This window comes from Humulus lupulus, chromosome 2 (genome assembly GCF_963169125.1).
Source record: "Humulus lupulus chromosome 2, drHumLupu1.1, whole genome shotgun sequence".
NCBI lineage: Eukaryota > Viridiplantae > Streptophyta > Magnoliopsida > Rosales > Cannabaceae > Humulus > Humulus lupulus.
In genome coordinates, this window is record NC_084794.1 from 135419892 (window position 1) to 135491980 (window position 72089).

Consider the following 72089-nt stretch of genomic DNA (forward strand, 5'->3'; position numbering starts at 1 on the left):
TTGATTATTTGATGGCTTTTTAAAAGCTCGAGTTTTCAATAAACCTAACGCAAACTAAGCTTAAAAAAATCATCAAAAACCTTGGGTATAACCAGGTCTGAGGCCTGAATATTAACAAGTATGACGCTAATAAGCGAGAAAAATCTTGGATACAACCAAGGACGAGAAAAATCTTGGATACAACCAAGGACGAGAAAATCTATCTCAATCTAAAAATCGATCCCTAAGATTTTGAATGTACAAGAGTCTAAGGATTCATAAACATGTGAAAAAAGGAAGGACAAATAGATCAAAAGTTAGATATATATTCAAATAAGAAAAATATATATTGTCACATCGAGGAGAAAAAACCTCGAGCTAAGCCCGAAGGCAATCGTTTTAATCCCAAGGGATTGTTACAAAAACTTAGAAAAAAACAAGTTACAATAAAAATCTTGAAAAAATGTCACTGATCCCTGTCAACTCGCTCTACTAAAGTAACCTCCTCACCGTCTCCTTCAACTGCTCCGGAAGCCTCGCCAGTCTCTGAGGGTTCTTGTGAAAACTGAATCTCGAATTTAGCAAGATACGGATCCCACAGCTCAAGTTGCATGAAAGAGAATTTATTGTCCGGGTTGAAAGCTTAGCAACGGTAAAGCATCTCCTCCATTATCAACGAAGACAGTGATGCTTCCTCCTTGGCCTTAGCCTCGACCTTGATTAGCTTCGCTTTGAGTTCGTCATTCTAGGCCTGAAGCTGATCAACATGACGACTCACCTCCACGACCTGAGCGTAAGAGGTGGACAACGCAGCCTTTGCAAACTACTCGCCCTCTTGAGAAGAAATGAGTGTAGCTTTGGCAGCATGCCCACTCTCTTGGACAATACTCAGGGCAGCCCAGGTGGCCTGCTCATTTTCTTGAGCAGCTCATAGTTCCTCGTTCATGGCTTTGACACGAGCTATGCTTCGGTATTGAGCTAAACATACTACAAAATTACGAAGCAAGTAAGAAAACACATAATAAAGAAAAAGAAGATGAAAAGTTAGAAGTGGGAAAAGGATTCACGGTGAGATTCATCCCCATAGCTGACTCGAGGACATCTTCCAAGTTGCGCTATTCTATGGCCCTCAGATCCCTATCACTAGCTTAGTACGCATGGCCCACCATGTGACTCGCCATCTCGTACACGATACCCCAAAAAGCCTCAGGGATCTTGTCTAAATCGTGTGGCTTTACCAGTATCCGGACGAAGGGAATCTCACTTCGGATAGGAACATCGATTTGAATCTCACTTGGGGATGTGAGGAAGGCATATGTCGAAGAGGGGGGGGGGGGGGGAGGAGCTTGCTGGACAGTGACAGTTGTTACCGAAGCTGGGGGAAGCTCTCTTACTGGCTGGCTCATGAGCTGTGCTCACACCTTTACCCTTGGGAGGTGACTTAGTACCTCCTGTCTTAGGGGTGGTCTTCTTTGCCACCATGGGCCTTTTTACCATGGGCCCAGATCCGGACCCTCTGGCCTTGAAGGCACTCCTTAAATCTGGAGCTCCTGGCACTTCCATCTCTTTGCCTGAAAAAAAAAAAGAACGAATAGAGGATTTAATTTACAGGAATAATGCTTCAAAGGTATTATAAATGCAAGGAAAAAAGAACAAGGATCCTACCCTTCGGGAAAGGGGAGGAATCTATTACAATCAGCTCGAGTGTATCAATCGGGCTAGGCATAACATCCAATTCGGGGATTAACGGAGGGGAGGGGAGGGGGAATCTAAGGCTACGTCCTCCTGGATCCTAGGGGGTTCAGGCTCTTCTTCAGGGCTGGACTCACCTACATACTACCTGAACCCAGGAGCAAATGCACCCTGGAGCAGGGAAGGCCAGGACCTACGGTTGGTTCCATACTCTTCAAAGGTGGTGGATCTAAATTTTAATGTGTTGTCAACTACAACAGTGCCTTTGGGATAGCTATGATCATAGTGTACCACAAAATGATCCACACATTGGAGAAGTGTTACGTTCATGTCTAGATTGGTAGGGTGACGATTAACAAGCTGGTTAGGGTTAAAACGGATCAGCCTATAGTTGGCAGTAGCCCGATCTAATTCTCTAAAAAGGTATTAGATACCTTGGCCAGAGGGGCTGGCTGCTGCCCCGGACGCAGCTCGATCAGGATCGAGCCCGTGGTTATCTTCAAGAGCTCGTCTTTTCCACACCAACGGTGCAACATCTTCTTCCTCCTCGGTGTCCTCGTTGGCTGGCGAGGCACCTTGAGAAGAGGGGAGCTCGGGTCCTCGCTAATGTCTGAACCTTGATGATTAATTTTCATGCCACCATGGTGGCATCGTTCACGATTTGGCGATAGTCTTTTTCCCGGGGAGGAAGACTAGACAAAGTCTTGTATTGACCCCTGTGGGTCTCAAATCATTTCATCCTTGTGAATATAGCTGCACAAGGAACAAACTTAATCATAACAATATAAAAAAAATTCCACAATGAAAGAAATAAAAGTTCATGTGCTGAGTTCACAAAGATAGAAGACTTATGAGGACGGTTGAAGTACCAATGTTCACAATTCTTTAACCCATTTGACATAAAAAATAAATCTTTATAGTCATTTGGGTGGCTGGGAAGCTCGATGACAGAGGTGGAGTTAGGGAATCTGGTGGGGTAATAAAATCTGTCACCTCGCCCTTTCTGGTCAGGACTAGCTTTTAGGCAGAAGAAGTATAGGATGTCTGCTGAAGTGGGGACCTCCCACTCGTGCCTCGGAAATAGATACTTTAATCGCACCAAAAGCCTATAGGAATTTCGGGGGAGCTGAAAGGGAGCCAATTAAACGTAGTTAAGAAAATCTACAAATATTGGTCCAAAAGGAGGAAGGCACTGGCCTTCAGGTGTTCATCACTCCAAGCACCATAGTTGTCTTGGAAGGGGGCACAACTCTGTTCCCCATCAAATGCAGATCGGGCGATGAGACCATCATCTACCATCTCGATATTGTGACTCAGTAGGATCTTGTTAACCTTCCCCTGAGTTGTTATCCTTGAGACTATGTGCTCAGCCTCGAAAAATGCATTAGGATCGATGACAACCTCCCTCTCCACCAAGGACCAAAGTGGGGGACAGGAGAATCAGAGGTGACCTGCTTGCCTTTTCCTTTTCCTTTGTTTTGGGAAGACGAACTCGCGACATTCTTCTTAGGAGGCACCATGATTTAGATTGCCTGACGACAAAGCGGCCTAATTAGTAGGCAGCCTAAGATGATCTATAACTATGGTCGTGGAGGTACGGAGGACGAAAAAGACTACTTTCGAAGTTTAAAAGTTTATACAAGCTAAACTTTGTCCTAGCCTCAACGTGTGGCCCCACGTGGTATCCTAGGCCACGCACCACGATTTCTTAAAATCCCCAGATACATCGGGATTCTCGTGTCAAAACTGTCAGACCCACTACTTTCTTTTGGGAAGCGGTTTAATGCAAAACCGCCTAAGGAATTGTAACCCTTAAGCTACCTAGGATTAAACCTAAATCCCTTTCAGTTTCAATACCCCAAACAGGTATTCTTCAAACCAATTTTCCATTAGGGTTCTCCCAGATTAACCCAGAAAATTTCCCAGATTTATGAGTGTCTAATTTCTAAATTAGTTTGGGTTCATTCATGAATCCTAAACCGAAACTCATTTCCTATTGGCACTTAGAAATAGCCTAACGATATTGAACAACGAACATTTTCGAAGTACAAAAAAAAAATCTAATTGGAAAATGGAGAATAAAAAAAATTTCAAACCAGGGGATGAAATACTTACAGAAAATATGTTCGATTCAGAGGAAATGTAGGTATGGCAACTGAAAGTTCCTTAAAAGCTTCTGAAGTTCTATGAGACGATGAAAATTTCTGGGGATTCTAAAGAAGAAGGGAAGCTTGAGTATTTGAAAAGGGAATTTTTTTTAATTCAAAGATGGTGAGATCTCATGACTGATCACCATATTTATACGTAAACCACATAAATCAATCTGGGCCATCCAATTGGGTTAGTTCGAGATCCAAGGGTTAAGGTTAAATAGACCACATGGCGACAAAAAGTTGACAGGACAGTTGTTTCAGTCCTCGAAACTCGAACGGATGCCAATTCTAGGAAGCCACGTATCCAATACTTGAGTAGTGGGCAGGCAGGATTTTATATGGCAGAAGTCTAAAAGCCCCTGCTGTGTATGTCAGAAAGTTACGAAATCAAACACGAGCAGGAGCTTGGGGGGAAAATGTTGTACCCTAAATTTAGCACGGGTTCACTTACCCAACTCGGGTACAGTTGGCAGTTAAATACGTGGAAAAATAACCACGTAGAATACCTAGTTATTAACCATGTAAGCAGCTCGAGACTCACAATGATCAGATCCAATATTAGGCGTCCTGGACTTACTATGAGCTCGGAGTCAGATAGCTGTTAAACACGAGCTCAGGTGAGATATTTAGCTCGCAAGGACATAGATATAACGCATACTGAAGGATCCCAAGAGACTCGGGATATCTTTATACGCTCATTAATGACCAGGCTGTCTCATATATATATAATTATTACCCGAGATAGCACGAGCATATTTATTCTGTTATCAAATCATATCCCAATATAAATGGGAATAGTTTGTATTAATTATATACCATATATAATTACACGATTTATTTACACGGTAATCCGAACCTATCCAGGGAAGCCCCTATAAATACTAAGAATGACGGACAGGGAGGAGGACCATTTGTTTTAGTATTACCGAAACTCTACCAAAATAGAGAGAGAAACAGTAATAATATTGACTCGTGGACTAGGTGGATTTAACCACTGAACCACGTAAATGTTCTGGCCTTTTGAGTGGGTACACGTTATTTCATTGCAGTTTATTATTTAGCACTAATCTACCCATTTTATTTCTTAATATACAGTTGGCAGAAACCCGCATCAACACTAATGAATATATTGACTCGGATTACTATCCCCAAGCCATCCAGCAGATGTATGTCTATGGGTTTTTGTTATTATAAATAACAAAAATTATCACTATGTGATAATAACCATCCTATCCTATTTATGATGTTTTACAATGTCTTATTTTATAATGTTTAAGGATAAATGTTCTTTAATAATTAAAACTTCATTTATTAATAATGTTATTGTAGTTATGATTATTATTAATTTCTTTTTCAATTATTATTTAATTAAATATAATTAAAATTAATTATAGGTAATTATTTTCATTCTTAGTTTTTCAAATTTGTAAAAAAATTTCATAATTAGTTATTTTTAATTATCAAACTTATTTTTTCTTCTTTTAAATTAATGTTAAATTTCTGAATAATCGTATTTTTAAATAAATTTTATTTATTCATCATTTTATTTTATTTTTAATCTTAATTTAATTCTTAATATGTGTTTTAATTTAATTAAAATAATGATAAACTCAAAATTAAAAAATTAGTTATCATCAATTAATTATTTATCTAATTTTTTCATATATTTTTAAATTATTAAATTTGTTAATATTAAATTAAATTATGATTTTTACATTTTTTTTTAAATTATTTATCTAATTTTTTAAATTATGAAAATTGTTTATATTAAATTAAATTACAATATATTTTAACTCTATTGAAATTTTGGCAACATAACATATACATTTTAACCTATCCCAAAAATGTAAAAGCCTATTATTGACGCGTTTTTTTGCCAACAGTAAATTATGAAAATAGCTGGAATGAATTAGTGCTTGATGATAAATCGTAATAAGAAAAATAATACTCAAGAGCACTAGAGAGAAGAACTTTCAAGAACACTCGTCTGTTTTTACGTGGTTCAATGGTTACAATCCACCTAGTCCATGAGTTTATATTATTACTGTTTCTCTCTCTAAATTTTGACAGAGTTTATTTTTTGTATTACCGAAAATTACTCCCTTTCCTATCCAAGATATTAGTTTTTATAGGGAAAAACACTGGATAGGCCTTGAGGTCATCACATGATTTCGTTCCCCCCGAATGAACTGTACCACACTAATTATAAATACTACAATTTACCCTAAGGTATGGTCATATCATTAAGTAAAACTAATCATGGATCCTCAGAGATAATCGGACATGTCATACCTGACCATGCACGTTTATGCTACGTGTCCGGGATTTCAGGGATTTGCGAACATGCCATGTCTGACCATGCACGTCTATATAACGTATCCGTATTTCTAAAGATCCAAGGATACGTCAAGCCTCTAGCGTACCTTGAGCTCAATACATCGTGAGCTCGTGTCGCAGATGATATGCCTTATAAACATTACAAGCTCATGCTTATTGCTTTGCATTCCCCAGCTCATGCTATTGACTTGGGGAACTGTATTGCCATTGCGGATGGGATACAGACTTATGGGTCATCTATTACAGTTCTTTACTTGCCAGCTGCCCACGAGCTAAATATTAGGATGCACACCTGCAAATGACATTCAAAAAATTCCCAGAACATTAACAATATATTATACATTTTTCTACACATGTATTTCTTCATAAAATTTTATTCCAAACTCCAACCTACCCTATTCCGACCTAGTGGATCCCTTGGAGATTGTAACGTCCTCCTAATCCAGGACCGTTATACTATGTACTTTAAATTGTGTCAGACTTGCTAATCAAGTCATTTAGTTATAAATGTGCAACTAAGGTTAACGTCAAGAGTTAGGGTTAAAATTTCGGACAAAATAATTGATGACTTATTATTTAAAAAGTTTTATACATAAATGGGATCCCAAAAATATTACACACAAACGTTAAAATGATGTATATACATCAAAAGTTACAACCGGCCGACCTAAGCGGCAAAATTAGGGCTACAACCCTAGTTCCTTTGAGATATCCTCGACCGTGGTGAATGAGCTGCCACATATGTACCCACCGCCACTTAAGCTCTCCAACTCATGGCAGGTCAAGCTTTCCTTTTCCCTTACCTGCACCACGTAGTACCCGGAAGCCAAACCTCAGCAAGAAAACTTAAACATGTGCATGAACAGAAAATACAAATTTCTAAATACTTATCTAGCATGCCAAGCTGTAATAACCTACTCATTCATACATACAGTCACAAATAAATGGTCATTGGACAATCCTGGGGCCGCTGCCCTAAAAAGTTGACCATAGAGTCAACCTCGGGGCCTTATGCTCTAGCTTTGTGATCATAGACTCACCTGGGGCCCACGCCCTTAGCTCTGGGTTACTAGCCACAGAGCTAGCCAAATGCTTTGTTTTCTAATGACCATTGGGTCGGCCAACGTAATAGTACGTTGCTGATTTGGGCCAAAGCCATTTGACCAACACGCAACGCGCTATTGTCGTTCTTGACTAATAAGTCAAGCCCTAAACCGTTATTCGAGTATAGATACAGAAACGAATATAGATAAGCATACTTCAACAATAATAGCATGCATACATATTAATCAAAATACATCATCAAATAATTACAAACATAGTAATAACCATGCTTCTTAACAGGGCCAAGCCCTAGCTACGCAAACCATGCGAAGAGTCATATAACACTTAACCAGGTATAGAATATTCAAGTATGTTTAATCAACAAGCGAAACGATAACTTAAGCATGTTCATTCTCAAGGGCCCGAGCCCTTTTCACAATTATAATTAACAGTTAGGCCAAGCCCTAATCACGTATATCACATATTGTGTGCAGTTTTCTTACCTCAGGTCCGAGTGTAGTGTAAAATAAGAATGATCCTCGAGCATGATCCCGGTTCCGAGCCCTTAGCGTTAACCTAGTCACAACCATACTATAAGATTCTATCAATAACAAGCAAATAAAAGCTTCCGGACTGAGTCCTAGCCTCCGGGACCTCGAATTCTACTAGACTGGGTAGTAGAATCGATCTGATCCCTTATGAATAAATTCCAGTCATCAAAAACCCACGGTGGCCAAAACAGCCCAGGCTGGTCGCAAGGCGCCCCTCAAGTCAGAGGCCCCTTCTTCCTGGAAACAGGACACGGGTCGTGACCTGCCCCAGAGGGTCGCATCGCGCCTCCGAGACAGAACCCTCCCAAGGGCCCTAGGTTTGGTTGGGTTGTAGCGCCCCAAGAACAGGGCCACGACCTGACCCTGCGAACCTAGAATTTCTCCAATTTTTCTCCAGTAAAAAACTTACCAAAACCTACCCATAACAATCCTAAAACAACAATTTAATCCTCAAAACAATATTAGCATAATACCAACATCAAAACCCCAGCTCAACACACTCAAAACTCCACCCAAAACTTAAATTCACAACCTTGAGCCTCAAAGCCCAAGAATAGCCAAACTTAAACAGAAAAAATCAGTGGAAATTAAGGTCCAAAGCTTACCTCAATTGACAACAGTTTCCCCCTAGCTGTAGCTAATCCAATCCCATGCTTAGGTCGTCAATCTCTCAAGATTTAGCCAACAATTTCTCCTTAGTTCTCAAAAACTCCCTTAGAAAAGTTAAGTGAAAATAAGAGAGAGGGTGAGTCGGATGGGAGCTGCTACTAACAAAGTGTTTGAGTGTTTGTTTTGTTTCCCTTAAGGCTTAAGTTACTTAAGCTAATCCCGAGGCTCGGGCTACCAAAATGTCTCTGATGGTAAAATGGTCAAAATCCTAGTGTTCCCTCCTAATCTTACTAACTCCAAATATATCATCAATTATTCATTCCCATTTCCCGATAACCCGATAGTGAGCTAAATACCCTGAATACCCCTTGACTAGCCCCTAGTCGGATATTGGGTCTTGTTGTGACTTTCCCGCTAACTTGCTTCCTAGGATCATCTCGTGCCGAGTAACCCAAATAAACCTACATAATAATGTGGTCTCTCACATATATCACATATATACAATTATGCCCATAACCGGCCAAACTAGGAAAATTGCCCTTCTAATAAGAAACGGGCCCACATGCATATTTAATATTCCTAAACATGCATAACTAGTTATATTATCATATAACTCACATAATCACATAATCATACATAAGTATATCATATAAGCATATAATTCCATATATTTCCATCCTGGCCCCCTAATCAAGGCCCTAAGCCTTATTAGGTAATTTGGGACGTTACAACTATCCCTTCCGTACAGAAATTTCGTCCTCGAAATTTTACCCGAACAACTCAGGATACTGAGTCTGCATATCTGCCCCCAGCTCCCAGGTCGCTTCCTCGACCTTGTTGTTCCTCCATAATACCTTAATTAAATGTATAGTCTTGTTCCTGAGGACCTTGTCCTTCTTGTCTAAAATTTACACTGGTTGCCCTTCATAGGACAAGTCTGCCTCCAGTTCCAGATCCTCATAACTCAGTACAACAATCCCTTTTGATACATACTTCCTCACCATGGAAATATGGAATACATTGTGCACACTAGACAATGTAGGGGGTAAGGTCAACCTGTAAGCCACCTGACCAATCCTCTCCAGGATCTCAAATGGTCCCACGTGTTGGGAAAACTTATACAGAATCTTATTTATTTTCATGTAGATCTTATATTAAACAAATTAATATGAGACAACCTACAACATGTTTCTAAAATTGAATTCAAACAGAAATAGTGATAAGAACACTAGCATTTTATGCAACGGAACGAATGTGTTATTCCTTCATTTTATCTAACCCTTATATCCTTTCTGTCGCTGGGTATCACTAAGAAACTAAACCGATTTTCAATTTTCTTCACAGCCTTCCAAAGTATCCTTAGAATCACCTAGACTAGAGTGGTTAATTCTCAACACATGAGATAGATACAGAGAGAAGAAAAGAAAAGAATATTGAGGCTTAGAAAAGGACTTATGCTGTAGAGAAAATCTAAAACCTAGAGCATCAAGAATAGATCATCTGATCTTCTCAAAACATATGTTTTTCAACTCTCACCTAGGATTCCTTTTATAGGCTCAATTAGGTCATTTATTTTAATTAAAAAATTAATAAAATAATAGATAATATCAGCCTAATGGTCGAAATTATCATGGGCTTTAGGCCCGTGAAATTTCCCATTTAATTAAAAGCCTGATGGACTTAAAATCAATGCCTGTATTATTTTCTATTGATTTAATTATTTAAAATCCTTTATCAAATTAATTATTTATAATTTGAATCTTGATTTAAACTTATTTATTAATTTAGACCCCAAATTATCTTAATTAATAAATCTACCATAATTTCTCTTTCCTTCTTTAAATTACATAACTTTGTGAAACTATCCAAAATTGACCTGGTCAACTTTGATAATTCTAATTGATAATTAAATCAATTAATTGAGACGATCTAGATGATTTTATCCAAGGTACAGTGGGGACCATGGGCCTATGAAATCAAAATCCAATAAGTTATCATAAATTTAACAAATAAATTTACTAACTTATTAATTCCTCGAGACTCCACTAAAGACTCATAATTGCACTCTTGAATTCATAGAACACTTTATAACAAATATAGATACGTTATTAATTATTTATTGTTACAACCATAATTGTCACTCAATCCTCTATAGACGGTCTACAATGAGATGGGACTAAAATACCATTTTACCCCTCATTGTATTTTATCCTTAAAACACTTAGTTCCTTGTAAATGGTATTTTAGTAAACTAATATTAATTACTGAAATGAGATCTCTATCATTTAGCACCTTGAACTAAACTAAAAGGAAATCACTGTTTCACATCTTCATCAGAAGCTATAGATGTTCAAATCTATGATTAACACTCCCACTCAATTATACTACCGAGTTCCCAAGATGTAAGTATGGGCTAGCCCATAGGGTAAAGTGGTAACGAACAAGTCAAAGAACTCAAATAATACAATCAGTTAGAGTACTAACCACTCAAAATTGAGATTGAATTAACCTATGGTCAACTATATGATATGACTATAATATATAATAATGGTATGTTTACTTATCCTATCTACTATCAATATCGGTCCAGTCCAATGTAACAAATACATCTGAACTTATCTACTTTGCTAATGTTCTGGAAAGAACATAACACTGCGATGTGTAAGTAGATCATATCGTAGATTGGCAAGTCAGGGTAAATCCTGTGCACTGACTAATCTTAGGACTAACTTATTTTGAACATATAATCATATTTATATCCCATTGTGATTACGTCACTACAAATATGATTAGCTATATGCTCGAGATTTAATAGAAGTTTATATTAAACAAATAATCATGAAAATAAAATATGTGAGCAAATTGATTGACCAAGTCAAAAAATGTTTCTATTCTTTTATTGATATTAAATGAGATTACAAAGTAATTGGGTTTTAATTATGGCATAAAAACCCAACACCACAAACCTAGGGCTCAACTTGCCCTCTCAGTGATGAAACCCTAAGGAAGACATAGTCTCCCACCTGGAACTCCACGTTCCTCCGCCTTGGGTCTGAATAACTCTTCTGTCTACTCTGAGACGCGAGCATCTGAGCTCTAATCTTCTCAATAGCCTCAGTGGTCCTCTAAACTTCTTTAGGACCCAAATATTTCCTCTCACCCATCTCATCCTAGTGAACAGGCGAATGGCACTTCCTACCATACAACATCTCATAAGGTGCCACTCCAGTAGTAGACTGGTAGTTGTTGTTATAGGAAAACTCTATCAGAGGCAAATATTTACTCCAAGATCCTTCAAAGTCCAATACACATGCTCTCAGCATGTCCTCCAATATCTGGATAGTCCTCTCAAACTGACCACCGGTCTGAGGATGATAAGTTATACTGAACTTCTGCTGTGTACCCATCGCCCTCTGTAAACTTCCACAAAACTTGGAAGTAAAGATAGGGTCCCTATCAAACACGATAGACCTTGGAGTCCCATGAAGGAAAACTATCTCTCTCACATAGAGATCTGCATATTGGTCAACCAAGTGATTCGTTCTCACTGGTAGAAAGTGAGCTGATTTCGTATACCGATCCACGATGACCCAAATTGAATCATGTTGGCCTACTATCCTGGGAAATCCTACCATGAAATCTAGTGTGATGTCCTCCCACTTCCACTCTAGGATATCCAGAGGCTGCAACAACCCTGCTAGCCTCTGATGCTCTGCCTTGACCTGCTGATAGGTCAGACACCTTGACAAGTGCTCATTCACGTCCCTCTTCATCCCAAGCCACCAATATAAAACTTTCAGACCCTGGTACATCTTTGTGGTGCCCGGATGTAGAGAATAAGGGGTAGTATGAGATTCATCCAGAATCTCCTCTCTGATCCCAATGTCTATCGGAACGCAGATCTGATCCTTATATCTCAACAAGCCCATTCTTGACACTATATAGTCCTTAGCTATTCCAGCTAGGACGTCCCCTCTAATCTGCCCCAACTGTGTGTCATCTAATTGCTTCTCCTTAATCCTCTCCAAAAGAGTAGACTATAGGGTGATGTTGGCTAGCTGGCCCACCACTAACTCAATTCCTGCTCTAGTCATATCATCAGCCAACTACCTAGAAATCTTCCTAGCACTATACAATTGTCCCGGACCCTTCCGGCTTAAGGCATTTGCTACCACGTTGGCTTTCCCAGGGTGATAGAGTATCTCACAATCATAATCCTTTACCAACTCTAACCAACGTCTTTTCCATGAGTTCAGATCCTTCTAGGTGAAAAAGTATTTTAAACACTTGTGGTCAATGTATATCTCACACTTCTCACCATATAAGTAGTGATGCCACACCTTCAGTGCAAAAACCACTGTTGAAAGTTCTAAATCATGTGTGGGGTATCTCTGCTCATATTCCTTCAGTTGACGTGATGCATAGGCAATCACCTTCCCTGTCTGCATAAGAACACAACTCAGGCCATGCCTCGAGGCGTCAAAATAAACTACAAACTTGTCCTGATCTGTAGGAAAACTCAGAACCGGAGCGGTGATCAAACTCTTCTTGAGCTTCTGGAAGCTGTCTTCACACTTATCTGACCATATGAAATTCTGATTCTTGGGTGTTAACTCTGTCAATGGTGACACAATCTTGGAAAACCCCTCCACAAAGCATCTGTAATAACCTGCCAATCCCAAGAAACATGTGATCTTTGAAGCATTCTTCAGTCTTGGCCAATCTTTGACCACCTCAATCTTCTCTGGATCCACTATAATTCCATCCTTACTGACTATGTGACCTAAGAAAGTCACATGTGGCAACTAGAACTCGCATTTCTTGAATTTCGCATACAACCTGTGTTCTCTCAACCTCTGTAGTACCAATCTGAGGTGTTGCTCGTGTTCTGTCTCTATTCGAGAGTATATTAGTATATCATTGATAAAGACGATCATGAACCGATCAAGGTAATCTTTAAACACCTTGTTCATCAGATCCATCAATAATGCTGGGGCGTTAGTCAATCCAAATGACATCACCAAAAACTCATAATGCTCGTACCTGGTGCGAAAAGCTGTCTTCAGTATATCCTCCTCCCTGATCCTCAGCTGGTGATAACCAGATCAAATATCTATCTTGGAGAATACCGTCCTACCTTGCAAATGATCAAACAGATCATCAATCCTTGACATAGGATATCTGTTCTTGATAGTCAACTTGTTCAGTTCTCTATAATCGATACACATCCTCAAAGAACCATCTTTCTTCTTCATGAAAAAAACTGGTGTGCCCCATGGTGAGAAACTAGGCCTGATAAAACCCAAGTCCAGTAACTCATGTAGTTGAACCTTTAGTTCCTTCAACTTAGCTGGAGCCATCCTATAAGGTTCCTTAGACAGTGACTCTCTTCCTAGCTCCAATTCAATCACAAACTCAATCTCCCTGTGTGGAGGTAACCCTGGTAGGATCTCTGGAAACACGTCCAGAAACTCACAGACTAATCGGGTCTGTCCTGGTCCCACTGGCACGACCTGAGTGGTATCCACCATGCTAGCTAAGAACCCTATGCATCCCCCCTGCAAAAGGTCTATAGCTCTAAGTACATATATTATAGGTATACGGGGTCCATGCACAATGCCAACGAATACAAGGCGGTCCTCACCCGCAGGCTCAAAGGTTACCATCTTCTTCTTGCAATCTATCATTGCCCCATACTTTTCTAGCCAATCCATACCCAAAATTATATCAAAATTTTTCATCACCAATTCCACCAAGTCAATTGACAACTCTGCCAGCTAGTGTAACTGGTAATGATCTAACCCATCTCCTGGAAACCACTAACTCTCCAGTAGGCATCATAGTACCAAACCCCATAGGATAAAAGTCACATGGTCTACACAGTCCATCTATAATCCTACTAGCAACAAAAGAGTGTGTAGCACTCGAATCAATCAAAATAGTATAGAAGGTTCCAGCACTAGAAAGCTGACCTGTAACCACCGAGGGACTAGCCTCGGCCTCTGCCTGGGTCAAGGTGAACACCCACACTGGTGTCAGGTTGTCCACCTTCTTGGGCTCTTCCTTTTTGGCTCTCGGGCAGTCCTTCTTCAGATGCTCCAAACTATCACAAAAAAAAATAGCCTTCACCCGACATTCCCCAATATAGTGCCTCCTACACCGGGTACACTCTAGGAATGCTCTCCAGGTCTCACCGCCACCCTAGCAGCCCATTTGTATGCCCCATGGCCTCCTATCTGGCCCTGGAGCTGAAATTGTGTCTTGAGTCTTTCTCTTTTGGTCATTGGGGCCTCCGCCCTTACCAAAGCCTGCAAACTTAGGTCCAGGCCTCCTAAAATCCCTTCTGGCCGCATTCTCACGCCAGATCTTGTTCTTTGCGCTCTCAGCTGTAAGCGCCTTCTCCATAGCTTATGCATAGGTGGTCAATCCTGGCATAGTAGTAATACAAACATCCCAGGCTATCATAGGTTGTAGCCCCTGGAGAAACCTCTCTCTTCTGGTCCCATCAGTGGGCACCAGATCCCCGACAAACTTGCTGAACTCTTTAGCCATCGTTGCTTTCACTACGTCATTGCAGTACTTCTCATTAAACAAAGTTATAAACTCTTCCCATTACATGGTGTTTACTGCTCTGGTCTAGGATACCACCTCCCACCATATCCGAGCATCCTCCCGAAACATATAAGTGGAGCAGGCCACTCTCTCATTACTACCTACCCTCATAAAATCAAGGATAATGTATCATAGTCATCCATTGCTCAGCCTTCAGTGAATCTGAGATGCCCTTGAAAAATGAAGGGTGTTTTTCCCTAAACCTCTCATACAGGGGTTCCCATCTATCTCCCCCTGCTTGGGGCTGCACTACCACTAGTACCTCTAGCTGTATCATTGCCAGTACTGCAGGCTATGGGTTCGCTTCTGGAACCTGTTGTTGCCTCAAGAGGTGAATCTCTTCTTCCTACCTCTCTAATCTGGCTTGCATACCACCAAGCACCTGTTGCCAATTTTTCAGAGCTGGCGATGGGGCCTAGCCCTGGCCATTCCCTTCCCTGGCCTGTATCTCTTAGCTAGCCAACCTCTCTGACCTTCGAGGATTCATACTAATATCTAACCCACTCTGTAGTGATCAAATCGATCGTTAGGTAAGTAATATCTATACCCCTAGTCGCCTGACAGTCCAAGATCAAATAGATAAACAAATAGGTGCAATGCTAATAAGAATGTCAACACATAATATACTCATTATGGTGCTAATAAGCACTTCTTGATATTCATCAGCAAATAACAATGCTAATAAGCATTTCTGGCACTCATAAGCAATGAACGATCCACATAAACATATTCAGACATTTGCACATGTATAACCATGCTAATAAGCATGTTCTTTAATCCCTGCTAGTGTTAACAGTGCAAATAAGCATTTCTTGGCCTATATGCAAAAAATAACGCTAATAAGCGTATCTTGACCTACATGTTCACGTAATAATGCTAATAAGCGGTTCCTTTGAATTCACAGGTAGTAACAATGCTAATAAGCATGTTCTTCATCATTCATGCAATAGTTAAAAGCCAGACCCTATCAGATTATCTCATGCTTCCTAAATAGGCGTAGATAAGGCATTTATATCATATTTAAACAGTTAAACACATAACCACATAAATAGTTACCAAACCCTGAGTCGAGCTTGTCTTTAGTGGCGAGGGTACATGCCCAGCCAGTCTTTAGGAACCCTTAAACCTTGGCAGCTCTGATACTAAGTTGTAACTTCCTCCCAATCCAGGGCCGTTACACTGTGTACTTTAAATTATGTCAAACTTGCTAATCAATTCATTTGGTTATAAATGTGCAACTAAGGCTAACGTCAAGGGTTAGGGTTAACATTTCGGTCAAAAGAAATGTTGAATTTTTATTTTAAAAGTTTCATACATACATGGGATCCCAAAATATTATAGACAAACATTTAAAAGGGTGTATATACATCAAAAATTACAACCGGCCGACCTAAGCGAAAAAAATAAGGCTACAACCCTAGTTCCTCTAAGATATCCTCGATCGTGGTGGAAACGTTGCTGCATATGTACACACCGCCACCGAAGCTCTCCAACTCATGGCTGGTCAAGCTTTCCCTTTCCCTTACATGTACCATGTAGCACCCGTAAGCCAAATCTCAGCAAGAAAACTTAAACATGTGCATGAACATAAAATACAAATTTCCAAATACTTATCTAGCATCCCCAGCAGTAATAACCTACTCATGCACGCATACAATCAACCCCGGGGCCCTATGCCCTAGCTTTGTGACCATAGAGTCACCTGGGACCCACGCCCTTAGCTCTGGGTAACTAGCCATAGAGCTAGCCAAATGCTTTGTTTTCCAACGACCATTGGGTTAGCCAACTTAATAGTACATTACTGATTTGGGCCCAAACCTTTCAACCAACAGGCAACGTGCTATTACTGTCCTTGACTAATAAGTCAAGCCCTAAACCAGATATTCGAATATAGATACAAAAACGGATATATATAAGCATACTTCAACAATACTAGCATCCATACATATTAATCAAAATACATCATCAAATAATTACAAGCATAGTAATTACCATGCTTCTTAACGAGGCCAAGTCCTAGCTACGTAAACCATGCGAAGAGTCATATAACACTTAATTAGGTACAGAATATTCAAGTATGTTTAATCAACAAGCGAAACGATAACTTAAGCATGTTCATTCTCAGGGGCCAGAGCCCTATTCACAATTATAATTAATAGCTAGGCCAAGCCCTAATCACGTATATCACGTATTGAGTGTAGTTTTCTTACCTCAGATCCGAGTATAGCGTAAAATAAGAATGATCCTCAAGCACGATCTCAGTTTCGATCCCCTAGTGTTAACCCAGTCACAACCATACTATAGGATTCCATCAATAACGAGCAAATAAAAGCTTCCGGACCGAGTCCTAGCCTCTGGGACCTTGAATTCTACTAAACTAGGTAGTAGAATCGATACGAGCCCTTAGGAATAAATTTCTTTCATCAAAAACCCACGGTGGCCAAAACAACCCAGGCGGGCCGTGACCTGCCCTTAAGGGTCGCAGCGCGCCCCTCAAGTCAGAGGCCCCTTTCTTCCTGGAAACAAAACACGGGTCGTGACCTGCCCTAGAGGGTCGTGCCGCGCCTCCCAGACAGAAGCCCCCCAAGGACCCTAGGTTCGGTTGGGTTGCGGCGCCCCAAGAACAAGGCCGCAACCTGACCCTGCGAACGCAGAATTTCTCCATTTTTCTCCAGCCAAAATCTTACCAAAACCTACCCATATCAATCCTAAAACAATAATTAAATCCTCATAACAATATTAGCATAATACCAGCATCAAAACCCCAGCTCAACGCACTTAAAACTCAACCCAAAACTTAAATTCACAACCTTGAGCCTCAAAGCCCAAGAACAGCCAAACTTAAACAGAAAAAATTAGTGGAAATCGAGGTCCAAAGCGTACCTCAATTGGCAAAAATTTCCCCCTAGTTGTAGCTAATCCAATCCCAAGCTTAGGCCTTCAATCTCTCAAGCTTTAGCCAACAATTTCTCCTTAGTTCTCAAAGAACTCCCTTAGAAAAGTTGAGAGAAAATAAGAGAGAGGGTGAGTCAGTTGGGAGCTGCTGCTAACAAAGTGTTTGAGTGTTTGTTTTGTTTCCCTTAAGGCTTAAGTTACTTAAGCTAATCTCGAGGCTCGGGGTACCAAAACGTCCCCGAGGGAAAAATGGTCAAAATTCTCAGTATTCCCTCCTATTCTCACTAACTCCAAATATATCCTCAATTATTCATTCTCGTTTCCCAATAACCTGATAGTGAGCTAAATACCCTGAATACCCCTTGACTCGCCCCGAGTCGGTTATTAGGTTTTGTTGAACTTTCCTGCTAACTTGCTCCCTAGGATTGTCCCATGCCGAGTAACCCAAATAAACCCACATAATAATGTGGTCTCTTACATATATGCACATATATACAATTATGCCCATAACGGACCAAATTACGAAAATTGCCATTCTAATAAGAAACGGGCTCACTTGCATATTTAATATTCCTAAACATGCATAACTAGTTATATTATCATATAATTCACATAATCACATAATCTTACACACATATATCATATAAGCATATAATTCCATATATTGTCATCTTGGCCCCCTAATCATGGCCCTAAGCCTTATTAGGTAATTTGAGACATTACAGAGATATTAAGCCGACATCTACTACTCCCCACTTTTCTAAGATGTTTGAAGAAACATCTTTAAAAAAAATAAGGAATACTAGATGAATACATTGACTCAGACTACTATCCCCAAAGCATCCACTAGATGTATGCCTATGGTTTTAATTATTATTATTTAATTAATTAATAATTATTAAATTAATCAATTAATATTTAATTATCTTATTAATTACTAAATTAATATTTTATTAATTAATTATCTTATTAATTATTATATTAATATTTTAATATTTAATTATCTTATTAATTATTGCATTAATATTTTATTATTTAATTATCTTATTCTGAACTCCAGCCTACCATATTCCGCCCTAGTGGATCCCTTAGAAATAGTAAGGAGACATTTACTACTCCTCATTTTTTCAAATGTTTGAAGAAACATCTTGAAAAAATGAGGAATACTAGATAAATACATTGACTCAGATTACTATCCCCAAGGTCCACTAGATGTATGTCTATGATTTTTTGTTATTATAAATAATAATTATTATCACTGTGTGATAAAAAACCATCATATCCTATATATGATGTTTTACAATGTCTTATTTTATAATTTTTAATGTTAAATGTTCTTTAATAATTAAAAGTGCATTTTTTAAGAATGTTATTATAGTTAATAAATACATCCATGTCTTATTGTTTAATTAAATATAATTGAAATTAATTATAGGCAATTATTTCCATTCTTAGTTTTCAAATTTGTCAATATTTTTCATAATTAATTATTTTTTTAATTATCAAACTTTTTTTTCTTCATTCAAATTAATGGTAATTAAAAAAAGTTATTTATTATATTTTAAGTTTATTATTACTTTGTTATATTACTTATTGTAAAGTTTATTATTGTAAAAATTCATATTATAATTATTATTAAATTAATTGATTGTTATTCAATTATCTGATTAATTACTAAATTAATATTTTATTATTTAATTATCTTATTAATTATTACATTAGTATTTTATTATTTAATTATTTTATTCTGAACTCTAACCTACTCTATTCCGATCTAATGGATCCCTTGAAGATTGTAAGCAGACATTTAGTACTACCCACTTTTTCATGATATTTGAATAAATATCTTGAAAAAATGGGTAATACTAGATGAATACATTGACTCGGATTACTATCCTTAAGACATCCACTAGATGTATGTCTACAGTTGTTTGTTATTATAAATAACAACAATTATCACTATGGGATAATAACCCCTATCCTATATATGATGTTTTACAATGTCTTATTTTATAATGTTCAAGGTTAAATGTTCTTCAATAATTAAGACTACATTTATTAAAAATATTATTATAGTTATGATTATTATTAATTTCTATTTTAATTATTGTTTAATAAAATATAATTGAAATTAATTATAGGTAATTATTTTCATTCTTAGTTTTTCAAATTTGTCAAGATTTTTCATAATTCGTTATTTTTTAATTATCAAACTTATTTTTTTCTTCTTTTAAATTAATGTTAAACTAATGAATAATCATTTTTTTAAATTTTTTTTATTCATCATTTTATATTTTTCAAAAGCTTAATTTAATTCTTAATTTAATTAAATAATAATGATAAACTCAAAATTAAAAAATTATTTATCTAATTTTTAATTTATTTTTAAATTATTAAATTAGATTATAATTTTTACATTTTTTTAAAAATAAATTACAATTTCTCGTAACTCTATTAAAATTTCAACAGCATAACAACTACATTTTAACGTATCCCAAAAATTTAAAACCCTGCAAATGACACTCATAAAATCCCAAAACATTCACAATATGCATATTATTAATCAAATTTAAACACTAACACATTATACATTTTCCTACACATTTTAATTTAAATAATAATAAATAATACCTTGATACCACCAAATTAGAGTTATATACAGTAGTCACAAATTTTTCAAAAGATACTTCTTCAATTGCTACACAAACATAATTATAAAAATAATATAAATAAATAAAAACTAAAAATATATATAGACACACGGCACACACATTATATATATTTATAGTTTATTTATTTATTTTATAAATATATATGTATATATATATAAACTATAAATATATATATAAATATACACACACGCGTCAAACATTATACATATATATTTGTAAGAAAGAAAATCTAAAATATATACAAATATGGATATACATACACAACACACATCAAATAATATATATATATGATCATTCTTCTATAGGGGCTTCACTTTAAGCCTTACCAGTGGGGCTCTCAATGTTTCTCGACCCGTGAACAGTTTTCAGCGCGATTTTTTTTATGATCGTGTATATTTGTAGCTATTTAGAGCATCCTACAAATTTTCAGAAAAATTCCGAATAGTTTACAGTACTAAAAACTAGGTTCAAACATGTTGCTTTCCATGCCCATAAAAAATTAGTCACGCGTGCAACAACATGTTTGAACTTAGTTTTCGGTATCGTAAACTATTCAGAATTTTCTGAAAATTTGCAGGATGCTCTAAATAGCTACAATATACACGGTCATAAAAAAAATCGCGCCGAAAACTGTTCATAGGTCGAGAACACTGAGAGTCATACCGGTAAAGCTTAAAGTGAAACCGCTATAGGAGAATTCCCCTATATATATACATACACGGCTAATTAACACATTACATATATAAATTAAATAAATAAACTCAATATATATACACATACCCACGACACACTAAAATTGTATATATATATTTATAAAAACAAATATAAATAAACTAAAAACTAAAATATATAAATATATATATATACAGATAACATTATATATATACATATATATGTATATAAAAAATACCTCTTGGATCGGTCGGTTTTGAGCTGGCGGCAGCGACAGTTGGGGTGCTCCGAACTGGTGAAACAACGGGTGGGGGGCTCCAGGCCGGTGACAGGAGTGGGTGGGGTGCGATGGGCTGGCGGCAGCAGTGGTTGGGTGCGAATCCCTGGCGGCAACAGTAGGCGGGTGGGCGGATCTTACTTGGCGGTGGCGACGATGGCAGTAGCGGGTGGGCGCTCCTTGTGGTGGTCGACGAGAAATAGAAGGAGAGAGAGAGAGAAGGGGAAAGGGGGAGTTAGTTTGCAAAAGGGAAAAGAGGCATGGGTTTTTAATTTGGATTTTTTGTTGAAGGAAAAAATGATGGAGTGGTTGAAGAAGAGGATTATAAATAAATATTAGGGGCGACGTGGCATAGCATTAGGGGGGCGATGCGTCGCTCCTGATAAATTTCACATAGCACAATGGACAGCCCAAATTTCCCTCTGTTTTCTAGGCAAAATGTCAGACTATTAAGGGCGGCTTGTGAAATATCAGGGGTGATTATCCACCCATCACCTCTAATAACGTGTATATCTACATTCGCCCCTAAAAGTGTCGTCACTAAAACTAATTTCTCTTGTAGTGGGGCAGGACGTGTCAGAGTAGTGGTAGTGTCAATCCCTAAGAATATTGTACCTTTTGTGCGCACGCTTTTTGCAGGTTGGTTGAGGAGACCAACTGCCAAACTTTCTCGGGGATGGTGTCAGCAGGATGACGTGTCTGTCTTGCACTTCCCGAACTGAGAGTTCGGATTCATTTCTGGAGGTAGGTATTCTTTCGTGGTAGTGAGTCTAGGATATATCCTGGTATAACAAACTGGGATGCACAAATGGAGTTGGAGATGCCATCCAGATCTCCAATGGTGAAATTTGTTCATTGAGTTGGGCTATACACCATAACTGCCTTTCTCCAGGTTGATACGGGCTATTCGTGGTCACTATATTGGTTCAGGCCTTCACTTCAGGTCTTTGATCTCGCCACACTTCAAGTAATTATTATTTATTGGATCCAAGTTGGGCGTGGGCCTACCATGAGGGTTAATAAAGCCCATTTGGTGGTAACACGTGTCCTTGGTAGAAAATACGGACAACGATGGCTAATGTAATTAAAATAAATACATATATGTTTGGATAAATAAAATACGTTAAATGACAAAATAAATAATTAATAAAAGAAATAAAAGAATAAGTTTAAGCACATAAATATTTTTCGGTTATAGTCTTGAAAACATAATTAGTAGAGTTTAAATATTTTAATATGAAACTTTAAAATATGTGATGAAAAATTATTATGACTCATATATTATTTTATTTATTTATGAAATTTAGGATTTATTTTAAGATATATTATTTATATTGTAATAAAAAAGAGAAAGTAACAAATTATTTGTTATTAATTAGATTTTTAATTTTTGAGTATTTGAAGTTTTCTTTAATTAATTTGAAATTTTTAGTATTGTTTATTTTCTTAATCTTTTAAAATGACTTTTTTATTTTTTAGGATTTAATTATTATTTTAAGGAAAAAAATTATATTTCTTAAAAAAATAAATTAATTTTAATAAAAATGGCACAATTTGGTTGTGGTCAAAGTTCGGGGGGCAAAATTGCTAATTATTCTACATATGACACTCCCACATTAAGTGACAAAATGCCACATCATCAATCTATTAGTCACCTAGGACAAAATCTAACCGAAGACCTAAATTTTAGTAACGTGCATAGTTCATGGGGACTTTTTAACATCGCGAATCATTCAGGGGGTACGATCATACAGTGGTCATAGTTCGGGGGAAAAAATGTCATTTATTCAAAAAACAATGTTAAATCGAAAATAATAATTTCCATTAAACTCACATTTATAATATATAAAGATAAAAATATTTACAAAATGTATAGCTATCCAAAACATATTTCAATTTTTTTTCCAAAAAGGTAATTATGTGCATTAAGTAAAGGCTATTTATGATTTTTACCCCCCAGACTATGACTTATATATTATTGTGCCCCCTGATTTTTTTGGGCCGTTAAAAATTCCACTCAAACTATTCACAGTGTTGTAAAGTGAAACTTCCATCTAGTTCTATCCAATGTGGCTAATGACGTACTAATGTGGCTCTTTGCTTGCTGATGTTTCTTGGCTATGTCAGCGTCATATGTGTAATTTAAATTTTTTAAAAATCTCTGTTTTCATTAAAAATTAATAAAGTTAAAATAAATCATTACACTAAAAATAATTTAAATTAAATCAAATCAAATCTTACAAAATTAACTTTTTTTATAAACTATGATTTATTTTAAATTTATTAATTTTTTATAAAAAAAAATGAGATTTTTTAATATTTTTAAATTAATTTGTTAAAATACATATATTGCGTTGATGTGATCAAAACACATGAGCAAATAAAGAGTCACGTCACCACTTCCTTAGTCACATTAGAAATAATTGAAAGGAAGGTTTTATTTGCAACAATATGAATATACTAAATAGGCTTAAGTAAATAATGACTTCCTTAGTCACATTAGAAATAATTGAAAGGAAGGTTTTATTTGCAACAATATGAATATACTAAATAGGCTTAAGTAAATAAAAGATATTGATGGGTTATCCCAACGTGATAAGGAAGAAAAGTACTATGGCAGCATGACTAATTGAAGAAAGTGCATGAAACCACTGCCGTACACCAGAGACACCAGAGACGACCGCATCTCCTTCTATACAATAAGATATATATATATATATATATATTTAATCGAAGTCATATTTGACCCATAGACTATTAATATATGTAAAATATAATACATGTTTGCAATAATACTAATATGACTCTTGGAATTGGAACATGCAGTCGTTCACAGTCCGAATACGTGTTAATGCTTCTAATTGTAATTATAAATTAATAATTATAAGCCAACTTTTTAAAAGCTTAAATATATCCCCTAATTAATACTAAATGTTAGTTGAATATACCCCTTTTAACTACCAACGACAACGTATAATATTATCATGTCAAATACTTCTAGATACCATTGCTTAGAATGAAAAGCTCTGCAGCAATACGTACTTGTTAAGAATACCTTATTACTCTGCTACTCCACACAACCAGCTGCACTAGCACCACACTGAATTGGTATCTAGAATATTCACACTCATCACATTATTTATTTTGTGTTATTATTAGACTTTCTTTTGTTATTTTGTTCTGTTTTGTTATCGGACCACTTGTAATCATCTTATTGGCTTATCAAAGCTTTGTACTCAATACCCTACATATAAATACATCATTTACTCTCAGCTCTAATTGAGCTACAATTTTGCAATTACTGTTCCATTGTTTTTCTTCACTTGGTATCAGAGCATAGCTCACGGCCCACGCCGACCATGTCATCTGGGAACAGCCAAGGCAGTCGGACTCCAGCAGCAAGATAGGGTGGAGCTCAGCCGATCATGGTTGCTATAAATGCAATGACCCAGCAAGCACTCGTGACCCAACAGCCACCAATCACCATACCTCCCTTCTAAAGCACCTTGAATCAACCATTCTCCATGAAATTGGATTGGAACAACTTCACCCTGTGGAAGGCGATGGTCTCTACCATCATTCGAGGACACCGTTTGGATGGGTACCTGAATGGCACCAAACCACGTCCCCAAGAATTCATACCAGCAGGAGTTGCAACAGGCAATGGCACCCCCTGGATTTGGACTCCAAAGTAAGCCAGAATTCAAGCAATGGATCGTGAACGATCAACTCCTCATGGGCTAGCTATATGGCTCAATGACAGAAGGAATTGTTATAGAGGTGATGGGTTGTAATTCTTTAGCTGCCTTATGGAGATCTCTTGAACTTCTTTATGGAGCTCACTCAAAAGCAAAAATGGATGAGACTAAAACCAAGCTACAAACGACAAGGAAAGGGAACCTCAGTATGGCAGATTACCTACGCCAAATGAGGAACTGGGCTGACGTTTTGGCTCTCACAGGTAGCCCTTATCCTGAACCACACTCGATTACTGTGTTAAACGCTTTGGATGTAGATTATTTTTCTATTTTGGTCTAAATTGAGGCAAAGGAGAATATCACTTGGCAAGAACTTCAGGATATCTTGCTGAGTTATGACAATTGACTGGAGAGATTGAGTGCTTTAAACTCATCAGGCAAGCTGCTTAAAGATGCTGGCTCTCCCTCGAAATTTTTTGCTAACAAGCCAAATTACACAAATCCAACCAAACGACCATTTTAGAACAACAACTTTGGTGGTCGATACTTGAATCCCAACTACCCAAGAAGAGGAGGCAATAGACCCCGAGGCAGAGGTGGAAAAGGTAGTGGCTCAAGGCCCACTTTCCAAGTTTGTGGCAAATACGAGCATTCAGAAGCAGTGTGCTACAATCAGTTCGATGAAGCATATATGGGAACACCTCCAGCAATAGGAACCAACCCAGATAAAGGGAATTTATCAGCAATTCTAGCCACTCTTGAGATTGTTGACAATGAGGGGTGGTATGCTGACAGTGGTGCGAGCAATCACATCACATCTGATGTTGATAATCTGAGCAACAAGTCTGATTACAATGGTAAGGAAATATTGACAATAGGAAATGGGAGTAAGTTGCCTATTGCTCATACTGGTTCTGGTTTATTAAAATGTGACAATCAAAATGGCCTTATTCTAAATCAAATGCTGCATGTTCCCAAGATATGCAAAATCCTCATTAGCATTTCAAAGCTCGCTGCTGATAATGATGTATATGTTGAATTCATTTCTGATTGTTGTTTTGTGAAGGATAAGGAAATAGGGAAGGTGGTGCTACAAGGGCCACTTAAGGATGACTTAAATCAATTGCAAACATTGGAACCAAAGTCAACTATCAATGCTAGTACTCGGTCAAAGTTTGGTAGTTTTGAGTCTTTTTCTTTCTCTCCTGAAGCATCTCTACAAAATGATAGTGTCAGTTAGTCTAGTTTCGTCGAGTCTTTCATTTCCCCAAAGGATGTATGGCATAGACGTCTAGGGCATCCATCAAGTAGAGTTTTGAGTCAAGTGTTAAGGGACAACAATGTAAAAAGTTTGATAAATGAAAAGGAAAATTTATGTGAAGCTTGTTAGTTTGTTAAATCTCACTCTTTACCTTTTGCATTATCTGAAAATAGAGCCAAACCACCTCTTGAATTAATCCATACCGACATTTGGGGACCCTCACCTGTCATGTCCAACACCAACATAAGATTCTATATCCATTTTATAGATGACTATAGCAGAAATACATGGATTTACTTCTTGAAATCAAAAGTTGATGCCTTAAATGCCTTTATCCAATTCAAAACTCTTGCCGAAAACCAGTTTGGAAGAAATATAAAAAAAAATTACAAACTGATTGGGAACGAGAATATCAGGTTTTCAGTGACTTAGTCAAGCAAAATGGTATTATTTTTTAACACTCATGTCCCTACACTTCAGCCCAAAATGGAATAGCTGAAAGAAAACACAGGCACACATTAGAAATGGGTCTAACTCTCCTTGCTCAAGCCAAAATTCATTTAAAATATTAGTGTGAAGCATTCTCCACTGCCCTCTTCTTAATAAACTGTCTCCCTACACCTATACTAGCTGGTAAAACACCTATTGAAATGCTTCATTCTAGGAAACTAGATTACAATTTTCTCAAAGTCTTTGGTTGTGCCTGTTTTCCTTGTCTTAGACCATACCAAACACACAAGTTCCAATTCCATTCAGTCAAGTGTGTCAATTTGAGGTATAGTGAGTCTCACAAAGGTTATAAATGTCTAAGTCTTAGTGGTCGAGTATACATCTCTAGAAATGTAGTATTCAACGAAAAGGAATTTCCCTTCAAAATTGGATTTCTAAATAATTACCAAAAGGAAAGCCTTGTTTCAGTTCAAAATCCATCTTCCTGGTTTGTCCTACCAAATGTACAAACCTCCAACTCAGAAAATGCACCTTCAGATCCCATAGTTGCAGCTGATATATGCCATCTTGAAGTTGTCCAAGATCACTCACCAGACCTGTACACCGAGTCATCAGATGACAACAATCAGGTCAGACTTCATGAGTTCAATGCCTCTGTTATGGATGAACTAAACTCTGAAAACTCAGATGTTGAATCAGATGCATCTCAGACCACTACTGACCTGCTTCAAACTAGCCACACTCAAAAAGAAGTTCAACCAACTCATCCTTTGATTACGAGATCCAAAAATGGAATTTACAAGCCCCAAGTCTATGTTGGACAAGCGAAGTGGGAAGACAAAGATGAAGAACCAGATTCAGTTAAGGCTGCACTTGAACACAATGGATGGAAACAAGCTATGACAGAGGAGTTTGATGAATTGTAAGCCAATCGGACTTGGACTTTAGTTCCTAGACTGCCTGAATACAATATTGTGGGAAATAAATGGGTCTTCAAGCACAAATACAACAGTGATGGTACCTTTCAAGATTCAAGGCAAGACTAGTAGCGAAGGGATTTCACCAAAGGCCAAGAGTTGATTTTAGTTAGACTTTTAGCCTCGTTGTCAAAGCTTCTACAGTCCATGTGGTTTTGACAATAGCAGTGGCAAAGAATTGGGGCATAAGGCATCCTGATATTAATAATGCCTTCCTACATGGACACCTTGAAGAGGCAGTGTACATGAACCAGCCACAAGGCTTCGAAGACAATACTAAAGCTGATTTTGTGTGCAAATTGAACAGGTCCTTGTACGGGCTGAAGCAAGCCCCAAGGGCCTGATTTGATCACCTCAGAAGCCACTTTACTTGAATGGAAATTTGAAAACTCTCAAGCTAATTTCTCATTATTCTTACTCATGACCAAAGAATACATCATTATGGTACTCATCTATGTAGATGACATCATTGTGATAGGCAATGATCCCGAACAACTGCACAAATTCATTTCTCAATTGAACAAAAGCTTTGCTCTCAAAGATCTATGTTCCTTACTTTCTTGGCATAGAAGTTTTCCGAGACTCCACTAGACTTTACTTGTCTCAAGGAAAATATGTTGCTGAAATGTTGAGGAAATTTAACATAACAAATCTGAAATCTTGTCCTTCACCTATGATCTCAAGACGACCACTGTCTCTTATAGATGGTGAACTTTTGACAGATCCATCTTCTTACAAGAGCCTCATTGGTGGAATACAATACCTTACTCACACTCGACTAGACACTTCCTTTGCAGTAAAAAAATTAAGTCAGTTTCTGAAAGCACCAACAACAGTGCATTGGTCAGCTCCAAAAAGAATTCCGAGGTATCTCAAAGGAGCCACTCATCATGGTCTTCACATCAAATACAGCGAAAGACTTTCATTAATAGGTTTTTCAGATGTAGACTAGGCTTGTTGTCCAGATGACAGAAAATCAGTAGCAGGTTATTGTGTATTTCTGGGAGAAACTCTTGTTTCATGGTCATCTAAAAAGCAAACTGTTGTTGCCAGGTCTAGCACTGAGTCAGAATACCGACCCTTGGCTCAAGTTGTTGCTGAAATAGCCTGGTTGCAAGCTTTTCTTCAAGAGATAAAATGTCCTCTTCCTTCAACACCAGTTATTTGGTATGACGACATGAGTGCTAGTGCACTTGCATCCAATCCAATATACCATGCCAGAACAAAGCACATCGAACTAGATGTAAATTTCATTCACAACAAAGTATTGGAAAAGAAGCTTGACATTTAGTACATTCCCTCACATGATCAGATAGCTGATTATTTGACTAAATGCATATCACATTCCAGATTCAGATTACTGATTGACAAACTCAGAGTGACTGATTCTCCCCTTCGTTTGAGGGTTGGTGTTAAGAATACCTCATTACTCTGCTGCTCTACACAACCAGCTGCACTAGCACCACACTGAATTGTCATCTAGAATATTCACACTCATCACGTCATTTCTTTTCTATTATTATTAGAATTCATTTTGTTATTTTATTCTATTTTGTTATTGGACCACTTGTAATCATCTTATTGGCTTATCAAAGCTTTGTACTCAATACCCTACATATAAATACATCATTTACTCTCAGCTCTAATTGAGCTGCAATTTTGCAATTACAGTTCCATTGTTTTTCTTCGTTGTACTTATTACACCGTCCTTTAGGTATCTATTTTCATTAGTTTAAAAAAAAAAAAAAATCCTCCTTAATATTGGTAACTTATGACTAGTTCTAATTCATGGCTAATTTATAAATTTTTCATATATCACTTGATTATGTATGAGTGTGATTTATATCTTATAGTAAAATAATTATTGACGTTTTAGACACTATTAGAACCGGTATCAGTATGTACGTGTTCTCTACTTGAATAAGCCATGACTGTTTCTGTTATTTACTTAAAATTTGTTCAATTTTACAAATAATGTAAAAATTGAAGAATTCCAATGTAAAATATAATAATTAATTTTGGATGGCACCAACCTCTTGAGTGAGACACAAAAGTGTGCAACAAATAATAAATGTGGCAAATAACTTGGTCAAACATTTTACCGACTTTGTTGACATATATGAATACATCACTTATGAGTTATGACTACAATACCCTCCCATTCAAACATTTCTTTGTCTATATATCTCTGTTGTTATATGCTTTTCAACATCACCCACCCATAATATTTTTCTCTACGCTCACCCTATATAAACAGACTCTTATTTTTTAATTTTTCGTCAACCAAGAAAAAAGAAAGTATCCTCACACTCCTATCTTACCAAAACCTCAGCACAATTATGGAGTTGCTTCCAAAACCCTTGTATAGAAACTTAAACCGGTTTTGGCGGCGGAGGCAATACCGGCGGCTGGACAAGGCTGCCAGAGGGCGGAAAAAACTAGCGGTGGCATGGTTTGGCGGGGAGCCGGTGCGGCGAAAGTGGAAGTTGAGAGCTCCACGGAGGCTGCGAATACTGCAATTGATCGGAAGATCGCCTCTGAAGCTGTGGAGTAAAATAAAGAATGGGTATATTAACATGATGGTTAACTTGGCGGGTAACGTTGGTTCCTTGAACACCAATAATGTTTTTGGAGCAAAGAGAATTCCAAAATCTAAGCCAGCTCATGATCGTAAATCAATCGTTTATTCTGGGGACGAGGTGGAGAGGAGATTGATTATTGAGATCTATAAGGCTTTGCAGATAGTTTCAGCTCATGATCATCAACATGGTGATCAAGAGGTAGTAAGAGCCGTTTAAAGAGCGTGATCGAACATAATATATAATATGTTTTAAGCAGATTTTTTTTCGAGCTCTTATTATTGCTCTGGATTTCCCTATCTCGACCGGTAAACTTAGTTGGGGATGCTTTGTTTATAAAAATAGATATATTATTTCATTACTTTTTTTTTCTTTACTTTATTATCCATTTTAATTTCGACTACACACATAAAAAAACTTTAACTTTATTTTGCAATATTATTGAATTTGGCCCTGCTTCTACGATCGCCTAGCTAGCAACAACACAACTCATCAGCTACGAAGACTTTTTTTTTTTGTTTAAAAAAAGAGCATATAAATCCTGATGTAGATAAATTTTTTAATAATGAGAATAATAATAGAAATAGGTTATTTTTTAAATAGTAATAATAATAGAAATGGGTTATTTGTTATAATAATAATAATAATAATAATAATAATAATAATAATAATAGAGAGATAGGTTAGTTCGAAAAAATAGACTATTTGGAAATTACTTCAAAATATAAAAATAAACAATCTTGTTCTACTCGCTAGCTCTATGGATATGTCCAATTCTGATCATGTTACAATTTACAACATCAAATATATAAATTAAGCTCAACTCTCCGCCTTAAAGGAAAAAGTAATATCTCCATATTATTATGGAATCGGATTTGCGAGAAAGTCATGCAAGCAATCCGCAACAAGAGTAAAGATCAATCTTCTTTAGCTTCCATTTTCTTAGGGAAATCGTTGTTATTTGTAATGAATATTTTCATATTACTTTTTATTTTTATTATTATACTAGAAGTACTAATAGTGTAGCTCATTCTTTAGTCAAATTAGCACTTTGTAATAATGATCATATGGTGTGGTAGCCACCCTACCCAATTTATATTAATTTTTTTTATTTAGGTTTATGTCTTCAATCAATGATATTCTTTTTCTCTTCTTAAGCTTCTTCCTACTGGGTTTTGATAAGGCCAAATTTTCCTAAAGAAAAGTAAGAAGAATCTCTACTCGGCTTTTATAAAAGAAAAAGTGTTCTATATGTTGTGGAAGTTTTAGTCAATGAGAAAAGGTCTAAAATGCGAATCTAATTTCTATATATAACAGAGATATGGGTAGCAAAAAAGAGATAAACCATGGGCCAAATTATTGTTAAGACGTGGGCTGGGCTAGGCTAGAGTTTTGAGTGCATAATCTTCTAAAACTTCATATTAAAAGAAATTGACAAATACGGTTGGAAGAAATATTACATTATATTGTATAAAATAAATAGATTTGTAACAAAAAAAAAAACACAAAAAATTTCATCCTCTCCATCCATAGAGATTGACCGGGGTCGAGTAAAGCGACGAGGGTTAGGGATTGAGCGGTTTTCAGCTGCTGGCGAATGCAACTGGGCAACATGTAGTTGACATCAAGGGTGGCCGATGATGGTCAGCAATGGTTGGCCATGGAAGAAGAAGAAGAACTGGGGGAGGAGCGCACCATACATTACTTTATTGTACCAAATATCTTTTGTGTTTTGCTCCTACTCCCCGAGCTTTACACTCACTATCTTGGTGGACTTGCCTAGAAATCTCACTGATACATCTAACAGATGCTGAGCATTCTCCCTAGCGTTCAACTTATTGAATCCTTCCTCAGTGTTTAATCTTTAAATAAACTTTCTCAGTGGAACAAGTTTGAAGTTTAAGCACACATCTAGGTACTCATTTGAACTTTGAGCACTCATTGATGCCCATATTAATCATATGCACTCTTGTTGGTACCCTGTTGCAAAAAATAAACAATATATTTGCAAGTGCACAAATCGAACAAGTACGTAGTGAAATGATCAAGAGACCGATATCATACCACAAGGATTAAACTTAACTAAATAAATTAAAGACAACGAATAAATGACCTAATTTTATTTAAGAAATCAATTTCGAGGATGATGGAAAGATTAAAAGAAAATATTAATTTCAAAAGAAAATAAATAATTAAATGGGAAAAACTCAATGACAATTGTTAAGGTTTCAACTTCACTCTCAAATGATTATAATCCTTTGTATTAATGTCTTTAACCTAGTTCAATACTCTAAAGAACCTAGAACATTGTTTTATCTCTACACTCTTTGTCGAGCGCCACATAAAGAATGTGTAAGTGATACTAGCATATATCTCTATACAATTATATATCCCTACCTTCATTAAATTCATCTCTAAAAATAATTCTAAATATTCCACCTCTTGATTTCACTACCTAGAATTATTTTGGCTACTTAAATGATTGTTTATCTCTCGATTTCACACTATCTAAGTTATTCTACATGCTGCCTGATTATTTAAATGTTCACATCTTGAGTAATAATTCTCATAATCTAAATACAACTTAAATAATAAACATGTAAGGCAACTCACAAGAACATGATACATACATTAATCAAAGTAGAACATAGATGTAAAGAACTAGAATTAACTTCGTTAAATCATACAATTAAAAATCAAAACAAGAGATCCATTTAAACCCTAGCAAATAAGAGAATTAGCCACACATGTTGTGGTTCATAATTCAAAAATATTGTCAATTATAATCTTTAAAATAAAAGAGAAATAAAGAAGAATGAAGAAAAAATGTAGAAAACTCGTCAATTGGCTTTGATTCACTTCATAGATCTCCACAAATATGTTTCTCCCCCTTACAATTATATTCTCTTCCTTTATATATATCCCTTGGTCTTGTTCTAGCCCCTAGAAATGTCTTTAACTCACTCTCATTCAAATTTGAATAAAAAAATGTGTGTAAAACCAAAAATCTTGAAATTTATGGCGTGCTTGTTTTTCCTTTCTTGATTCAACATCACTCAGTAAAACATGCATAATATTTTCATTCAAACTCCAAATGCAACTATACAACATATTTTAGAAAGATGAAAAAGAGATATTGAATTGTTCGTTTCTCTCGAGAACTCCAAGAAAATAAACAAAACATAGTGCACTTCAAACTAACACATCAAATCCACATAAAAAACTTGAGGTAAACATAAAACAAATTAAAATAACCATAAATAATTGCATAAAATATGCACTCACTGTTGTGATTGATTAAATATATGGTGAAATTGGTTAGGCACGAAGATGTGCAAAAACCATAACAATTTTACAAAAGTCAACATGTGAGAGTTGACTTTCAAAATAGACATTTATAAATCTTCTTTTTAGGCCCAAAGTGTTCTTTGGAGTATATGAGAGTACCCAAAAAATTTAGAAGCATTTGACGATGTTTTGACAATCCTTCAATATTCATTAACGGCTAAATGGACCCTTTAGAACGGGAAGAACTTTCGGGGGAGGAGACATTCTTATGGTGAGGAATACTAAATTTTAGAAACAGGAAGAACTTACAATTATCTCAACGAAAGTACCAAAATGTTGATAATTGATTTCTTCAACGAAAAAACTTTTCTTTACATTAATACTGCAAAGTTTTTGAAAATTAAAATGATGGGAAAAGAAGAAATTTATAGTGGTTCGACCCTAAATAAGTTAGCCTACATTTATTGGAGTGATTTATTATTTTTTTTTAGTCTTGATTATTAATGCGTTTTGCCCAATATAAATCCCCTTGTTACATGATAGGCCTCCTATTGATCATAAAGTCTTTACAACAAAGTTTTCTTAATTTAAGATGGTTACCCGTTTGTTACAATTACATTTATTTGAATTTAAATTGAAAAAAAAAACTAAACTAATTTACAAATAAATATCTAATTCACTATTGAGCTTGAGAGAGTCATCCCAACATCATATGTGTTATTTAAAATATGTTAGGCACTAATTGTGTGATGGGACTATATATTGCTAGCTACTTGGTGTAACGACCCTCCAAACATACAAGACCAAATCATACGAAAATTTAAAACATTTTATTTTTAACTCATTGTATCGAAAATCCATATAAAAAAAAACTTTTAAAAGATTATGTGCACACATTTTTAGTTTAGTAAACAGAAATACAACCCACTACAAGAAAAAGACTCTACAGCGACGACATCTATTGCGACGACTCTAAAGTCGTCGTTGTATGTAGGCAAAATCCACGAAAAATTATTTTTTGTTAATTTATTTAAAAATAAGCTACAGTGACAACTAGGGTTGTCAACAACACATGAACTGGCCCTCCGAATTCCTGATGTCCTACAGCAACGACGTGGGTATCAGGAATTTGGAGGGAACACAAGGCGGGAACAGACTATACGGCGACAACATGTCGTCGTTGTAGGGTATTCATAAGAAAAAAAGAGGGAAATATGTTTATCTATAGCGATGACATGTCATCGCTGTAGGATGCTCAGGGAACTCAACCACCCATAGTTGGTTGCCTATTTGCACACCCTATAGCGACGGCATGTCGTTGTTGTAGAATCCAATATATCCACTGATCAGTTATTTTTGTACTCTATAGCGATGACATGTCGTCGCTATAGGGTCCAAAATAAAATGTGGGAACGTGAACCGCCAAAAAATTTAAGTCAAATTTCACTGCCTATAGTCGTCACTGTAGAGTTGATGCGTAGCACACAGGGGGATTCGTGTACTATTCACTATCCTACAGCGACGACATGTCGTCCCTGTAGGGTCTCACTGTTTGAGTGAAACGGTGCGTTCAACATTGGCAACGGCATTGTATTCCTTATAGCGATGACATTTCGTCGCTATAGGTCCCATCGATATAACTCCCTAGGCAGAGCCTTTCTTCCTCATTTCTGCTCAATTTTCTTCAAAATCAGAGAGAATTCTCTCCGTTTTCTCATCCGCCCAGTGCCTCCCAACACCGCCCAAGGTGTTCCGACGCCATTTTTGGCCCTCCATTGTTAGGGTTAGTTCATTTATACCCAATAATGTAGTTATTTGCTTTAAATTTAATTAGTTTTTTTAATGATTATTTGTGTGTATTTTGTATGTTATTGTAATGGGTTTGTTAAAAAATTTATTGATTTTTTTTCAGATTGTATTGGAGCATCCCGAGCATTTTTCCAATTCATTAATATCATCCCGAGCCTCCCGAGCCTTTGGGTATTGTTTGTAATCTTTATTTTTAATTTTTTTTTTGTGATTGATTAAAATATTAATTGATAAATGTTTATTAAATTTTTTTGTTGTTATTTTGTATTTTCAGAGTGCATTGGAGTACTCTTTGGATATCATCTCTAGCTTTTGGGTATTTTTTCCAATTTTTAATATTTTTTTGTTTTGTTTTGTGATTAGTAGTGTATTGATAAATAATTATAGTTAATTTGTATGCATAAATAGTTTTTAAATTAAATTTGTATGTTTGTTAATTTATATTTAATTTGATATTAAGTTATGAAAAATTGTTAGGTCAGATTAATTTTTTTTTCAATTTTATATATGTTAGGTTAAATAAAATTCTTATTTTGAATTATATATATATGTTAGGTTAGATAAATAATATGTTTATAATATCTTTTTGTTGTTATTATTTGTGAATTCAAATGATTATATGTTCTGAGACTGATTTATATGTTTTTATGCAGATTTTAAATTTTGGAATAGGCTAGATTATAGTCGTTATGTTGCCGAAATTTTTGTAGATTTAGAAAAACTAAACATTACAAAATCGTTTTAAAGTTAGTGTGTTTAAAATTTTTAAATAATAAATTTTAAGCAATTAATAAAAATTAATTAAAAATGATAAATTGGAAATTAAAATAATAATGTTACAATTATAAAACATTATCAATTTTTTCTTTTATAAAATAAGTAGAAATTGAAATAATAATCTTTAATGGTAAATTAATAAATTTGTAATTAAATATATATATATATCTATATAATTGTTTTTATACTATATTCATAAAATTTGATAATATATGTAGATAAAATAGGTAATTAAGTTAACTTTATTCTTAAAATTAAGTTAAGATTAAAATAATATTTTTAAAATAATAAAATTTTATTGTTGTTTTTAAAAAACATAAAAAGTGAAAATTATATTAAGAATTTGATAATTATTAAATAACATAATAAAAATTATAATTAAATATTTGATTATATAATGAAACGTTATAATACATTCATAACTAACAATAATATATATTCCTAAAATTTGATAATATATATTCATAAAATTTAATAATTTATTCATAAGATTTCATAAAATTATTAGCAAATAAAGGTAGTTTTTTTATGATTATCACATTGTGATAATTTATTTTCCACTTGAATCAGTTCTGACGATTGATAAGAGTTGGATAACAAATAGACGACGTAACTCTGATGAGTTTTGGAATGGTCTTCAAGCATTTATACAAATGGCCAAGAATCATGTGAATGCTTCGAGAGAAGTCAGATGCCCATGCGTTCAGTGTGCCAATATGCTAAATCACAAACTGGATGTGGTGGAGGCTCACATACACAGATATGGGTTTTTGCAACAATACGTGAAGTGGACCTACCATGGTGAAGTTGCTATGCCTCCAGTAGTGGACGACGGGGCTCCAGTGACTGATGAGATGATTGACATCATCAATGATGTTATTGGTTAACAAGACACTAACGAAGAATGCGTAAATGAAGGAATTTCATATGGTGGTGGCAATAGTGTGGAGAATCAATTTGATGACCTGTTTTGAGAGGTTAAAGCTGAGTTATACCCTGGTTGTACATGGTTGTCTTCCTTGAACTTCTTGGCGAAGATGATCCACATGAAGGATCTGAATAAATGGACAAATATTTCCTTTGATGAACTTTTGAAGTTTATGAAATTTGCATTCTCGAAGGAGAATAAGATTCCAACTACATTCTATGAGTCTAAGAAAAAACTGAGGAAGTTAGGGTTAGGTCATCAATCAATCCATGCTTGCAAGTACAACTGTTGTTTGTTCTGGAAGGAGAATTCCCAAAAACAGAGTTGTCCTGTACGTGGTGAGAGCCGATGGGATGACAAAGACACAAAGGGGAAAAAAATCGCCCACAAAGTGTTGCGGTACTTCCCTTTGACTCGTAGGCTGAAGTGTCTTTATGGTTCAAGGCATACAACAAACTCTACTACAAAAGCACCCTTTTAGGACACTTTTTTAGGGCACTCACCCAGATGCGAGTCCTAAAAAAAGCTTCTGGACTTTTTAGGACTCACGTTCAATTTCTTTTAGGGCTCGCGGAGCGAGTTCTAAAAACTCATGCGTGTCCTAAAATTTTGATTTGTTTTTTTATAATATACACATCTTGGACATTTTAGGACTCGCGTTGTGAGTCCTAAAAACATTCTTTTAGGACTCACGGAGCGAGTCCTAAAAATTGATGCGTGTTCTAAAAGATTTATTTTGTTTTTTTAATAAACACCTCTAGGACTTTTTAGGACTCGCAACGTGTCTTAAAAGTTTTTTTTTTATAATACAATATATATGGTGTTGCCAAGTTTCGAACCCCCACTCTTTAAGTTAAGGGTTTACCGTTGCCCCAACACATCTCATTGATAAATAAATGACTATACAAATATTTTTATCATAAGCACACTTAATTAATAATTAGAAATAAGTAGATTTTAGGGTTTATTTTTTCAGATCTAACCTAAAAAAAAAAAAAAGAAGAGAAGGGAGGGGCTCGACAGGGTGGCTAGGGGGCTCGGGTCGATGGTGGGGACGACGGCTGGACTGGGCTGGCTGGTGGTCGATGGCGCAGGGAGGGGTTCGGGCTGGGCTGGGTCTGGGTCGACGGTGCAGGGAGGGGCTCGGCAGGGACGACAGCTGGACTGGGCTGGCTGGTGGTCGACGGCATAGGGAAGGGTTCGGGTTGGGCTGGGCTGGGTCTGGGTCGACAGTGCAGAGAGGGGCTCGGGCAGGGAGGGGCTCGGCAGGGATGACGGCTGGGCTGGGCTGGGCTGGCTAGTGGTCGATGGCGCAGGGAGGGGTTGGAGTTGGGCTGGGCTGGGTCTGGGTCGACGGTCCAGGGAGGGGCTCGGCAGGGACGACGGCTAGACTGGGCTGGCTGGTGGTCGATGGCGCAGGGAGGGGTTTGGGTTGGGCTGGGCTGGGTCTGGGTCGACGGTGCAAGGAGGGGCTCGGGCAGGGAAGGGCTTGGCAGGGACGGTGGCTGGGCGCGGGGCTGGCTGGTGGGGTTCTCAACTTCACAGTGGCAGCAGGTATTTCTTTCTGTGGTGTTGAACTTTAGTTTGGTGATGTTATGGTCTTAGATTTTCTTGATAGCTGTCTTATTTTATTGTTCATCTGTAAATTCCCTAGCTCTTTCTTGATAGCTCTCTTATGTTATTGAACTAAAACAGATAATTGCCAAGTTTCCACCATGAAATAAATCACTTATTTGATTGGATTGTTGTATTTTGTGACTGGATTTTGGTGTGTTAATGGTCTATAAATAAGATGTTGCTTTCTATTAGACAAAATTTTCCATTAAGGATTTTTGAAACCATTTCAATAAAAATTGACCCCTAGTCTAGTTCATCATCCATGATTTATGAGTTACATGGCATTATATCAAAATATTTATTTAAATCTAACGTAGCTCTTGATATTCATTTTTAAACTTAGAGTGGATAATGTCTTATTCTGAGTTTGTCTCTTAACAATAGAACTAGTAATTGATTTGGTAATTATGTTTCCCTTTGATCAAATGAAGGAATGTGTATATGTTTATTCTCTAATTGATTTAGTATTGCACTTTAGTGGAGTTTGAATATCTTAGATATTCATCCGTAGTGAAGTAGGTTCTAGGAATTTTGTGTGCTGTGGTGATAACGGAAGATTGAAAACTTGCATGTCTTAGTGAAGTAGGTTCTGAGAATTTTGTGTGCTGCGGTGATATATGGATGAAAACTTGTGTGTTGTTTGATTTGTTTGACATGTTGGTGTTGATTGTGACAGATGACTAGGCTAGTAAATTAGGGTATATGATGTCCGATTTTCTATAGATTTTTTTGTGCTTAGTTTTTTGTGGAAATATGAAAAAGATGACTGTCATAATGATAAATTTGTGATCTGGATATTTAACATTTCACGGTCTACTTAATAATTAAGTTGATTATAGAATTTTAAATTCATACTTAGATCTGAGATAAATTTTTAATTACTAGAATAGGCTAAAAAAATTATGTTTTGTTGAAACCCACTATACATCCAAGATAGGATTCAAATTAGTGATGTTTCTTTCTTAATTAATCAATTAATTAAGTAGTACTAATGTCTTATCACTTAAGCTCCTTCCCACTTGAACCGTAACATTATAATAAATAGTAAGCCAGCATTAAAGTTTTAACGAAATTAGAGATTAAGAGGTGGATTATGATTAAAAGGGTCTCTTAAAAGATGCTTATTTAGATGCTTAATTTAGTCAAAATTATTTGATTTGAATACAATTTGCGTAGCTTAATTATGCATTTTCACTTTGATTTGATTGTTAAAAGCCAAATGATGATGATGATGTGTGCATTATTTTTTTTTGTTTAGTTATTATTTTATTTTATTTTTATTGTCGGCTAGGTGTATTATTGACATCCATAAAGTTGGATCAATATAAAGTAAAAATTGTATTATCATATTGTCAAAATAGAGAAAGATAGATGGGATTTGTGGCTTTGACATGAGTCAAATATATGAGAAAAAAGAGATACATTATAATACAACTCTATCATTTCTTAATAATAATAATATTAATAAAATCAATGCTATCACGAAGTTTTGGCAAATTAACAAATTATTTTTCAATTCTATTTGCAGAAGATATACATGCTAATTAATAATAATTGATGGAGCTAAAAGTTTTTCTTAAGGGACTAATTGCATTTAAAAAAATGAGACTTTTTTTAACAAATTTTCATAAAATTTTATGTTAATATCTATTTTGTTTACAAATTTAAAATACAAAGAGAAAATTAGGGGAAGTTGAGCCCCCAAACTTAGAAAGTGCTGAATTATATTACAAAGTTATAACAAAATTAAATAGTATAATTATTAAAATTTTGTTACAAATTTAGTTTGCTATTGTGCAATGGAGATTAATTGAGGTCTGTCAAAGATTGGAGCATGATCTTGTGATCCAGAGTTTTAATGGTATATTTTGCTATTGTTTTAATGGTATATTTTCTATATTGTGCAACTAGTTTTTTTGGTGTATTTTGTGACAGATTTTTGGTGTATTTGTTAACTAAGTTGAATGGATTAATATGGTAGATTTATGGTCTATTTTGTTGTTGATTTTGGTATAGTTTGCTACTGTTTTGAAATACCTCTATGTACTGGATGAATAACATTTTATGAAATAGTACTATCTAACAAGAAATTGTTTGCTCCTTGACTATATAAATACGTATAATGATACTGATAGTTTAATTCTCGCATTTATTATATATATATATATTTATAATTGTTGTGTGTGTCTACTTATTTATAAGTTTGAATTATAATATATTTATAATTAAAGAATTTTTTTATAATGTGCAGGTCTATATTGAGATGCATTTCTTTGGCACAATACTAAACAACATTGACAGTTTAAGTTTTTAGAATAAAAAATATATTTCACTAACATTGGATACATTTCTTGTTTAATATTTGGTGATGATAAAATTTGATTGTAGTATAAACTATCATGTAATATGATTTTGTAAGCTGAGTAGACTAAATAATGAAATTATATTTTTGAGTAATTAATAAAAAATTATTTTTTCGTATTTTCTTTTGAAATTTTAGAAATCTAACATATATAATACATTTTGTACACTCAAAGGGATATATTTTTTCTAAATCAAAATGAAAATTGTAGCTGCATTTTAAAAAAAAAAAAAAAAATACTTTTAAGGGCATGCAAAGTGAGTCCTAAAAAATTACTTAAAGGTACTCAACCAGATTTTTTAGGACTCGCGTTGTAAGTCCTAAAATCTTAATTAAAGGCACTCAACCAGATTTTTTAGGACTTGCGTTGTGAGTCCTAAAAACTTAATTAAAGGCACTCAACCAGATCCTCCCCCTCCTCCTCCAAATCCCACGCGAGTTCCTAATTCCTGTGAGACATGTAATATACTATAATTAGTATATCTTTTATCAATAAATGACGAATTGTTATTATTTTATTCAATTTAATTGTATTGTTTAATTAATATATGCAGCGGCTGCCGCAAAAAGAAGAGGTTGATCTTGATCCAAAAATTTGTCGTAGCTCGTCAACGACAATAAAGGTCCGTTAACTCTACAATTTGATCTGAAGGAGGGAACCTACAATGCAATTGGTGATATTGGGACGTTGTTCATGAGACTTATTGGCAACCTTATTGGTCACCATATTCCGTTATATTATGACTCGTGGCAGAGTGTTCCGTATGAGCACAAGATTGGATTGATGCAAAAACTTGAGGTAAATTTATCTACTTATTCACATGTAATGTTTTTTTTATAATTTAAAAAATATTACCATTTTTTTAAGGAATTTTTCATTATTCCCAAAGCTCTCCCTAAGTGGCGACTGATAGAGACTAGGATTGAGCAAGAGTTTCAGGATCGCTATAAGTATAGAAAAGGTCGCAAGGAAAAACACTTCGATGAACATGGAGGGTATGATGATATCGAGACAGCCAGAAAGAATCCACCGGAGGACATTGGTAACGAGAGTTGGCAGAAGTTGGTTGAAATTTTCACCACTCCACAATTCATGGCACGCTCAAAGGCAAATGCTGCTAACAGAGCAAAACAGAAGTATCCAAGTCTCCATGGATCGACTTCTTATGCTTCTACTCAATTTAAGAAGGTAAATAAAAATATATAGATAATTTGAAATGTCTTAAGTTATCTTCATAATAATTTCAATATTTAACTGAGATTTTGTTAAATTTTATTTTCTAAAGATTAATCTTCTGACCAAAGAACTGGCCAGCATTATCGATACCTTCCATGACATGGAAAATCATCCGACACGAGGATGGGTGAACACGAATGCTAATGATGCATATGTAAGTAACTTTCTAAGTTTTGTATCTATGTATATTATTCAATTATATTATGTATTAATTGTCTTGTTACTAAACTGCAGGACGCCTTGCAGTAAGAAGTCAAAACACAATCCCAATCTCAATCTGAATCTGAAGCACGAAGTGCCATTGTCAATGAGACACAAGTCATCTCAAAGGTACTTGGTCAACGTCGTGGCCACAACCGAGGTATTGGACGGAAGTTGAAGGGCACTAGTATATTTGCCTCAAGCGCCACCAGATCTTCTTCACAATCAGAGGCATCACCATTTTAGTCCACCACAGTTAGCCCTCCGACGATACCACCTGAGGCTTTCCAGTCCATGATTCAACACTTCAGTCAAGCCTTTACGACCTAGAACAACAACTTCCAGCCAATGCAACAATATTTGCAAACAACAAATCCGAGCATCCAACCTCCACAATTTCAGCCTATCAACTTGGACATGAACATGATATAGTCCATGATGGCAAGCTTTCAACAACAACAACCAGAACCACAACCACCACATCCACCACAGCCACCACAACAGCCCGACAATAATGACTTTGGAATTGATTTTGATAACATTTAGTTTTATTAAATTACTATTTTTAAGTTATTAATATTTTGTGTTGTTTTTTTTTATTTTGGAGACAATATTACTTATGTTTTGTTATCATACATTTTGGAGATTGTGGATATTGTTAAATTAGTTTTATTAATTAATTAATTGGTTTTATTATTTAATTAAATAAGTTGGTTTTATTTCTTTATTTAATTAATATTTATTATTTTATTAAATAAATTTTAATCAATATAATTAATTAAATATATTTAAAAAAAATTGCATACCTACAGCAACGACATGTCGTCGCCGTAGAGTGCACGCTGAACACGAAAATCTGATTTTTCATGACACTACAGTGACGACATGTCGTCTCTATAGAAGTTTTTTGAAATTCAAATTTTCAAATATTGGACCACCAACAACGATGATATGTCGACGCAATATCCCAGTCCAACCGAAAAAAATGATTTCCCACTACGATCGACATGTCATCGCTGTAGTAAAACACTCTGCGACAACTGCATTTTATTGTCGCCATAGATTGCTACACATACTGACCTACAACGGCGCCATTGTGGCGACGACATGTCGTCGCTATATACCTACAGCAATGACTTCTTGATCTACATCAATGACAAAAGTTGTCGTTGTAAAGCCGTTTTCTTGTAGTGACCACTCTTCCATAGAGTTATAACAAAATAAATACCCCAAAAGAAATAACAGCTTCCAACTTTTTCTTTTCAAAATGGTGATCCATCAAAAACTTCCCCAGATTAGGCCACATGTACATATCCACAAGCAGACTCTAGCGTTCACTGTTCCACTTTGCTTTAGCACTTACCTACAACATAAAACAACTAGGTAAGCGAAAATGCTTAGTAAGAATAACCTTCCACACAAATATACTAAACCCAGTAACGAGTTGCCCTAAGGTAGTTACTGCTACCGGTCATTAGGGTATTGGATAAATTCCAACCTTATCACACTATTCTCAATAATAGTCCTAACAGAAAAATTAAGCACATTGGTTGTGCCCAACAACCAATGTTCATACATATCAAAACCACCTGCATTAAAAAAAATCCAAGACATTCAAGATATATAACCATATCTGAAACAAATACTCTGGTTGTTTCTAACCACCAAGTTCACACATAGCACGATAACCTGCAGTCACAAAATTTGAAGAAAATACAATATATCACACATATCCTGCACTCAAAAGATTCTCAGAATATTCAAATATATTTAACAGACATCAAGACTAAGTAATTAAATTATCAGCAAGGAATTCAGGCCACAACCCGATCCCAACATTTATGTCCTAGCTCCAACTCAGACTATATTACCATTGTCCTGGCTCCAACCCAGACTATATACTTTTACCATGTCCTGGCTCCAACCCAGACTATATTACCATTGTCCTGGCTCCAACCCGGACTATATTATGCTAAGGTTCTGGCTTCAACCAGAACCTACTTACCATTTAGCCGCATAATGCCAAAGCATTGCAAGAGTAGGCATTAAGCATACCCTGGTCTTAACGACCCAAACAAAACTAGTGTAATCTACTACTACATGCGCACACTAGTATATTCATGTTGTAGCCAAGAAAGAGAAAGACTAACTTACTTGGAGTCCTTAGCTCCCAGCTAGATCTTTAACATCGCTATTTGTTTTCCCTTTTACGGTTGCTGTAATAAATATAGTGTACTCTGATTAAACAAGCAATATTCTATGCTAGCTACAAGCAATAAAGTTCTCTTAGTGACTCTATAGTGTAGCCTCTTATACACCTTATAGTGTATACGACCAGATTTTGTTTTAGTCTTTACAGTAACATGAGAAAATCAGCCTCATCCCAACACGCTTTTCGTGCCGTGCATCTTAATATTTTTTAACTAAAGAACTCTCTTATCGAAAAACTCGTATTTTGGTTTTAGGAAAAGGAGTTTTACTCAACTAATAACTTTAGAAAAATACCAACTTGTCGTCCTCTTAAGAAAGTTTACCGTTTTCTATCATTTACCAAAATATCACTTTTTGAGCCTTTACAAATAATATCCGACAATGTTATCCCGTTCTCTTAAAAATTCTACAAAATCCTAACTCCCATTCTTAACATTTTTATCCATAACCTATGATCTCTTTTTATGTTATTTTTTAAAAGATGAACAATTGGACCCTTAACTTAAAAATTGTAAAAATCAACTTTTGAATTTAACTCGAGCTGATTTGGTATTGGCTAAGTCTCCAAATCCTTAGTTATCTTTGCAAAGGATTACTTCTTCTCATTTTCAAAACTTTACTTCCACTATTTAATTTAAAGGGGTAAAATCTCATTTTCTTAAACTTTTGCCCTAAGTTGAGTTTTTGGAAATAAACCCTTTAACTATCGTTCATGTGTTTTGTGTCATAAGGATGAAAAGTAGGTGAAAGCCTTGCATCAAAAATTGTTTTAGGTTAAGAGAATTAACCTCCCAATAATCATTTTTCGTTGAGGTTCGAAATTACTACCTTTTTTGTGAAAATTAGAAAAATAATTTCTCTTAAACCATGATATATTTTTCTATTAAATTTTGCAGGAGCCTTTAAACACATCCTAACTAATTCCCTTCAAAATTTCATAATTTTTGGGATGGAAAAACTCATTCAACATTTTAAAGTAATTTGGGTAGTGCCTGTTGCCCAGAAGTTTTTCCCAGATTTTAAGGTAAATTTGAAAATTTATTTCTCCTACAAAATAGCCCAGATCTTACTAAATTTTACAGGGATCTTTATACATGTCTAAGTTATCTTCCTTAAAAATTTCATGATTTTTAGAATAATAAAACTCATTAAAATATTTAAAGCAATCTGGCGAGTGCTTGCTGCCCAGAAGTTTTGTTTCAAGATTATAGGGCAAACTTTGAAAAATCGTATCTCTTATATCCCTTAACATATTTTTCACTAAACTTTTACAGTGACCCTTATACATGTTTAAACTAACACCCTATCAAATTTCATATCTTTTTTTATTAGTAAAATCCATTGAAAAATCAAAACAATATGGGTAGTGCATGCTGCCCATAAATTTTCCAGATTTACATCAAAATGGCAAAACGTTCATAACTTGGGTTTTAAAATACCTTTTTACAATTTTTCAAATCCTATCATCAAGTACTCACATGGAAATATGCAACTAAATAATTATTTTTCAAAAACAAAGAGAGTAGGGTAGGATCTGACCCATTTGATGTCAGACCACGAATTCTTGGCAGCATGCATTTTCACACAACTTAGCAACACTAAGCACATCTAGCATAACCCTAGCCACATGCATGCACGCACGCACGCACGCAAATCATAAAATCAACCAATATAACCCTCAAGCATAAAATAAACTCCAAAGACCAATAAAATAGTCTATACAACCAGATCTACTAATATAAACCCAAAATTCTCAAGAACCAACTAAAAATTCTACCTTTGACTGTTATAGCTTGGAGATGAAGTTCCCTTATCTTTTCAAACTTCCTCCTTGTGTTCTATACACTCAAACCGAGCCCCAATAGTTCCAGATGTAGATTTTTAAGAGAGTCTTATTGTAGAAGATTTTAGATGAGTGGAAAAACATAAAAACTCTAGAACCCTTACCTTTGTTTTCACTAGATCACCAAAAAGCTTCAAACTTTGAGATTCTCCTAGAACCACCTCTATTGAACCCTAGAATATAAGATACATGCGATGCATGACCATTAGATCGCATGCATGCATATCCACCCCTTAGGGTTTCAGATTTGAAGAACAAGGGAAACAAAGTGACAATGTTTCAGACTTACTTGTACACTAGTTTTCCTTGAGCTTCTCTTTCCTTCAATGGAGAATGAGTGTCTAAGATTTAGGAGAGGAAGGAAATGCAGCCATGGAGGCTTTAGGAAACTCTCAGTTTTGGGAGGGTTGAAGGGAAGAGAGAAGCTTGTATGAGAGGAAATGGGTTGAGAGAAAGTGAATAGTTTTTCTTATGTGAAAAAAAAGATCAAGGGAAATAATGTGGAAGAACACTATTCATTAGGGTAGTCTCTTGATCTTCCCTAGGGTAGGTTCCTAGACACTTGAGTACACTAGGGCATAGCCTAGCCGCCCATCACACCCTCTCTCCTCCCTTGGAAAAGACTTTTATACCCTTGCCTATTTTTACCTCTCTTTAAGGTACTTAAGGGCTCTTTTGGTAATTTTACTCTCTAAAATTCCCTAAATTTTTTCCCTATTGTTTTTAAATATCTCCAAGATTAATTAATTAAGTTAAATGTGACCAAAAATAAAATTTGTCACATGTAACATAATTTTGGTAAGTTTATCAAATTGACCAAAATGCCCTTAGAGGTTCGAACAACAAATTTCATTCTTAAGCCCGGTCGATTGGAATTAAATCCTCAATCAATTTTTCTTAAATTTATTGGCTCGATTATACAGTCCCAGTTGCCAAATATTTTTATGCCATAGTATTCCTCATTTTACCTATTCCGAGATTTTTCCGTTATTAGGGTTTGCCCCTCGGTCCAAGACCAATTTTCTTTGCATAGGCCTAAACCCTTTACCAAATTAGCACAGCAGATATAAAATTCACGAAATAACATAATTTCACATATTATTATTTATCGAAATAATATTTCACATAATTCTTCACCGACTCGAACCAGCTACTAACGGGTGTTGAAGACACAGGATGTTACAATACCTACAATTTATTAAAGTTTTGTCCCACTACAAGAAAAAGACTCTACAACGATGACTTTTGTCATCATTGTAGATCAAGAAGTCGTCACTGTAGGTCTACAACGACGACATGTCATCGCTAAAATGGCGTTGCTGTAGGTATGTATGTGTAGGAACCTACAGCGATGACAAAACACAATCATGCAGTAGTGTTTTACTACAGCGACGATGTAATGACCCAACTAATTCTAAGACTTTGGACCATTAAAACTACTATACATAGACACTATTTTTGAGAAAACATACATAAGAAACATTCACAAACTTTTTTAAAATCTCTAAAGAAAATGTTGAAATACATGAATTCGGTGTATGGGATCCCATTATTTTAAAAATAAAATATAACTTTAAACTAAAGAAAATTCTTTACAAAACTAAATGCAGAAAATACATAAAAACATAATAAGAAGACAAAAAAAAAAAAACAACGTCGTTCACGCAGTCCATCGAATCCATTCTTCCTCAATACACAAGCCAAGCTACCACGAATCCTTCCGCCGCCATATCTATTTTCCTGCATACATAAAGATAAAGGAATGAGCCTAATGCCCAGCAAGGAAAATCTAGTAATAACATAAAACATATACATAAACTATATCATAAACATATACTATAAACAAATGTCATATACTACAATGGCCATTATACTACTTGGGGCTTGTTAACTAAACAAGTCATATGTCCAATATATTGGCGGGGCTTGCTAGCCAAGCAAGTCATATGCCCATAATTTACTGGGGCTTGTTAGCTATACAAGTCATATGCCCAAGGTCTATAAACATACTATACGTAATGTAAACATAACATAACATATCATATAAACATATATAATTCTATCCTATTTTCCTTACCAATACCTAGATATGAGAACAAGGACGGGATTTGGAACACTCCTAAAACCAACAATAATAATATGAGTATTTCTAAAGAAAGAGAAGAAAAAGAAATGAACTAAACCACCAAGAAGAAACTTACCGAAAGAAATCTTAAGTTCAAAGAACTGAAATACCTAACCAAGAATGGAAAACAACGAGTTAGGATTTGAGTAAAGAAAACTAAATGAAACTAAAGAAACTACAGAAATGAACTTAAGATTAGGAATACCTTTGGATGTACTAGAACCGAACTATACCTCGATATAGAAAACACACTATTTATCTTACTTCCCAAGTGTTTCTAAAGCTTAAAATGATAAAGCTTATATCCCAACCCAAGTGTTTATCACTCTATAGCAACCCTATCATCTTGAAGGCTCTGAACACAGCTTGAAGAATGAGAGAAAGGGCTGGGTACTAGGTCCTATTTATAGAGTTCAAGGAGGGAACTACCTCCTTTTAGCTTGAATAAAAATAATGAGTATTAATTAAAAAATATTTGAATATTCGTTCAATAGGGGCTTAAGACTCGGTCAAAAAGTTCAGAGGCTGGTCAAGAGGTTAAGGAATGAATTGAGCTCAGTTTCAAAGACATTTGATAATATAGCCGTAGGGCTGATATATTGCCCATCATAGGCGATATATCGCCTGGGCTTATGACCCGAGTGCTCGTCGCTTCGTTTGTACGAAGTTAACGTGTTTTTCGTATTCCCCGTGTGGCGATACATCGGCTCCTAGGCTACGATATATTGGCATACGTGAATATATTAAATACGTAATTGCACATTTTCAGCATAATTAAATTGATTAATCAGGTTTGACTGAGTAATACGAGATTCCAGCAAGTTCTGGAAGGGTCTAGGGCTTCTAGAAACTTCTATTTTTGAATTAACTAGTTAAAATGCTTAAATCTTCAAATAAACAAGATTGTGACAAATGTCATGCTCTTAATGGTCTTGGAAGGTTCTATAGTTTTTTAGAACTTTCTTTTATTTAAACTATAGTTAAATCCTTAAATAAACTTGCATACGACATGTGTCATGATCTTATTAATTCTATCTAAAACTTATAGTACAATAAATAACATTTTTATAATAAGCTATATTAATCAAACCTTATGTTATAATTAATATTCTTAAACTATAGGTTAAACTTATAAAATCTATAAGTGTTGCTACGAGTGTTCAACTAAGTCCCAGCGTGAACCAAAATCCACAATAATAAACATACTACTACTACTACAGATAACATGTCAGTTGCAGTAGGGAATCCTTATTTTTTTTCTTTGACAGGGATATTGCGATGACATGTCGTCGTTGTAAGTGGTTGCAAAATTTGAATTTCAAAAACTCCTACAGAGGACATGTCGTCGTCGTAGTGTCACGAAATCTCAGATTTTCGTGTTCAGCGAGCACCCTACAGGTCGTCGCTGTAGGTATACATTTTAAAAAAAAAAATTAATTAATTATATTGATTAAAATTTATTCAATAAATAAAACATGTTTACCAAGTTTTTCAGAAACTAGAATTATAAAAGACAAGAGAGCTTAGAAAGCGAAGAAAGTAGATTATCACACAATGAATTTTACGTGGTTGGGGCGTTAAAGAGCCTTAGTTCACGAGTCGATTGTATTAGAGCTTTTAAGAGATTGAGTAATAAGACCTCTCTAAATTTGGGCAGAATGTATGCTTAATAGAGAAGAATCAGATCCTTTTTCCAGCGCACAACTGTTCATATTTATAGGCAGTTGAGTGCACTGGGTTTGGGCCGGACTAATTCGGGCCCAATAAGGGTATAAACACTATTTGTTCACTGATGTTGGCTTAATACAAAGGATTTTAATATATAAAATGCACTAATCAGGGCCCATTGGGTCGGCCTAAGCGTAACCACGCTATAAGACTGATGATAGTATGCTGCTTCAGTCTGGTTCGCGTGGGCTTCAAAGGAGATCCGGGGGACAGGATCTGTCAGAGTAGTGGTAGTACAGTTCTGAACTGACGGCGTACATTCCGTATGTAACCTCTTCTGTAGGTTAGTTATGGGGACAAAAATCCGTATTTCTTGGGGTGATGTCAGCATCGGGGACAACTTATCATGATCAACTTGGTCCGAGCCCATTTACTAACATCCCTCTTCATTTACCATGATCCTGGTTTGTTTACCAAGATCCGGGTTCATCCATCGTCGTCCTGGTCTATTTTTAGACTTGGGAGAAATGATATCTTCATCGTATCCCAGGCGACACCGGATGAAGGGTCTGGGAGCATGCAACATGCCAAAGTCATGGTCCTAGCCTCTATTCTGGGACACCGTTTGGGCTTTACCAATATTTGGACCGCCAAAGCTCACTCCGTCTTCGTCTATTGGGCCTGATCTGGGCCTTAAGTCCCTTCAGGGTGGCCCATAGACTCAGTATGCAGAGCCGTGAATGTTAGGGAGAAACGGGGATAACAAAACCAATTTATTAATTAAATAATAAAACCAATTTAACAATATCCATAGTCTCCAAAATGTAAAAAACAAAACATAAGTAGTATTGTCTCCAAAATAAAAAACAATACAAAATATTAACAAGTTCAAAATAATAATATAATAAAGCTAAATGTCATCAAAATCAATTCCAAAGTCATTATCATCGGACTGTTGTGGTGGCTGTGGTGATTGTTGTTGTGGTTGCTGATGTGGTTGTTGTGGTTAAATTTTTCCATCATGGATTGTATCATATTCATGTCCAAGTTGACAGGCTGAAATTGTGGAGCTTGGATGTTCGGATTTGTTGCTTGCAAAAATTGTTGCATTTGTTGAAAGTTGTTGTTCTAGGTCATAAAGGCTTGACTGAAGTGTTGAATCATGGACTGGAAAGCCTAAGGTGGAACGTTTGGTGGGCCGACTGTGGTGGACGGAAATAGTGATTCCTTGGACTGTGAAGAGGATCCGGTGGCACTTGAGGCAAAGGTACTAGTGCCCTTCAACTTGCGTCTGATACCTCAGTTGTGGCCACGACGTTGACCAAGTACCTTTGAGACGACTTGTGTCTCATTGATAGTGGCACTTCCTGCTGAAGATTCAAATTGAGATTGGGATTGGGATTGGGATTGTGTTAGGACTTCTTTCTGCAAGGCATCCTGCTATTTAGAAACAAGAAAATTAATACATAATATAATTGAATAATATACATATATACAAAACTTATAAAGTTTCTTACATATGCATCCTTAGCATTTGTGTTCACCCATTCACGTGTTGGAAGATTATGCATGTCATGGAACGTATCAATAATGTTGGGTAGTTCCTTAGTTTGAAGATTCATCTTTAGAAAACAAAATTGAACAAAATCTCAGTTAAATATTGAAATTATTATAAGATAACTTAAAATATTTCAAATTATCTATATATTTTTATTTACCTTCTAAATCTAGCATAAGCATAAGAAGTCGATCCAAGGAGACTTGTATACTTCTGTTTTGCTCTTTTGGCAGCATTTGCCTTTGAGTGTGCCATGAACTATGGAGTGGTGAAAAGGTCAACCAAATTCTGCCAACTCTCATTGTCCATGTCCTCCAGTGGATTCTTTTTGGATGTCTCGATATCATCATACCCTCCATATTCATCAAAGTGTCTTTTCTTGCGACCTTTTCTATCCTTGTAGCGATCCTAAACTCTCGCTCAATCCTAGTCTCTATCAGTCGCCACTCAGGGAGAGCTCGGGGAAGAATGAAAAATTCATTAAAAAAATTGTTAGATTCTTGAAATTATAAAAATAACATTACATGTGCATAAGTTGATAAATTTACCTCAAGCTTTTGCATCAATCCTATGTTGTGCTCATCTGAAACACTCTGCCACGAGTCATAATATAACGGGACCTGGTGACCAATAATTCTCGTGAACAATGTCCTAAAATCACCAACTGCTTTTTAGGTTCCCTCCTTCAGATCAAATTGTAGAACCAACAGTCCTTTATTATCGTTGACGAGCTGCTGCAAATTTTTGGATCGAGATTGACATCTTCTTTGTTCGGTAGCCGCTGCATATTTTAATTAAAAAATAAAATCAAATTGAATAAAATAATAACAAATTTTCATTTATTGATAAAATATAGACTAATTACAATATATTACCTGTCTCATGGGAAGCAGGAACTCGCATGGGATCTGAAGAAGTATCACCCGCTCCATCATCACCATGAGAACGAGCAAATAGTAGTAGGCATTTCTTTGCAGTTTAAATAATTATTAACTTAAAATCAAATATAGTTGGAGGTTAATTACATAACTTAAATAATTTCGGTAATGCATTTAAAACTATTAAAAAACAATTATTGTTGAGAAAAGTTATATAGTGATTGAAAAGTCTTGAAATTAAAACATACACATTAAACATACAAATATGAATATGCATAAGAAAATATTATTCCTCATTAATGTCAATTCCTACATCATTTGTGCTTTCTAAATCATCTTCACTAATTTCATAATCATCATCATTATTGATGAAATCATCATCCACATCCGAAACAGATCGAGACGTTTCCCCAATTATGCTGATGTGAACAGGTCGATCTAAATGCATAATCTCTAACAATCCTAATTCCACAGTGAGTACAAAATTTGATGAAGTCCTATCATGCACGACATCAACCTTGTTATCATCATCAATACTTGGATGATCCCAGATCTTTTGATGATTGACTTCTTCTACTACCATCTAATTTTTATTTCTTGAAGGATCTTCCTAGTAGAAAACTTGTTTTGCTTGAGCGACGAGAATAAATTGCTTGTTCTTGTACCATTTAGAATTAATCATGATACTAGCTATGTTATTCTCAGTCACATTTCGACCTATGCTTGCATGGTGTTGAACCATTTGCATCGAAACAATACTACCGAGTAACCATGTGAATAACATAACTCTACAATCTCCTCAAGTTGGCCATAGAAAGTGAAACCATCGGTTCTTGGCACCAAAACTCCACTATTTTGAGTGGTACGTCTTTCGTCACGACTACGTACCAAAAACTTCACATTGTTAACAATGCAAACAGTGTAGGAGTATGCATTCTAATTGGACCCGTTTGCTAAAGCAAATAATTCATCGGTAAACTCAGTTGAGTGTACTTGTCGTAAACGACCCACCTATTGAGTATGACACAAAAAAAACACAATGAGATGAGTAATAATCGATACGAATTTCGTAAGAACTCTACAGTTTTGATAATTTACCTTCAATTTAAACCAGCTAGGGAAATCTTTTTGAAGATTTATGTTTGAATTTTCTTGAAGGCATTCACTGTATAGCACAAGGATTAAGGTAAGATAATAGTTTCCTAGAAATATCCCACAAGATGCAGGCGTCCTTCCTCAACATATACACTACATAGATTACCTTTTCCCTTTCAGTAGTCGCCACAAAGTCAAAGATTCTCTCTAGCACGCCGACCTATTCTTCAGCCATTAGGGGGTCCGAAGTTCCTTCGAACACAAGGGGATTTTTCCTGCTAAACCATTCTGAGATCGGTTTTGGTTGTTCTGTTCTAGATGCATCAACTGCTGGGTTTGCTCCTATCAGTGGGTCTTCTTGTGTCAGAAATTCCTATTATTCAAGAATGTCTTCCCGAGGTGCTGGGGGTGCGGGGTTGTGTGGTGCTTCCGAGAATCTCTGCATCAATGTCTCGAACATCTGAGCATTTGCCGCATTCTGTTCCAGCACATTTCTTCTCAGATCCATAATATGAGTTGCCAGATTTGGTTCCGGCTGTGCTCTTTGTCCTCGACCTCGACCTCTTCCTCTGCCTCGACCATGACCTACATCTTGGTCAACTACCATTTGCTCGGCTGGGTCTGGTGGATTAACAGCTCGACCTCCCCTGGCTCGAGTGTTAGGCACCACCATGAGTCTCTATACAACAATGTTTAAGACCTTTTAGTATACAAGTTTCTCGTGCACAAGGAAAAGGAAAGAAAATCATAACGATTCAACTCAAAATAGGTAGTCATAACATCCAAGGCGATAACCTAGCAATACAAAATGATCATGACAAATCATGCCATAAATTTTTAGTAAATAAAACGATAAATACAAATGTGAACCCTAACTATATGTGGAGTTTCTACATATGTCTGCTACCACTATTCAAAAGCTCTACAAATTAGTAGGTTTGCAAAGTCTTTACAAAAGTATCAACAAGACTTTCACAGCAAAACCTAATCTACCCTATCGATCAGCATATACAGCTCTATATCAGAATCCTCGTCCAGCTGCTCATGATCCTCCTCTAGATCGCTCTTGCCGTCACCCACTAGGTCCACTACTGGCTTAGCCATCTCCTCGCCATCTATTACAGCTGCCTCTGCGGGCTGGGGTGGCTCTTGAGGTGCAACACCAGGTGCAGGAGCCTCTGCTGCCATCTATTGCTCTTGGTACTGTCACTGGGACATGCGGAAGTGTGGTCCGAACGTGAGCTTGTTAATGCCCGGAATGTTGGCCAAGAGACAGTGGTTGGGTCCTCGTAGCGATATTGGAACCAGTAAAATGCCTCATCTTTCAAGTATAGGCTAGCCAGCCTCACCTGGTAGGCAAGTGGAATCTCCATATCCTGAAGGATTATATCGATCATGTACGTCCACTCCCATACTTCGGATGAAGAGTCATGTTCCCCAGTGAACACGCGCAGGTATGCGCTATGGAAGGCCTGGTGAAAGCGAAGTCTCTATGCTAGAGGATAACCAAAGAGTGGGTCCTTTAGGACCAGATTAACTATCTCTGACAAATCTACCATTGCACCTGCAATTTATAAAATTGAGGAAAACAAAAGAAAGCAAAGGAAATATATAGGAAAATACAAGACTTACAGTGAGTGTTGGTCGATCTTGTAGTTTGTACATGTGGGTTTTTCTACACCTTGTAACGACCCTCCAAACACACAAGACCAAATCATGCAGAAATTTAAAACTTTTTACTTTTTAACTCATTGTACCGAAAATCCATATAAAAAAAATCTTTTAAAAGATCGTGTGCGCACACTTTTAGTTTAGCAAACAGAAATACAATCTCTCTTCCACAGACTTATAACAAAACAATTATCCCAAAAGAAATAACTGCTTCCATCTTTTTCTTTTCAAAATGGTGATCCATCAAAAACCTCCCCAGGTCAGACCACATGTACATATCCACAAGCAGACTCTGACACTCATTGCTCCACTTTGCTTTTACACTTACCTAGAACATGAACAACTAGGTGAGTGAAAATTCTTGGTAAGAATAGCCTTGCACACAAATATACTAAACCCAGTAATTGGTTGCCCTAAGGTAGATTCCATTACCGGTCATTAGGGTATTGGATTAATTCTAACCCTATCATACAATTTTCAATAATAGTCCTAATAGAAAAATTAAGCACATTGGTTATGCCCAACAACCAATGTTCATACATATCTAAACAACCTGCATTCAGAAAAATCTGAGACATTCAAGATACAAACCATATCTGAAATAAATAATCTGGTTGTTTCTAACAACCAAGTTTACACATAGCACGATAACCTGCACTCAGAAAATTTCCAAAAAATTGAAATATATCAGTCATATAGTAATATCCTGCACTCAAAAGATTCTAAAAATATTAAAATATATTTAACACACATCATAATTAAGCAATTAAATTATCAGCAAATGATCCGGGCCACAACCCGGTCCCAGCATTTATATCCTGGCTCTAACCCAAACTATATTAAAATTATCTTAGCTCCAATCTAAACTATATACTTTTACCATGTTCTGGCTCCAACTCGAACTATATTAACATTGTCCTGGCTCCAACCCTGACTATATTACCATTGTCCTTGCTCCAACCCAGACTATGTTACTATTGTTCTGGCTCCAACCCAGACTATATTACCATTGTCCTGACTCTATTCCGGACTATATTACCATTGTCCTGGCTCCAACCCGGACTATATTATGCTAAGGTTCTGGCTTCAACCCTAACCTACTTACCTTTTAGCCGTAGAATCCCAAAGCATTGCAAGAGTTAGCATTAAGCATACCCTGATCTTAATGACCCAAACAAAACTAGAGTAATCTACTACTACAAGCAGACACTATTATATCCATGTTGTAGCCAAAAAAGAGAAAGGCTAACTTACTTGGAGTCCTTAGCTCCCAGCTAGATCTTTAATACCACTATTCATTTTCCCTTTCACAGTTACTATAATTAATACAGTGTACTCAGATCAAAGTATGGCATACTCTTATAGCTAATATTCTATGATAGCTACAAGTAGTAAAGTTCTCTTAGAGACTCTATCCTATAGCCTTTTATACACCTCACAGTGTATGCGACCGAATTTTGTTTCAGTCTTTACAGTAACAAGAGAAAATCGGCCTCACCGCAACACACTTTCCTTCTTTTTGAACTCTCTTAGGAAAGTTTACGGTTTTCTTTCATTCACCAAAATATCACTTCTTGAGTCTTTATAAATAATATCTAACAATGTTATCCCGTTCTATTAAACATTCTACAAAATCCTAACATCCAGTCTTACCATTTTTATCCATAACCTAGGATCTCTTTTTACATTATTTTTTAAAAGTAGGGCAATTGGACCCTTAACTTAAAAATGAAAAAAAAAATCAACTTTTAAATTTAGTTGAAGCTGATTTGGGCTTGGTTAAGTCTACAAATCCTTGGTTATCTTTGCGAAGGATTACTTCTTCTCATTTCCAAAACTTTACTTCCACTATTTAATTTAAAGGGGTAAAATTTCCTTTTTTAAAATTTTTCCCTAAGTTGAATTTTGGGAAAAAAACCCTTAAACTATTGTTCACGTGTTCTGTGTCATAAGGATGAGAAGAAGGAAAAATTCTCGCGTCAAAACTTCTTTTAGGTTAAGAGAACTAACCTCCCAAAAATCATTTTTCGTTAAGCTTCGAAATTACTACCTTTCAGTTTTTAGGGCAAACTTAGAAAAATAAGTTCTCTTAAACTGTGACACATTTTTATAATAAATTTTACAGGAGCCTTAAAACACATCCTAAATAATTCCCTCCAAAATTTCATAATTTTTGGGATGGCAAAACCCATTCAACTTTTTAATGCAATCTAGGAATTGCCCGCTGCCCATAAGTTTTTCCCAGATTTTAAGGTAAATTTGAAATTTTATTTCTCCTACAGCGTAGCCCATATATTTCTAAAATTTTACAGGAATCTTTATACATCTATAAATTAGATTTCTTAAAATTTTCATGATTTTTGGAAAAATAAAACTTATAAAAATGTTTAAAGCAATCTGGGCAGTGCTTGCTGCCCAGAAGTTTTTTTTCCAGATTCTAGGGCAAACTTTGAAAACTCTCATCTCTTATTCCTTACCACATTTTCCTCTAAAATTGTACGGTAAACCTTATGAATGTTTATAATAAAATCCTACCAAATTTCATACGTTTTTTATTAGTGAAACCCATTCAAAAGTCAAAACAATCTTGGTAGTGCATGCTGCCAAGAAATTTTCTAAATTTACATCAAAATGCCAAAACGTTCATAACTTGGGTTTTAAAATACCTGTTTACAAATTTTCCAAATCCTATCATCAATTACTCACATGGAACTATGCAACTACACTATTATTTTTCACAAACAGAGACAGTATGGTACGATTTGACCCATTGGAAGTTAGACCGCAAATTCTTGGCATCATGCATTTTCACACAACTTAGCAACACTAAGAACATCTAGCATAACCCTAGCCACATGCAAGCATGAAAATCATCAAATCAACCAATCTAACCCTCAAGCATAAAATAAACTCCAAAGACCAATAAAATAGTTTATACAACTGTATCTACTAATATAAACCAAAAGTACTCAAGAACCAACCAAAAATTCTACCTTTGATGGTTCTAGCTTGAAGATGAGGTTGCCATAGCTTTTCAAACTTCCTCCTTATTTTCTATACACTCAAACCGAGCCCCAATAGTTCCACATGCAGATTTTTAAGAGAGTGTTAGGTTAGAAGATTTTAAATGAGTGGAAAAACATAAAAACTCTAGAACCCTTACCTTTGTTTTCACTAGATCACCAAAAAGCTTCAAACTTTGAGATTCTCCTAGAACCACCTCTCTTGAACCCTAGAATACAAGATGCATGTCATGCATGGCCATTATATCTCATGCATTTATATCCACCCCTTAGGGTTTCAGATTTGAAGAAGGAAAACAATGTGACAAGGTTTCGAACTTACTTGTACACTAGTCTTCCTTGATCTTCTCTTTCCTTCAATGGAGAGAGTGTCTAAGCTTGAGGAGAGGAAGGAAATGCATCCATGGAGGCTTGGGGAAGCTCTCCATTTTGGAAGGGTTGAGGGGAAGATAGAAGCTTGTTTGTGAGGAAATGGGTTGAGTGAAAGTGAATAGTTTTTCTTTTGTGAAAAAAAAAAGAATAAGGAAAATAATGTGGAAGAGCACTATTCATTAGGGTAGTCTCTTGATCTTCCCTAGGATAGGTTGCTAGACACTTGAGTACACTAGGGCATAGCCCATCACACCCTCTCTCCTCCCTTGGAAAAGACTTTTATGCCCTTGCCTATTTTTACCTCTCTTTAAGGTACTTAAGGGCCCTTTTGGTAATTTCACTCTAAAAAATTCCCTAAATTTTTGCCCTATTGTTTTTAAATATCTCCAAGATTAATTAATTAAGTTAAATGTGACAAAAAAATAAAAATTTTCACATATCACATACTTTTGGTAATTTTATCAAATTGACCAAAATATCATTAGATGCTCGAGCAAGAAATTTCATTCTTAAGCCCGGTCCACTAGAAATATATTCATAAATTAGAGCTGGAAAGAAAGGATAAAAGATGAACAAACAGAGTGTTTACATTTTTGGTGCGTTAATGAGCCTTAGTCCATGAGTCTAATGTATTAGATTTTAGGGAGCTTTTGACAATGGAGTTTTCTGCAAGGTTTAGCAGAGTAATTGCTTACAAGAGAAAATTTGGGATCCCAGCTACAATGCACAACTGGCTCTATTTATAGCCAGTCAAGTGCACTATGGTTGGGTCTGACTAATTCGGACCCAATAGGGATGTAATCACGGTTTACTCACTAATGGATTCATAATACAAAGAACGATATACAGTACAATGTAGTAATATGGGATCATTGGGTCGGCTAAGGTGTGGCCAAGCCTTACTGCTGCTTGTTGTACATTAGTTCAGACTAGTCCGCATGGGCTTCTAAGGAGATCCTGGGGACATGATCTGTCAGAGTTGTGGTAGTATTGTTTCCTAGGAACAATGTACGTTCTGTGCATACCCTCTTCTGTAGGTTAGTTGAGGAAACCAACTTCTGGATTTCTCGGGGACATGTGAGCATCAGGGAAGATCACAGTTGCCTTATCCAAACATACAGTCTGAGTTCGTTTAATAATATCTTGGTTTACTTACCAGGGTCCTGGTTCGTTCACCGAGACTCATGTTCATTTGCCAAGACGGCCATTGAGACACTGAATATCTCCCTAGACTCCCAATAAGGTATATCTCCCTCGACTATTTAGTCTGTCACCTTATTGGCATCCCAGAGGACACAGTTAGGTCGGGACCGGGAAGATGAGTCGAGCTTGCATCTTAGTCTCGATTCCATTGTTATGCTTGTGCCCATCATAGGCTGTTGGGTTCAAGGATGATTAGGCTATCAAGATGGGCCTGGACCACTTTAAGTGGGCCCTCGGACCCACTGGGTCATGCCACGTGTTACGGGTGGAAAACAGGGTTAACATTTATCCCCTAAGTCTTCATCCGTGTTTGTGTGGTAGAGACTTGCCTTGCTCTCCTGGATCAATCTCAAATATCCCGGTTTGTTTACTAGAAGTCAAGTTCATTTACTTGGGGGCCATTTGGGCGATCCTCGTCCTTTCAAATTCTCAACATCTCAAAGTGTCTCCAGGTTGATGGTGCATCTATGCCACTCGTGCCCTAAAGATCTGGAAATAATCTTTTGATTATCCAAGTGACTGGTTGGTGTCAGCACAATTCTCTAGATGTCCCATCTGTACAAAAAAGTCTATTGGGTACTCAAGTTGGTTGTTTAATGCTTATGCACCATTTGGGACCGTCGGATGGGGATAGCCTTGAGAGTTTCGACATGAATCATTGGATGAGGCAGATGCGGATCGTGGATTGACCAATCCACGATTTAGTGTTCCACTAGGACAATTAAAGCTTCTGCACTATCCGGGACCTTTGGATGGGGATACTGTTGGGGTCCCCACTGTGGACCGTTGGATCAAATAGTGGATTTCTGCCCTATAAATACCTCGCCAGACTCATTTCAAAATTTACACATTCCATATATTCATAGCAGAAAAAAGAGCTTTTTATGTCCCATTTTGCCGACGAAGTTCTCCAGTGATTAATCCACCTTCATGTTTATTTGTTTTCGACAAGACCTCTTTTCGTTCAACCACCAGATAGCTTTGTCATGATTTAACCAACAGACAAACTCATGCATCATCTTCTCAGATTAAAGACTGAGTTTTTGCCGACATTGTCGCCTGAGACTCTACGAATTTCAAGTCTGATATCGCTCAGTAACTTTTTTGGTCATTTTCCTCATCTTTTGTTCCTTTTTAGTTGTTTTTGGTTGTCTTGTTGTTCCTGCGACCGTAAAAATATTAGGGTCATGACCACCTTGTAGGGTGGTTCTGAATAAGATCGCGGTAGGTATGAACCATAGATTTTCTAAGTGATAGCTTCTATTACTTTGGTTTTCCAAGATCAATTTGAACACCTCTAGGCTATTTTGGGTGAGTTTGAAAATATTTAGTTCCCGACTAAAGATCTTGGGGGTCTCTATTGATCCCGGATATGGGTCTGAAGGGGACTTCTCCAAGCAGTTTTAAGAGAACCCCCGTACCTTAACCAATTTTCTTCGATTTTTGTGCTAAATTCTTGGTTCTCATTTTCTTTGTCGCTTCTAGGTCCCTGATCATGAGTTGCAGCGTGACTCTTCATCCAGAAGACTTCGTTCAATCAGTGCCCATAGTATTGGAAGGGCACAGACTTCCCACTGGCAATACATGGGAGAAGGATGGAGAGAAGAACGAGTTTCAGAACTACCAAATGTTGGATGCCTTGGAAAAACACATGGGAGTGTATTCGACTTCAGGGCTTTGTTACAACCGATTGGGCTGGAAGGAGGAGAAGGACCAAACTGGCGTGGGTGAGTTTGGGGCCTGGAGCATAGGCCACATCAGTGTGGGAACTACTCTCTTGCTTTATGATTACTTCGCACGATTCCTTAAATTCGTGGGGATCGCGCCGTTCCAGCTTCTACCCCTAGTGTACAAGTTGCTCGCGGGATGGTGCATATTCTGTGCATCGAAGGAGATCCCGATGCCTACTCCTATAAAGGTGTTATATTTTAACAAGCTGGAACCGCAGCTTAATTCAAAGGACAAGACGCGGGACAGGTTTTACAGCTGAAATCCCGTGGTATCCATCTGGCTCAATTCAGCACTTTGAAGCACCCCCTGGATGTCAGATATTATTGGTTTATGACAACCGGGTTCCTCCTGGAGAAGAACCCACAGTGGTGCTGGACTTCTAGCGCATGGGTAAGTAACTTTTCTTCCTTGTTCACTTAGCTCCTTATTTTTGTTTGCCGCACACTCACGTTCCTAAAAAATAGGTCAATACGCCTAGAATCAACTCACCAAATCCATCTAGGACCGCAAAATATACTATGCTACCCTTAGAGTCGAGGAACTAGACATGGGGGGCTTCGTGACCATGGAAAACCTTCGACTGGTTGGGGTGCTTGCCGCCAACCAGTCGATAGATGCCCCTAGCTTCCGGGGGTTGCAATGTGAAGGGATCTTTCCCTGAGGGAGGAGCTGGCCCTCATCCACATCGAGGTTGTGGAGGCCATGACCAAGGCAGATGCGGAGAAGACGAAGAGAGAGTAGGCCCGCCAGGAGAAGAGGGCCAAGTCCGAAGACCTAGACGCCCTTCTCGAGGGGAGGCGGCCTAAAACTGGGGCTCCGGAGCTAGCATTTTGAGGCAAGGTAAAATGCCTCTTATTTTTACTTATGCCCCACACCTTGAGGTCTTAGCTAGGAATATGCAACGATGTCACCGTTATCCATCTGAGACTATTAACGCTTCCTTGCCCCATTGTCGTGGATCTATTATCCCTCATTCATTCTTTCCAATTCCTTTAGTATGGTAGTTTTTTGAACCTGGATAATTTGGGGGATCAAATTCATGCTTTCGCACTAGGGGAGTTAAGTCGTGTCCGTTCTTTAGATAAGGGTTCGTCCAAGAAGACTTTAGACTAGTATTTCCCTTATTTTTTGATTTCTATCCCCATTTATGTATTTTACTAATTAGTTTCCTTTTTCTATCTATCTTAGGTGATCCATAGATGTCCAACCCTGTGGCCAAAATGAAGGAAATGATCGAGGTCAGGGTAGCCACAGCCAAGGCTTCGGCGAATAGGGTCGTCAAGGGCCTGGCCAAGAAGAAAGTCATCGAGCTGATCATCAGGGACTCACAACCATTCCCAGAGGATCTCGAGAGAGTTACAGTAACGGGCTCCATTCCGACAGCACCTATCAGACCAAGCCTGCCCCAATTCACTCATCTCCAAGTTATTAACTAGGAATAAGAGCCCTCTGAAGGTGGAAGGGCGGAGAAGAGGGCAGAGGACTCGGTCGTCGTAGAGTCCCCGAAGTGGGCCATGAGGGCCAGGACCAAGGATCTTGCCTTGGTCGAGGAGCACTTCTCTGAGGAGAGCCTGATCATCACGCAGCAGCTTCTGGATGCGCCCAGACTTCCCGTCAACCTAGCCCTTCCCGAGAAGGGGACTTGATCCCCTGGAAAGAAAGGATGAAGATGGTGTCCCGGGCTTGGACGACGGATGGGACAAGCAGAACGAGGTGGCCTGGGCCCTGATCATCTAGTGGAAGGTAGAGTTCGCCAATCGTCCAGAGCCCTTCAATGCTCCCCAACAGATCATGGACCGATTGGTAGCCGAGATCGGGTTTTGGCCTAAGCTGGGTCAGGACACGGCTCCATTGGCTGCAGATTTGTTGGCCCAGGTGGGGACTACCATGTCCACCCTCCAGCAGAAGTGGTACGCTACCTAGGCCAGCCAAGATGCCATATTCATCTCCTAGGCCATTGGTCACAGGCCACAATGGTAACTTGCATGCCGGTCTAATTTTTTTATTTTACCATCACTGTTGATTGTACATCTTCTAACTTTGGTATGTTCTAGGATGCCCTGTTGGCCCATTCAAACGCAAATCTGGTGGCAGAAATGGCGGTGAAGCTGGAGACGACTCAGATGGAGCTGGAGGGAGCCGTTAATCAGCAAGAAACTGCTAGGGAAGCCCTTGCCAAGGAGGCTGCTCAGATTGAGGCTGATCGTGAGGAGGCTGCTAAGGTTCAGGCTCAGCATGAGGAAGATTTGTCTTGGAAGGACAACAAACATAAGAAATTGGTGGACAACCTGGAGGTTGAGCTGCATCATTTTTAGGGCTTGGAGGCTTCGATCAAGGCCCGTCTGGAGGCAGCTGAGGCCCAACTTCGCTAGGAGCGGGAGAGGGTAGCAAACCTTGAGTCCCAGAACCAGGCTTTGGAGGGCACGATTCAGCTAGAGATGAAGCGGAGCGATGAGGATTGCAAAGCGAAGGAGGAGGCTGATGCATTGCTGGAGGCCACTTTTGATGAGGCCATTTGCATAGCCTAGCTCCAAGACAAGAACATGAACCTCCTCCTCTATCTGGATCCGAATTTAAAGAGGGCTAAATTTGAAGCTAATGAGAGAGTTGATGCGGTGCTTCCAGATGGGGATGAACAAGGTGGGAATACTCCTAAAGTCCCAGATCAGAACGACGCCTAGGTCTGGGCCTTTGTATGTTAGTTAGGGCTTCCTTTCTCCTTTCTGTAATTGTATTATATTTATGGACGCGGATACTTCCAAGACAATTTTTTTTATCCATATTTATATATTGACTTTTCTCTACATAATGGTTTCTACTTAATATTCGTTTATTTTTTCCTAAACTCACTAAGTGTTTTACCACTCTGCATGAATCCAAGTTGAATATTGGGTCCTGGTTCCAATTGCCAGGACCACTAGAGAAATATTATAGAAGGTATTTAATCTCTCCTGAGACCCTCGTTTGGGTCTTGACGGCCAGGACTGTGTTGGACCTATCACTATAACTTAACTAATTTACCCCGACTTTATAGTTCAGGCTTCAATGGCCTGGACCGTTAGAGATTTGTTTTAGATATGACTTAATTAGTTAAGTCGTTCCAAACCTGATGTTCAGGTTCCAAAGACTTGGACCGTTAATGAGTTAATAACTGCCGTTTGGTTTATTTGTGTTGAATTTGATGTTCAGGTTCCAACAGCCTGGACCGTTAATGAGTTAATAATTGTCGTCTGGTTTATTTTTCCTAAATCTGGTGTTCAAGTTCCAAAGGTCTGAACCATCAGAGATTAATTGATTATCTTATTTTGAACCTGGGGTTTAGGTTCCAACGGCCTTGGTCATTTACAAGACTAACTTTAAACAACTTAAACCTAAGATTCACGTTTTAATGGTTCTAGGGTGTTATAAAGAAAACATGAATAGGGATTTGGTTATTTGAGACCATGTTAGGCCAACCAATTTTTAGGAGATGTGTTTTGAACCCCCAGACCATATAGGTACGGGCTAGAACTGAGCTTTGAGCCTTGCGCCCTATTGGGTTTTGAACCTCTTGGACCATGTGTGTCTGGGTTAGGACTGGGCTTTGAGCCTTAGGCCCTATTGGGTTTTGAACCCCCCCCCCCCCCCCCCCCCCGGACCGTGTATGTTCGGGTTAGGACTGGGCTTTAAGACTTTAATCCTATTTTGTTGGGAGTTGGGTTTTGCACCCCCAGTCTATACGAGTCCGGATTCAGGACTATGCTCTAAGCTTTGCATCCTATTTTGTTTTTATTCTTGGACTTACTTGTATAGATGTTCATACCCCCTAAGTGATCGAAGAGTGTAGTCTTAGGTCACTTGTTTGTGTAAAAAATTTAGACGGACGTGAACTTTTTCTTTCCTTACAACATTTTTTATGATGTTTTGTATACACCATTTTCTTTAAAATAGAAATCACTCTGGGGCGTACAAATAATAAAAAAAAAGAAAGAAAATTGGAAAGGAAAACAGAATCAGATCCTCCCGACTACTACTAGTACTGGCGGAGGTGTTCTGCGTCCCAGGCCCTTGGGACCTCTGTTCTATCTAGTCGCCTTAAGCGATACATTCTTGGACATATTTCGTTTTGGACTTCATAGGGTCCTTCCCAGTTTGATCCCAGAACCCCCACTCCTGGATCTTGAGTCGCAGGGAAGACTCTTCTAAGGATTAGATCACCGTTTTTGAATCTCTGGCTCTTAACTTTAGAGTTAAAATGTCTGGCAATCTTTCCCTGGTACATCTTCAGCTACACCTGTGATTCTTCTCGGATCTCTTCAATGAGATCTAAGGATTCTTGGAGTAAGGCGTGGTTCTGGATGGAATCATATGTGTCCCGTCTGTGAGATGGGACAGTCGTTTTTACTGGGATGACCGCTTCACATCCATACACCATCGAATAGGGGTATGTCCAATCGATGTTCTTTCTGTGAGCTGGTAATGTAACGCCCTGGTTAACTAAGACCGCTACACTGTATGTTTAAAATGGTGCTTAACCTGCTAAGCAAGTCATTTGGACTTAAATATGTAATTGAAGACTAAGTCAAGGTCAAGTAATAAAAGATTTGGTTAACAAAATGATTATTTTTTATTAAAATATTAAGTTCGTGCACGAGATCCCAAAAAATCAGTTTACAGTTAGGTAAAAGATAAACAAATGTAATTTAGCCGTCCTAAGTGGCAAAACAGGGTTTAACCCTAGTTCCTCCCAAGCTACCCCGACCATGGCGATTGAGCAGGCTGCATATGTACACACCACCCCTGAAGTTCTCCAACTCATGGCTGGTCCAGCTATCAACTCCTTTACCTGCACCACGTAGCACCTGTGAGCCAAGGTCTAGCAAGAAAACTTAAAAAAACATGCACAAATAGGCAACTGTATAAAGACAATAAATATAATTCACTAGATTCAACTGTCAATAGATTATGGTAACAATCCCAATAAAATAGCAATAGTAGCATCTAATCGACCTTGACCCAACCAGTCCAATTATGAAGCAGAGTACAAGCATTAAACTAAACAACGAAAAATATACAATCTCAATCATACATTCCAATCAATAATACACGTGATTAGGTGTCGACGCCCTTAGGTCAAGCCCTCTGTTTTTTCAGCTGACCCCGACTCACTTAGGCCGAGTCCTCTGACTATTTAGCTGACCCGGATCGCTGAGGCCGAGTCCCCTGATCATTTAGCTGACCCTGACACATTTGCCGAGCTACGTCCCGTGTGCTTATCAGCATCCCCGACACCCTTAGGTCGTACTTTCATATAAAGCATATCATCAATACAAGCACACATTGCATATATTTAGATACAGGGAACCTTAGTCCCAAACTGTAACTCCCACTTCTTTCTTCAATGCATTATAACAATTATGAAAAATAAGAGAAGATATTTTATTCATACTTTTGAGTGCATTATAATGTTAATCGAATGCTAGAGCTATTAAGTAAAGTAGAAGAATAACTAATGAATACGCAACTATAATATTCATGGGCATTTCATTAGTATAATACCCATAGAATTATGCTAAATACAAGCAAACAATCACTAAAGTTATGAACAATAAAGAGAAATTCATGATTTGATGATGAATTTTATCTAGAAGGTTAAGAGATGAAGAAGTTATGCAAGTAAATGGTTGAAGGAACAAGTATTTATAGGACAAAAACTAGCTGTTATGACCTGTACGCCCTGGTTTTCACTCGGGCTGTTTAGCAGGACGAGCCTCGGACTAAACATGATTTAGTCCGAGGCTCCCACAGGCCAGAGGCTCTATTTCCAGGACGGGCCCTTTCTAGCTCGAGGGGGGTCCTGTTTCCAGCTCGCACTTGTTGCACCAGGAGCTGGGAATAACATCCGGCGACCACGGACGGATAAGCTCGGGTTATGGATTGCTCCGGTAGCGAGCTTCTCAGGAAGCTCTGACCCTATGGGAAGTCAACACGCAAGATAAACGTGCATATTCCTGCCATCACGTGTCCGATATCCCCCTGACTTCTCGGACACGCAACAGGAACGTGCGTATTCAGACACCCACGGACGAGTTGGGCCGTGCGGCCCATTATCTCCTTCCATACTGATTAGACCACACTTGTGTGTCAGGTTTAGAAATTAATCATGAATATCACAGACTTGATATGACAAATGGTAAGGTCACGGGATGACCTCCCTACCAACTTCCAGGTGCCTTCTCCTATAAATATGGAGACCCTGGGAGTTGATAGGGGTTGGAAAAAATAGTCTTTGAAGAACTATATACTTTGTAAACCAATTACCCAGAGAATATCAATAATATTGACTAGTGGAGTAGAAGGATTTTAACCTTCGAACCACTTAAAAACGTGTCTCGAGTCACCTAGTTCTTTCCCCAAAGATTTCCTATCTGTGACGGTTCTACTTTTAGTACAAATCTCTTTCTCTTCTTCTCTTAATTATATGTTGCCGAAGAAACGCGTCAACAGTTTGGTGCTTTCATTGAGAGCAAGTCTGATTAGTATTACCACAAACATACAACTATGGTGACCACCCGATCCAAACATGGCAACGAGGGAGAACAACATGATGGGCAGGAGGCCCGCCATGTTGCCCTCCCTGATGAGCAAGTTCCCGAAGTCCAGCAGAGGCCAGGAAAGCAACCGGCGGGCCAAGACGACACTGGTAGTTCAGCGTCCCGACCGCCTAATCCGAATCCATGTCATTACACTGCGGTGGAGATGGAGAATGCTCAGCTGAGGAGCCAGCTAGCAGCAGCTGGTCAGCAAATCCAGGATATTCTGAGTCGACTACCCCCTCTCACAACCAACGGTAACGTTGGAGAGAGGCAAGGCGAGGCTCCTAAGTCTCGCCGGAGTAATCGATCCAGGCATAGCCGTTCGGGTAGACTCCCTGCAGCCAACTCCACCCTTCACCGCACCATCAAGAGGCGAACTTCAGGGAAATGCCTCGGACCGAACAGCAGCAGTACAGCCGTTCGGTTAGGACGTCAACCCCTAGCTCTCAGCCTTCCTCGAGGACGCCAAGAAGAGATCGAGGAAATTCCCAAAGAAGGGCCGAGGAGATCCGGAGACGTCAGCCCGTCCCCGAAGAACGTCCAGTTCCTCGTCCAGCTCGCCCAGCGCGAAACCAGCAAGCTGACAGGGCTGAGAGGCCCCCACCAAATTTAGTCCGTCCGGACGGCACTAGGATCGCCTCTCCGGTCAGGCATCCTCCTTCTCCCATCAGATACCCGTCTCCTCAGCCCGTCCGAGACATCCCGACCTACGGAAATAGTAGGAGAGACCCGCCATCGGCCGGGCCTTCCCGGCGCAGCAGGGTGCCGGGGGAAGGATCAGGTCGGAGCCGCCAAAGACGCACCTCGAGCCTGTCCAGCAGGAGTCACTGGACCGGTAGTGCACGGAGTGACCTTTTGGGAGGTGACCTGCGACAACGACTAAGTTCAGTACAAAGTCACCATACTACCCAGGGAGGCGACCTTCGAGATCGCCTCAACCCTCACAGAGAGGATCGAGTTAGGGATGGTAGCCAGGCCCGCTCAGTTGGGGTTCGATCTGAAATACGTAACGGCGGGAATGCCCCAAATGACCTATCTCAAGATAGGAGGGGCAACAACCCACCTAATATGTACAACGGGTCCGGAGCTGGTGAACAGCCCCGGAATAACCCAGGATCTCAGGACAAGACCCTAGAGCGCTTAACCCAGATGGAAGAGCTGATGAAGAAGCTCCTATCGGAAAAAGAAAAAGACGAATATGATTCAGGGGATGAGATGGAACTCTTCGCCCCCAATATAGCAGCAACGGCATACCCTTCTGTCTTTCGTATGCCCCACTTGTCAAAGTTCAACGGGGATGGAGACCCGTCTGACCACTTAGGGATGTTCAACACCCTAATGATGGCTCATAACATCGGGCCAGAGCTTCGTTGCTTGATCTTTCCTTCCACCCTAACTGGACCTGCCAGGCAGTGGTTCAAACAAAGTAAAAGGCAGTCAATCAGCTCCTAGAAGACCTTTTCGGCTGACTTCAAGAGGGCATTCCACGCCTATCAGGCCGCCCGAGTCCAGGCCGACTCCCTAGCTAACGTGAGACAGCAACCTGGAGAGACGCTAAAAGCCTACTTGAGCAGATTTGCAAATGTCGCTGCTCGAGCCAGAGACGCCGACGACAGCTCCAAACTCATGGCTATGAGGACCGGGATCCTAGTAGGCGGAGATCTGTGGAAGGATATTCAAAGGAGGGGGGTCAGCTAGGTTAGTGAATTCCTTAACAGAGCCCAAGAGTGGATAAACTTGGAAGAAGCTGAAGCTTCAGCCGCGGGGACCAGCCAGGTCCTCGAGAAGCCCGCTGGGACGGGAACAGAGATCGTAGTGGCGACTCCCGACTTCGCGCAGAGTAACCAGACCGGTGGCGGCAAAAGAAAAGGAAATGGTGAAAATAGCCAGCACGGTCAAAAGAAGAATAAGTCCATGGATAAATTCAAGCCCGTGTTCACAACGTATACCGAGCTCACCCAGACCAGAGAGAATATTTTCCTGGCCAACGTTACGCGAGTCCCCTGGAAAAGGCCGGAGCCAATAAAACACCCTAAGGGAAAGAGAGACGCTTCCAAATTCTGTCGTTTTCATAACGACGTCGGACACAATACCGACGACTGCAGGCACCTCAAAGATGAAATCGAGACTCTCATCCAAGCAGGTCCGTTGGCGCAATACTCGCGGAACAGGGTCCCGACAAGTCGACCCGCTCCGGAGATCCCAGCCAGTCAACCTGGACCTCGGGTAGATCAGGACGTCCTTCCCCCCGTGGTCGAGGGAGAGATTTCCACCATCTCTGGAGGACCACACATGGCTGGCACGAGCAAAGGCGCCCAGAAGAGGTATGTGAATGAGTTGAAGGCCCACAATGGAGCGGAGTTCGTCCCGGAACAGCGTCAATCAAAAAAACAAAGATTAGAGAAACAACCGATCACTTTGACGGAGGAAGACGCGAGCCATGTCCAATTCCCTCATAACGATCCCTTGGTCGTAGCAGTCCAGCTCGCCAACCGGAGAGTAAGGAGAGTGTTAGTGGACAATGGGAGCTCGGTGAACCTCCTATTCCGTTCCACCTTAGAAAAAATGGGTCTGACCGTCTCCGAGCTGAAGGCAACCTCGATGATGCTATATGGTTTTTTAGGAGAAGGGTCAGCAGCGATAGGAACGATTGAGCTGGTGATCACCCTAGGAGACGAGTCCCGAACAGTGTCCAAACTACTCGAATTCGTAGTCATTGACTGCTCCGCTGCCTACAATGCAATTTTGGGCCGACCTACGCTCGTTGCTTTCGAAGCTATCACATCCGTCCGGCACCTCGCCATGAAGTTCCCTACTTCAACAGGGGTCTGTACTATCAAGGGCGATCAGCTCGCTGCTAGGGAATGCTACAGCATTTCCATGAAGGGAAAATCTAAACCTGGGCAGGTGACGATGGCCATTCAGGATGAAGAGGAATCTCAGGGACCCAAGGCGGCTCCTGAGATTGAAAAACCTCGGGTTTCCGAAGACGAAGAGCTCGCCCTAAACGAGGACATTGACCCCCGAGTAGGCGAGGACAGGTCCGAGCTCCAAGCTATTGAAGAGCTCGAGGAGGTAGGCATCGATGAACAAAACCCGTCACGGACGGTTAAGCTCGGAAAGAACCTCTGCGACGGAAGAAAGGCGGAGCTAACTGCGTTTCTGAAGAAGAACCTGGACGTATTCGCATGGTCGCACGAGGACATGATAGGGATCAGTCCGAGCATAATCATGCACACGCTCCACCTAGACAAAAGCGTCCCTGCCAAGTCTCAAAAGCAGAGGCGTTTAGGGACAACCCGAGCCGAAGCCCTTGAAGAAGAAGTGGCCCGGCTCAAAAAATGTGGCTTTATCCGCGAAGCCAGATTTCCCATTTGGGTTGCCAATCCCGTGTTAGTTCCAAAGCCCAATGGGAAGTGGCGGACCTGTATCGACTTTTCCGACCTGAATAAAGCCTGC

General features: G+C 37.8%; 1 protein-coding gene across 1 annotated transcript; it reads left to right on the top strand.

Annotated features, from left to right (window-relative positions):
- Nucleotides 1-30218: 30218 nt before the first annotated feature.
- LOC133814760 (uncharacterized) lies at nucleotides 30219-30677 on the top strand. Its single transcript, XM_062247681.1, has one exon. It carries the CDS (start codon nucleotides 30219-30221, stop codon nucleotides 30675-30677), a length of 459 nt encoding a protein of 152 aa, XP_062103665.1.
- The last annotated feature ends 41412 nt before the right edge of the window (nucleotides 30678-72089 follow it).

What these genes read in the sequence shown, in the direction of transcription:
- LOC133814760 (XM_062247681.1), top strand. Translation starts at nt 30,219, where the DNA reads ATGGAGTTGCTTCCAAAACCCTTGTATAGAAACTTAAACCGGTTTTGG.